At 41.0% G+C, this 67815-nt stretch overlaps 1 protein-coding gene, 1 long non-coding RNA gene and 3 pseudogenes across 3 annotated transcripts; 3 read left to right on the plus strand and 2 right to left on the minus strand.

Annotated features, from left to right (window-relative positions):
- Positions 24311-24527, minus strand: Gm49399 (predicted gene 49399; annotated as a pseudogene).
- On the plus strand, positions 32813-33662 carry Gm10769 (predicted pseudogene 10769; annotated as a pseudogene).
- On the plus strand, positions 47535-56206 carry Gm45966. 2 transcript variants are annotated; one of them, XR_003950556.1, is made up of 4 exons: positions 47535-47651; positions 54614-54740; positions 54941-55001; positions 56156-56206. It is a non-coding gene; the product is annotated as a predicted gene, 45966 (long non-coding RNA). The 2 variants fall into 2 exon arrangements; XR_003950555.1 differs by lacking the exon at positions 56156-56206 and having other exon boundaries at positions 54941-55261.
- Gm19117 (predicted gene, 19117) lies at positions 50276-50492 on the minus strand (annotated as a pseudogene).
- Positions 56207-56255: 49 nt separating the features above from the next.
- LOC115486435 (zinc finger protein 120-like) lies at positions 56256-56801 on the plus strand (the record flags this gene model as incomplete). Its single annotated transcript, XM_030247510.1, has 1 exon — positions 56256-56801. A coding segment is annotated over one exon (546 nt), but the record flags the coding sequence as incomplete, so codon positions are not given.
- Positions 56802-67815: the final 11014 nt, after the last annotated feature.

Here is a 67815-nt window from a genome sequence, read left to right on the forward strand (position 1 = left end):
ATCCTGGTCACAGGGCAATATAGAGGTCATGATGGGGTCCAAGGTTTGGGTTTACATATGATGTTGGAGTCAGGTGTAAAGTCAGGGTCCAAGTCATTGGTCAGGGATCACATAGGTGGTTGATGGTCACTGCCACCAGGAACTGGGATCACTATGCCTTACAGGAGACCCTGGGTGAACTCTGGCCACCCTCCAGCTCCGCCCCCTCGTCCTGCCCCTGAGACAGCAGCTTGACCCAAGCCTGAGGGGGAAGAGAGAGGTGGGAGGGGGTTGAGAGGAGGGGCCGGGCACTGGCAGCACTGACCAGAGGAAGGATAGAGCCTTGGGTGTGACAATGCATGACCCCTAAGGTCTCTGACATGGCACTGCCTGCTGCTGGGATCATGCTGAGGGCTCGGGGTCGCGGCCCTCGCCGTCCCGCCCTGCCTCCCTGCCTCTTCCACGAACTCCCGCCCTGCCACACGCGCTAACGTGCAGGAGCACTCTGTCCCTGCGCCCGGACCCCCAGGACCCTAAGTTGTGGCAGGCGCTGGCGGCGCTGGGGTGAGGCTGCTACTTCCAGTTCCCATCGGGGGAAGGTTGCCCACTAGTGATGAGTTCATCCCTTTACAGCGCCTGACCTTGCTTCATCTCTCTCCTTCTGAGCGGCCCTGATAGCAGATCCTCAGCTCTTGAAGACGCCTGGAAGGAGAAATGGAAGAAGTATCGCTCATCCAGTCATTATTCCCAAATTTATAAGAAACTTCCATAAGGAATTTCTTTCTTTCTTTCTTTCTCTCTCTCTCTCTCTCTCTCTCTCTCTCTCTCTCTCTCTCTCTCTCTCTCTCTCTCTCTCTCTCTCCTTCCCTCCCTCCCTCCCTCCCTCCCTCCCTCCCTCCTTCCCCCTTTCCTTTCCTTTCCTTTCCTTTCCTTTCCTTTCCTTTCCTTTCCTTTCCTTTCCTTTCCTTTCCTTTCCTTTCCTTTCCTTTCCTTTCCTTTCCTTTCCTTTCCTTTCCTTTCCTTTCCTTCTTTCCTTTCCTTTCCTTTCCTTTCCTTTCCTTTCCTTTCCTTTCCTTTCCTTTCCTTTCCTGTCCTGTCCTGTCCTGTCCTGTCCTGTCCTGTCCTGTCCTGTCCTGTCCTTTCCTTTCCTTTCCTTTCCTTTCCTTTCCTTTTTTAAAGATATATTTATTTATTAAGTATACAGAGTTCTGCCTGCTTTTACACCTGCAAGCCACAAGAGGGAGTCAGATTCCATGACACGGAGACATCTGTCCCTCCACCAAAAGAAGGTACAAAATATCACAGCACCTGCTGGAATTCAAACTCATGACCTTCGGGAGAACAGTTTGTGTCCTTGACGCTAAGCTACCTGTTCTCAGTTTTTACATTTGACCTTTGGGCATCATGGTGCCCTGAGGGGACAAGACCAGGATAGGGAATCTGCGCATGCTCACTCGCCGGAGGCGGGTTTAAGTCGTGTGTCAAGTATTTTTCTTTTTGGAAGAAATGAAGATTTTACTTAAACTTTAGAAGAGATGAGAAATAAAACCCACGTTTTCCTGGGGAGCCACGAGCGTGCGCCGCGGCCCCCGCCGAACTCCTCCCCGTTCCTCGCGCCAAACTGTGGTGGAGGGCAGGAAGCAGGAACCGAGTCACAGCTTTTAAAAAAATTATTATTATTGATAATTAATAATGTTCAACCTCTGTCTCGCAGAAACCTGGAAATAAAGTTTCTTCCTCGGTTCGTAAATGACTTACAGTGGCCACAGGGAGAAAACAAAGACCGAGGATCTCTCAGAGGCCATGAAATGAATTTCTAACCTGGAGCCAGACTCTTGATCTTGAACAGCGGAGGAGTCTAGCCTCGGCTCAGGATCGGAGTTCTCACCTGGAAGTGGGGCTATCTGGGAGGCACGTAATAAACAGACACAGACTGCTTTTTTGGGTGCAAGGTGACAGGCGGTTTTTCAAGGCATTGAGTTTCTTTCTCACTCTGCACTCCACGCTAGCTTGCTCACAGCTCAAGGCTGCGAGCTCTGCTTTCTCCTGTGTGCTTTTCACACACATGCCTCACAACACCACACACATACCTCACAAACATGCTTCACACATGTCTCACATGCCTCACACAAGCCTCACACACACACACACACCTCCCACGCCTCCCACATGCCTCTCACACATGTCTCAAATGTCTCACAGTAGGTTCACACACACACCACACACGTCTCACACACATACCTCACAGGCCTCACACACACGCCTCACACATATCTCACATGCCACACACACACACACACACACACACACACACACACCTCTCATGCCTCACACATGCCTCAACACACACCTCACACATGCCTCAACATATGCCTCATACACACCACACACACACACACTCTGCATGCATTCTTCTTTCACTCACTCAATCTCCACCTGCTCTTCTCAAGCTCTCTCGCCTTTTTCTTACCCCAGTCTTTTATTGACACTCCAAAAGCAGATAGAAAAAGACACTGTATATTCATTGGCAAATCAAATTCAAAACAGTAAGGGAATCCCAAAAAGAATCAAAAATTACAATTGTTCCCCAAAGTTTCCACCTTCCCTATTCCCAGGCTTCTGGGCAAAGTAATAATAATTGCAAAGTTATCATTGTTGAAACTTTAAATTTTAACTTATTATACTTAAGAGCTCAAAGCTCTGAGGTCAGCTTGCATTTTCCTGTTAAGCTCTAATGATAAAGGACGCAGCAAATCTGCCAAGCATCAGCCAGAGGGAATCAAGTCAACCCTTAACTCAGTGGTTCCACTGGCTTTCCACCTCAGCACACTGCACACAGTGACTTTCCTGAGAGTCCCTGTGCTCTGACTTAGTTTTACGAGTATAAGATTTTTATTTATTTATTTATTTATTTATTTATTTATATATTTATTTTCGAGACAGGGTTTCTCTGTGTGTCCCTGGCTGTCCTGGAACTCACTTTGTAGACCAGGCTGGCCTCGAACTCAGAAATCTGCCTGCCTCTGCCTCCCAAGTGCTGGGATTAAAGGCATGAGCCACCATGCCCAGCGAGTATAAGATTTTAAATATTCTATACTTGTTCATCCAGGAAACACTCTCAACTGCTATACAAAACTCATTTCATGAGTTATTTCCTTTCCTGGAGTCTCGATGTTGGCTGTAGTTCATTTTCTAATCATTTCTGTCAAACATTCTGTGCAAATCAAGCATGAATCCGGAATTGCCATTGTGCAGTTATTGCATTGTCTCCATGATGAGAGTGCAATCAAGCACCTGGGCCAGTAGAATTGCTCTGCACTGGGCCCCAGACCTCAGTTTTTAATCTTTTAAGAATTGTGACATCAGGGAACATCTAGTTTCACAGAACTCACATCGGTATAATAAAATGATTATGCACATCAGGGGCAACTGAAAAACAGTCACACACGAATGAAATCTATACAGGCACTGTCCAGGGCTAAGGTTAGGAGACATCTGAACAACTGATTTTTACACGGAGCTTCTGCAGGCCCCTGAGATGTTTCCATCCTGGTCTTCTGCAGGCAGCCTCTGTCATGACATGCTGTCCCCAGCAGGTCATTTTCTGGGGAGCTGTCCCTCCCAACCGTGCCCCCCCCACACACACACACCCGTGCCCATAGCATCCTGTAGGTGACCTCTCTCCTCCGTGTCTCAGACTTCTCAGCTCTCTCTGTCTGAGTCACGTCCTCATCTCTGTCCCTCCCCAGTGAGAATGCATCTCTGCTCAGACAGGCTCTGGCTATTTTACACAGACTGTGAGGCTACTCTAAGCCGTGAGTAGTTACCTACTCTGAGCCTTGTAGAGGACAGAGGTTCCCACAAGTCATCTTCATCTTCTGAGTCATTGTTCACACTCACAGGGACACAGCCTGACAATTCACCCCATGGCTGAGCTCGGGGGATAGCAGCAGCAGAGCAAGCAGGCCCCTGTGCTGTTGAAAGACCTCCGAAGGAAGCCCCTCACTCAAGTCTCCAGATAATAGACCCTCAAGAACTCACAAGAGACCAAACGTGATGCAAACCACACGAGGCTTTATTGGGGAAAGCCAGAGCTCTGGGAGCGACTCGTATCCCACGCAGGGGTAGAGGAGTTGACCCCAAGGGGAAAGGGGTTCCAGTTTTTATAGGCCCTCGGGGGAGAAAGGAGAAGGAGGGAATAGGGGATTTCCCAATCTAAACAATATCTATTCTCAAAAAATGGATATGGGAGGGGTACAAGGAAAGAGTCTGGTGCAGGTACAGCAACTCCGGATTGGCACCAGCTATGGTTGCTGGGGAGATTTTCCAACTCTATTCCAGCAACCAATATCACAAACACCTGGCAGTGAGGTGCAGCAGTGGGCACACACCTGGGTTCAAGGAACGGTCAGAACATTGGCAGACACACAGGTTCGAGGTGTGGCCATAGCATTGTGCACCTCGATTTTTCTAAATCAATGGAGCTACTTCTAATAAAAATGAAATCTGTTTTGCCAATTTCAGGACTTATGTTACCTTTTACATTCTGTCAGGATCTGTTATCATCTTTTCATGTTTTTCAGGGGGTCCTGTGGACTGGCTCCTGTTTAAATGCCCACAGTAAGCCCTTTATGTTCACAATGTTTTGTGAATTTATTTTCTGAGTCAGATTCCTCCTCTGAGGTCGGTTTCTCCTCTTGATTTGCCACTGCCCTGTCCTGAGCCACTTTTCTCAGGCTTTTCCGTGGAGGAATAAACATGTTTCTCAACCCTGAGAGAGGTCGTGGCAGCACATGGGAGTCCCCTCAGTCCTGGGCACCTGTGGCTTCTCTGTCCCCTGCCTGTGCCTTCCTCATCAGGTTCCCCACAGCAGACACTGTGAGGGGCAGGTCTGGGCCTCCATTCCCTGTGAACTGAATTTTAATATCTCACATCTAACATTCTGACAGAAGACAGTTACCAATGCCCACCTCAGTGCCTGTCTCTTTAAGAGTCTGCTCCATAATGTTTGTGAGGAACTCTGTCTGCAGACTCGTGTGCCATCCTGAGAGAGGCCCACTAAGTGCACACAACCCAGAGCTGATGGCTCCTGACCTAAGACAGGTGCTCATGGTGGATTTCAACAGAACAGTTAGGCCCTGAAGCCACTTACCGTGCCCCTCTGCTGAGGGAAGCTGGCCATAAAAACCAGAGCTGACAGCTCCTGGCCTCACCTGGGCACTGATATGGCACCCAATATCCACCTGTGCTGATGGCAGTGAAAGATGCTCCATTTCTGGGGAGACCCTCGCTCAAGTCCCAGAATGAGCCGATGCACAATAACTCGAGAGAAACCATTCTTGATGCAATATTGCATGACGTTTATTCAAATAGTATCAGCATGCTGAGACTGAGCTCGTAACCCACAAGGGGCAGAGGAGATAGACCTCCAGCAGTTGAAGTTGAGGGTTTTTAAAGAATGAACCATAAAGTGAGGGAAGGACAGGATTAGCATCATAAATATGGGGATGGTGAATTACAGCTCATCTCTCATGGAAAGTGAGGGGAGGATTAGATCACAAAGACTGGGGAAGTTGTGTAAATATTCTTGGTCCCTTACACAATGGGTCAGATGCCTAGGTGGGTCACCCATCTCACCTTTCTTTCAGGCTGAAGGCAAAAGAACAAAGAACTCCATGCTGGGCTTCTTTCAGGCTGAAGGTGAAAGAACAAAGAACTCCATGCTGGGCTTTGTTTCTAGGGGTCTAAGAAACACAATGAGTTGGGGTCTTACAGCAGCAGGCAACATCAATTATTTCTCACTCACCAAGGGTCTGAGAAACACAGTCCACAACAGCCTGTCTGTGTGAATGACAGGGTATTTCAGTGGAAAAGGAGGAACTGAAAGTCAGACTCCATTTTTTAAAAGGCTTTTTAAATCTAAGCCAGGGTGTCCTGAAGAGCAGAAAATTACTAGCTGCCTGTGAGAACATGAACTCTTCACCCCCCGGGCCCTGGGCCCCTGCTGGGTGACTGTACCCGGAACATTTTTAAGAAAAACTTTTCCTGGAACAACCACAGAATGTTCCTATGCCCTCTGTGGAATGTTCCAACGCCCCAGGTGTGTTGCTTAATGTAGCACATAACCTAACTGTTGAGTAAATTTATGGTTTTAGACTTCCCCTATTTCCTCCCCAATCCTCCCCCTCTTTTGTGGTTTTTGCCTTTATAAGCTCTGTAGAATTTTAGGTCGGGGTCGAACTCCTCTACCCCTTCGTGGTGTATGAGTCTCGACCCCAGCATGCTGGCCTGAGCTCTGGTTCAGACCCGCATTCAATAAACTTCCTCGTGTGGTTACAGCAAGTCTGATCTAAGTGTCTCACTGGGTGAGCGCTTTTCCCGAGACTTGAGTGAAGGTCTCCCTTTGGGGGTCTTTCATTCCTTGTCTGATTTCAAGCCCTGGGTATTCTAAACTCATGAGACAAACACAGTGTCTCACCTCTGAAAGTTCTCTCAGGTCAGGCAGAGGCATAATCCACAGTGAAAATGAATTCTGCCCAAGGGAATCAAGGCTGACTTTCCAAAAGACAAGACACAGAGGTGACATTTGTGTGTTTAAATCAGACAAAGGCTCTGGGGGTGGGGGTGGGGGGTGGATCCACAAACTGATCTTAGAGCAGGAAGGCAGGCAAGGCTTTGTCATGTAAAACGTTGCTAGGTTACCTGTGTAGGAAGAGGAAGGAGCTTTTGTTAGGGAATTAAACAAATCCTTATCTCTACTTCTAGGCTGAAAGCCTAGCTCGAACTTGAACATGTGCAATAGGGAAAAGACAATTTCTAAGCTGAAGCCAGACTCCTGAAGTCAGGGCGAAAACGTAAGATTGTAAAACTATTTCTGCATGAGAGGCAAGGAAAGCGAAACTTGAGAGCAAAGGCTGTAGAGACCAGGGAGTCCCTGGACTTTAGAACCTGGGCTGTCTCTGGGTAAAGGCCCTGCTACTCTCAGGGTCCTGATTCCATGAAGACATGGGAGTGTCTCATCAGAGGATTGGGCTAACCTTAGCTATGGTGTTTAGTATTATTTATTATTATTATTATTTTTGAGAAAACAAACCTGGTGATCTTTATCACACCCCTGTAGACCATATAAAGTTAGAGGAGAGAACCAGCTCAGAGTCGTCCCATGATTGACACATGAAAGTTCACTGAGAGCCAAGGCTAGCCCATTAAGATGGACCAGCAAGGTCCAGGGATTTGCCTGTCTCTGCCTCCCCAGGACTGAGTTTGCAAGCACAGGTCCTCAGGCTTTTGAAGCCATCATTGGCTGACCCTTATCTCCCAGCCCAGGTGCCTGGTCTTTAGCTAAGCTCTCCAAAAGAGAGGACACCCAAGTCTGTCTTCATTGAACCACCAGTCCCAGACCAGCTAGAGTCACTGTGGGATCTGGGACCTACGGGCTCTGCACAGAGGTGTCAGCCACTGTCCCCCGGAGTCGGAGGGGTGGAAATGTAGCTGGTTTATGCCACATGTAGTTTCTTTAGATTTCCTGTGGGCTTCAGTGGAGACGAGGGTTTGGTTTTGTATAATCCAAAATAAATTCATACCACCTAGCCCCTTTTCCCTCTGAAGGGACTTTCCAAAAGATACTAGCAGGTCAAGTCCAGAGCCAGATAAGGAAGCAGGCTGACTAAACAATGCTGAGAAAAACCATAAGGGCAGGAGGAGTGAGAGACTAGGCCAAAGGTAGTCACTCTATTCAAACCAACCAATGCCTGAAAGGGTTACTTGCTATACCAATTAGAATAAGCCAGTTAGACCTGTTGCCTAAATCTGCCTCTTCCAAGATATAAAAAGTGTGTTCCTTATTTGTTTGGGGTATTTTCTCTTGCCTGTGTGCTGAGGGGGTGTTCCCTAACATGTTGGATCAATTAAAAAAACCTCTTGTGGCTTGCAGCTATGTCTGTTTGTGGTCTTTGTGAGTGAAGGTCTTTTGGTGGACTCCAACATTTTCTGTTTTACTGTCACATGCCCCATGCATCTCAAGAGCAAAATAAAACAATGTCCGATGGTGTGGACAGCTCTCGGTGACACAGGGACAAAGCTGCCAACCTAGCAAAAGATGTCCTGATCCCGACCCTCAGATACAGATGCTCAGATCTGCCTCCTTTCTGCCTTTGGACACTAAAGGTTTCTCTAAAGTTTGTGTCCCTTTGAGTATGTGGTGAGTACAGTGACATGCAAAGGCTTTAACACATTTATTACAATCACAGGGCTTCTTTCCACTATGTGCTTATTAATGTATTTGGAGATGACTATGATAGGCAAAGGCTTTATCAAATTTATTTTTTTTCATAAGGTTTCTCTCCTGTATATTTTCTTTTATGTATTCGGAGATGACTGTGTTCTGGAAAGGGTTTACCTCATTCATAACATTCATGCAGTTTCTCTACAGTATGTGCTTGTATATGTGTAAAGAACTATGACATGCGATGACTTTACCATATTGATAACATTCATGAGGTTTCTCTCTTGTATGTATTCTCTTATGTTGTTGCAGATAACTGCAAGAGGAAAAGGGTTTACAACACTGATTACATTCACACGGTTTCTCTCCTGTATCTGTTTCTTTTTTTTAATTCTTTTTATAATACTGGAGACTACAAAGTTGTAAAAGGTCTTTACACATTGATTACATTCATGACATTTCTTTCCAGTATGGGATCTTTTATGTTTTGAAGACTACTGAGATATGCAAAAACTTTAGTACATTGATTACATTCATAAAATTTCTCTCCTATATGGGTTCTTTTATGTTTTTAAAGACAAGAACTTTGTGAAAAGGCTTTTACCACATTGGTTATATTCATAAGGTCTCTCTGCAGAATGTCTTCTTTTGTCTTTGGAGACATCTCCCTCGTGAATAGGTTTTACACATTGATTGCGTTCTTAAGGTTTCTCTCCAGTATGTGTTGTTTGATGGCTTTGGAGCTCAGTGTGATCTGCAAAGGCTTTAGCACATTGATTACATTCATAAGGCTTCTCTCCAGAATGTCTTCTTTTATGACATTGGAGATGACTGGGAAATGAAAAGGCTTTACCACATTGAGTACATTCATAGGGTTTCTCTCCTCTGCGATGTCTTACATGCCTGCAATGATAACTAGCAGATGTGAAATCTTTACTACACTTATTACCCTATTCAATCGTTTTATCAGTATGAATTAACTTTACAATTTGGTCTAAAGAAGAATCAGATCATTGGGTTGTATCACTTCATAGGGTCATAGTTTTATCCCTCATAATGGGTGCTTTGTATCTTTCATGATACCTGTGATGGTTATTACATGACTGATATTTATAACATCCTTTCTTTCTTTCCTTTCTTTTTTTTTTTTTTGTGACAGGGTTTCTCTGTAGAGCCCTGGCAGTCCTGGAACTCACTCTGTAGACCAGGCTGACCTTGAACTCAGAAATCTGCCTACCTCTGCCTCCCAAGTGCTGGCATTACAGGCATGTTGCCCGGCTCAACATCTTTTCTTATATGGGATTTTTTATATGATGTATTCTACCAATTTGAAGAAAAATGGAACAACTCAGAGATTTATAACACTAATTACATTCATCATTTTTCCTGTAATGTAAATTATACCACATGTGCCTGTTGCCTGTTAACCAGGACAAACAGAAGAATATCCAAATCCCTAGTACCCATAAATATCTTCTAGAGTGTGAGTCTGGGGATGTTCCCAGTAATATTAGAAAATCAATTAAATGCAAACTTCTATCATATTCAGAATGTCTCCAAAAGGCAGAATACTACATATTATCTCATTATTCTGTGATAGGAAAAAGGTACATTGCTTCTTTCAATATTCCTGTGTTCACATGGCTTTTATCCATTGGGACACATGATACAACTATTAAAAGAAGAATAAGAAATGAAAAGGTTCTACATTGCATTCACACTGTTTGACTTTTTGTTCCTCAGACATGTAGTATATGAATTAAGGTTTCTCCTATGACAACACTCTTGAATCTCATAAACTGCACTCTAAACAAACTTATCGGTATCACTACAAGAATATGATTATCACCAAGTTTACCATGGACTATTTGCTTATTAGAAGATTTTGGATACATATTCATCACTATTCAATGTGCAATATCTAAGTATTATGAGTGTATACACATTGGTGGATCCACAGTACAGCTCTAATGGAGCTATAAATAAAATAAAGTTTATCTCTTAAGGCAATGTTTTGTTGTCTTTTCTTTTTAAAGGAGGAAAGCTTTGATAGAAAATCAGATAACTGACATTGAGTTACAAGATTTTGTAAGAATATTACAATCATAGTTACACTTAAAAGACTGATATTTTATACTCCTTTTCTTTTCTTTTCTTTCTTTGTCTCTTTCTTTGTTTCTTTGTTTGTTTCTTTGTTTCTTTGTTTGTTTGTTTGTTTGTTTCTTTCTTTCTTTCTTTCTTTCTTTCTTTCTTTCTTTTTTCTTTCTTTCTCTCTTTTTTTGAGACAGGGTTTCTCTGTGTAGTCCTGGCTGTCCTGGAACTCACTCTGTAGACCAGGCTAGGCTGGTCTTGAACTCAGAAATCTGTCATTTTAATCGCCATGTCATTTTAGAAGAAACATAAATTTTAAGGTTTAACTATGTTGCTTCTTCCTCCCAAGTGCTGGGATTAAAGGTGTCCGCCACCACTGCCCGGCACTCTTGCTTTTCTTTAGAGCTTCCAGAACATATTAAAATTTCCTCAGAGGCCTATGTGTATCAGCTTGCACATGGAGATTACCTTTCATGTCTTCTCGAACTTTGACAATGTCCTTCAATATGATAGTCTTCCCAAGTGTGGCCTAAAAGACAGTACCAGAAAATGAATGATGCAGTATTAGAAATTAGGCAAAATTCAAGGTACTGTGAATTTTCACAGCACTGGACATGATTTATTCAGCTTAATCTTCCTTCTTCTCAATTGAAATAATAGATTATTAACCCTGACCAAGAGACATTTGTTCCTAGTATTTTTAAAAGCAAAAGAAAATTCAAAGTCATACCTATAACAGTGAGGTCCAAGTAGGTTCCCTGCATCACATCTTTGTAGACTCTTCTAGGAAGGATCCAGCAAATTCTACTCTTCCCTAGTAAAGTTCACATGCACAGCATCATAAGTCACTGCATCCTACAGTATCCCATACAGGATACTGACATCACTGTAAAGTAGATGCATGCTTCCTAGGCAGCATAATCACATAGTTCAGGTGTTACCTACACTCATTCCCTGACACAGAAGTTATATTGCAATCATCATGTCATTTTAGAAGAAACAAATTGTAAGGTTTACTTGTGTTGCTTCTGAAGCCTTTGAATAGGATATAGCGTTGAAAAAAAAAAAGAAAAAAAAAGAAAAAAATGCCAAATGAGAGGGAGATGCAGGGGGAAACAGATCAACAGTACCAAGAACACATACAAGAAATTGTATGAACAACTACTAACTACAAAATTAATACACAAACTGAGTGTATTTGATCATGTCGTTAATCCTAGAGTAACAGACAGGCGTATATCATTGAGCTGGATTCCAGTGTGGTCTATGCAACTAGTTCCACGACAGGAAAACTTTTATATTAAGATCCTCATTCCACTGCAAATATCAACCAAGGAAACAAAAGTGATAGAACTCACAATTCTTTACTGAAGCTAATACAAACAATTATAAATTCACTGCAATCCTGTATTCATCTTCCAGAAACATGAAGTATACCAGTTTAAACTACAACATTAATAACATTTTACTAAAAGGGAATGCATGTTTAAACAGTTACAAATGGACAGGTGAAAATAGGAGTAATACAAATATTGATCATAAATAAGCAACATAGGGCAGGAGAAATAGCTCAACAGTGGAACACCCTTGCTGGTCTTCCTCATAATGGTTGTCAATTTCTAGCATATGCATTGGGATCAACAACAACCCATTACATGAAGATCAGGAGTTCTGAGGTCATCTTCTGACAATCCTAAAGATGAGGAACATATGATAATCATATCCATGCACACTGGCCAAATACTCCAATTTATTCAAAAATTTTAGAACAAACAAAAGAATTAGGCACAATGTCATCCAATGACTCTGAAGCCTTGGGTAGCATTGATGTTATGAGCATATGCCATCCTTAGAAATAGAATATAACCTATATATTTGGCCAAATTTCAAAATTGAAGATGTGGATGAAAAGCTGCACAAAACTATATGCTTACTGCACAAAACTATGTCAGCTGGTTTATGTGGTTTCTATACCTACTATCAGGACAGGAAGAGCTTTACAGAGAAATTTTGTTTTAAAAAACAAAAATTGAATAAAATTAAAAATATAAAACCAGCAGGCATGCAAAATGGCTTAGGATTGAATAGCAAATGTGGCTACTGTATCTTATGTGATTTAGTGACAGAGTCCAAATGGTGAATGTATGGGAGCATGAGAAGACTGCTGAAGGATCAGTTTGAACCACGACACAGTAGACACACAGAACAAAATTTGTCCTGTCTAAAAGAAATGCACTGGCAAACTTACAGGAGTGTCCCTTGGGGACACACAGAAATTGAGCCACTGACCAAATAGGATACACTGGACTAAGGCCCCTGACATGTAGGTAGCAGATGTGCAGCTCAGTCTTCATGAGGGTCCTCCAATAACTGTAGCACTGGCTGGCCATAAAGCTGCTGCCTATCTTTGGAATCTGTTCCCTTAATGGACTGCCATGTCTGGCCTCAGTGGGAGAGGATGCTGTGTGTGGGAATGGAGATCCCCAGGTGGTCCACACACCCTGAAAGGAGAAACAAAGGAGGTAAGGGGGAAGACAATACTCCTGTTCAACCATAAGCCATGCCCGACAGTAGATTAAGTACTCTGCCCTAAGACCTACCCCACTATCTGTTACTGCAGATCCTAATATCAGTTGCCCTTACCACTGGAACAGAATACCAGTGGATGTTTCCTCCCCCATGTACATGCCATCTATAGATAGATACCATAGACAGTCTGTATCTGCCCTTCCTTTCCTGCTTCATCCCTGTGTCTGGACCCCCCACTTGGCCAGACACCACCTGTTCAATCACATTCCATGCCGGACAAGAGACAAGGTAGGCTTTCCATAGATCTACCACACTATTTGTAAAGCCAGATGCAGTTTTCACAGTTGCCCCTAGCACTGTGCTAAACACCAGAGACAGCTTAACCTCTCTCCTGACTATGTCTCCTTGTGGATTGCTAAGATCATCTCTTCCTGCCTGCCTCTTCTCCCAGCTTTCAACATTAGCAAGCATTCCCTCTTGAACAAACCTACCAAAGAGGTTAGTAAAAGAGGCAACACTCAGACAACACTCTCTACAAATCCAGACATCAAACAGTAACCCAGGAATAAACACCCTGCCCCCAAACAAGACAAACCCAGAAACCAATACCTAGACCAATAATTACCTCATATCAGCTACACACCAGCCTAAGTATATAATATATAACAGCCAGGAAAATATGTCACCAAGAAATCCAAGCTATCCTAACACAGCAGGTACTGAGAAATTAAAACATGCAACAGATACGGTGCAAAAGAGGTTGTTTAGGGGAAGGGAGAGGGGTGAGAACCTTGGGAAGGGATAGAGATACACAAGAAACCTGCACACAGGTACGCAGTCAGGGAGCAGAGAGAGAGCCAGGAGGTTAGAAAAAGAGAACAGAGAGGGGCCATGTGCAGAGAACAGACAGGGAACAAAAACATAGAGCTGCTATAGCTGGTGGTCCAGGTATATAAAGTACACCTGACAACAGACACAGGTGATGGGGGCAGGAAATGGCATTAGCAGTTGCTAAGTCTCTAAGAGCAGGCCATTAAACTGCCTATACACTGACAACTAGAGAGGCAAGGCTCACCCACAGAATAGGAAAGGAAGGGAGAATCTCTGGCATTAAAAATGAATAGAAGAGACTGATATATCAGTCAAAAAGTATGGTTTCTAAAAGTTTAATGGTAATAAACAATAGGACTTCTGCAAAATATGAGACGGCAACAACTACAATGATTAAAATAGAAGAATGATATCAGCTGAAAAGTCTAGAAAATATTTTCAATAAAATCATAAAGGAAAGATTTTTGAACTAACAAAGGGGATGCCTATTAAGGTACAAGAAGCACCCACAATACCAAATAGATTGGAAAAAAGTACCTTTGCCACATAATAATCAAAACACAAAACATATAAAGAATTATAAAAAAGTACCTTTGCCACATAATAATCAAAACACTAAACATATAAAGAATTATAAAAAACTGCAATGGAAAAAATTAATAAAAACTAAACAGAACAAAACCAAGTAACGCATGAGAGCAGACCTATTAGGTTTATACCTGTCTTCTCAATGTCTACTGTAAAAGACAAAAGGGTTTGAACACATGTGGTGCAGACTCAAAGAAACCAGCCTTGTTTCTACAAGCCTATGGTCCAAATATTTTGGGCAGATTCAGAATCAGCCATGATAGGGAAGCTATTCAGAGGTCACTGCCTGATCTAGCAAGTGAGGAGCAACACAAGGGACCTCACATATGGCTTATACTTGCCATCCCAGAGAGGACCCACCACCCAGCTCCCATTGCTCAGCCACCTGCTCCTCTGAATTGTGGGCAGTGACCCTGTGTCTCAACTTCAGAGCTTAGCTGAGGTCCCCTTACAGCACCCAACACCTGAGTTCAGAGCAGGACACAGAGAGCTATTCAAGTCTGCACAGCCATAGAGAACTTGCAGAAAGGCACCCGGAAGATCCCCTCCTCCTTGTCTAATTGGCAGGTCTTCCTGGAGGCGTTTATTGGCCAATGAATCTTACCCTGCCTCAAGGTTAAAGTATGCTTCAGGTCCAGGGCCTGACCTTTTCGGGATTTGAGCAGCGGTTTGCACTCTATTAGCATTTGTCCTTGCCCTCCAAGGGAATACTCACCCACCCTACCCTGGAGGGAAACTCACCAGCCCAGTTTAGGCTATTCAGCTGCCTGCTCCTCCCTCTGTGAGCAATGATCCTGCACTTACCAGGGCCTGACTTCAGACCTTGCCTGAGCTTTCCTCACAGTACTTGCCCTCTTCTTCCTGAAATCAAGGTGAATGGCTTCCATAGCCCATTACTCAGGTGCAGTGTAGGTATCAATCTGACCCACTGAGTGGAAGGATGCCTAGGCAATTAACATTAAAGAGGGATTTTAGGAAACAAGAGTTTTGATTTGTGGCTTTGTGCTGGGCTCAGGGAAATCACAGCTCCCTTTCACCAGATGATAGGCATCAAACAACCCTGGGAGAGAAGCCAGAAACATAAGAGAAACACTGTTGTGCCCTCTTAATAGACAGCACATCTTCATCAGTGGCGAAATAGAGAAAAACCACAGTTGGATTAGTACAGGTTCTCTAAATAAACATATCTCAAATCATAGAATGAATCTCTCTATGTAGACAGAAAGGAAATTTAACAGAATGTCCCAATAAAGGCTCTCAGCCAACAGAAAGTAGAAAAATCAAGGACTGGTTGATTTCCTGCTGCGGGTTATTATAGCTGATGTACCAGAATTCTAAAGAAATAAGTACTTTTTAATGCCAGTTATAAAAATCACACGAGCAAATCACCTTTGTTTTATAAAAAAGAATGGCACGTAAGAAAAAAACTGAAAGCACTACCCTGTTCAATGTCTTTCATATATGCGGGATGCCTAAAGAATCTATTGCCTAGATTAAAGGTGGATCTGAACATTTCAAAAGATCAAGATTAAGCAAGAGTTTCTCAATTCAAAGGTATAATTAAGAAATATTATATATTAAGAGATATCCCCCACAGTAAGCAGGACTAGAGTTAGGATGAGGCGATCAGAGGGTTATGGTTAGGATTAGGATAAGGGTGGTTAGGATTAGGGTTAGGGTAGTTAGGAAATTAAGGTGTGAGGTTTAAGATAGGGTTAAAGGTTTAGGATAAATCAGGGGTAGGCTCAGGGGTAGGCTTGAGGTGGCCACTATTATTCTTATATCCCATTGAATCTCTAGGATCTCTATTACATAAAGAAGAAATATCAGGGTTAGGGTTAGACTCAGAGTTAGGGCAAAGAATTTGCTGTGCTATGTAAAATTAGCTTCTCTCTTTTCTCTCATCTGCCTTCCTAGTCCTCTTTTTCATAGTATCAACATCTTCTTTCCTGCCACAACGAAAGTGGCAAGTGGGTTATCCAAGAACCTGGAATTCCCTGATGGGAAATATTTTTATTTTACCATGGGGCCCATAGAACAGAAAACCACTACTGCTTTGGTTGTTGTAAAGTTTAACCATGGCGATCCCCATAAGATGGAAGCAATCGTGGGACTTGGTGCCCCTCTTTGGTAATTATATCATAAATAAATATGATCTGTCTTCACCAAAGCTTTTGTTAATATAACCACATGGTACGAGATAAAATGGTGGCCAACATTATTCTTGATGGACCCACTGAATCAATAGTATCCCTATTACACAAAGAAAAAATATCAGGCCTACAAGGTATTCATTTTATATCTTAATGATTTGTTTTGGTCTTATTCTGATAGATTCTAGCTTACATATTTAATGGCTTCCCATAAGAACCTAAAAGTTTTTCCACCTATATACCTCCAAAAGTATACAAAGTATAACAAAGGAAGGGAAGACTTTGATATTCACAGAACTGAATAGATAATCAAAGTATAAGTTGCCAAGAGCCAGAGAGACAGCTGCCAGCAAAGCACATTTATGCCATCCTATGCTGTGTCTCACTGTCAGTTATTTCTCTAGATAATTTTCCTCTGAGGAAAAAATGCCCTCAGTACTCTTCTACTCTAGACTTGTCTGGTTTACTTTCTGCCAAAACTAAAACTATGCTTACTAAAGAACTCTCTGTGAAGTTCTCACTTGACAATGAAAATTCTAAAAAAGGAATCCCAGACAAGCAATAAACACAAATTCATAGCCCTATGGGGCTGCAAACCCCTTTGGCTCCATGGGTCCTTACTCTAGTTCCTCTATTGGTGACCCTGTGCTCAGTCCAATGGTTGGCTGAGAGTATCCACCTCTTTATTTGTCAGGCACTGGTAGAGCTCCTCAGGAGACAGCTATATCAGGCTCCTGTCAGCAAGCACTTTTTGGCATCCAAAATAGTGTCTGGGTTTGGTGACTGTATATCGGATGGATCCCTATGTGGGGCAGTTTCTGGGCGGCCTTTCCATCAGTCTCTGCTCTACACTTTGTCTCTGTAAGTCCTTCCATGGGTATTTTGTTCCTTGTTTATTATCCATCTGCCCTCACTGTAGGGGCTTTTTTTTTTAGTATAGAATGGAGTTTATGGGGAAGAGGGTTGAGAGAAAGGCAGAGAGACAGAGAAGAAGGAGGGGGGAGGGGGAGGAGGAAGAGGAGGAGGAGGAAGGAAGAGGAGGAGGAGGAGGAGGAGGAGGAGGAGGAGGAGGAGGAGGAGGAGGAGAAGAAGAAGAAGAAGAAGAAGAAGAAGAAGAAGAAGAAGAAGAAGAAGAAGAAGAAGAAGAAGAAGAAGAAGAAGAAGAAGAAGAAGAAGAAGAAGAAAAGAGAAGAAAGAGAAGAAAGAAGAACAGCAGCCGCAGCAGCCATGAGGGGAGAATCAGGGGCTTTTCAGTTCAGGCATTTTGACACAAGACTCTAATCCCAGCACTTGGAAGGATGAAGCAGGAAGATTTGAAGACTATGTGAGCTGCCTAGCAAGCCATTGCATGTCCCATGAAAAGGCGGGGGCAGAGAAATAAATTAAACAGGTAAAGGGGCTTCAGTTTACCTTATTGTCTACACATATATAAATGAAAGTTTTGATTAATTTGCATTGAGTATTGTACTGGCTAGTTTTGTGTGTCGACTTGCCACAAGCTGGAGTTATCACAGAAAAAGGAGCTTCAGTTGGGGAAATGCCTCCATGAGATCCAGCTATAAGGCATTTTCTCAACTAGGGATCTGTTGGGAGCCGGCCAGGGGATCACATGTCTGGGTTTGAGCCTGGGAGGCAACCTGGAGCTGAAAGAAGAGAGGGAACCTAGGCAGGTAGAGAAATAATGGAACTAAGACATGCTAGTCTGCTCAAGGTTCACATGTTTTTATGGCTGATATGCATATGATCTACACTGAGGTGTAGATATGTTGTATTGTGTAGTAGCATCAGGCATTTTTATACAGCCTTTGGACTAATGGGGAATCCATAAGAGCTCTGGGGTAGCCAACCATTCCACTATCAGTATAGGGAGGCTAACACCAGACAGGACTTCTGTGCAGATGGGGAAAGCAGCCACCACTGTGTTCCAGGCCCAAACTCAGGCTCACTAATTTGCAAGGATCCTCTATCTTTTGTCAGGGACATGGGCACTCATACTGTCAGAGCAGTATGGAAGTCTCCCCTAACTGTCTACCAGGCCCCACCCAGGGACCACAGCACCCACACCATCCATCCTACCTCAATTTCTGACTTAGTTTGTCGTCTGACTAAAAAGATTATCTAGCTGGGTGATAGTGGTGCATGCCTTTTATCCCAGCACTCAGGAGGCAGAGGCAAGCATGTCTATGAGTTAGAGGTCAGCCTGGTCTGCAAAGCAAGTTCTAGGAAAGCTGGGCTGTTACACAGAGAAACCCTGTCATGACAAAAAAACCATCATTCCATAATGAATATCCTAACACTGATTATGAATTCTTAATGAATGCTTTTCATAGTTATCCTAGTCACAGCTTCGCAAATCACTTTTTTTTTCCAGTTTTTTTTTAAAGACAGGATTTCTTGTGTAATGCTAGCTGTCCTGGACTCATTTTGTACACTAGGCTACCTCAAACTCACAGAGGTCCTCTCGTCTCTGCCTCCCCAGGAATTAAAGGCATGTGTCATGACACCTGGCTTCAAATCACTTTTGCTGCTTGTAAAAGGGAAGGTTCTGAGTTTTCTAAGAGGATCCTATGAAGTGGTAGAGGCAGAGGCAGGACTCACTTGAAAGGCCTGCCTGGACTATCATATGTTTTGGAACCATGTAGAGAGACTTTGCCTCTCATAAATGAATAAATAAATACAGAAAATATATTCATCCATCTATACATGCATGTGCATGCGGTGGCTCAGAGGGCAAAGCTGCTGGCAGTTAAGGTCTAGGTCAAATAGTAAGACCTAGATGGAATGTGAAGGCCTAGGTCAGATTAGTTAAGGACTAGGTAACTCTTACCTGGCTAGCCTGCCATTGTGTGCTGTTACTAATGTTACAAGGACACTTTGTCATATGATGCTTCTGCAGTTACTCCCAGAGTTGATTATCTATTCTGTTGGGTTCTGTGTCCTCAGAAGACCAATCACAATAGAAGCTGGTCAAACTGCTTCCTTTGTTCTATAGTTACCCAGAATAAGCTTTGGACTGGAACAGACCACCCAGCAGCATTTCCTGCACCCACCCATGTATATGCTTTTACGGCTTTTGCTATTATAAGCTGCCCTGGGAATGGATCCCCAACATAAGAGAGAAACCTGCACCAATTTGATGGGTTCTAGTAAAGTGTAAGTTCCAAAGACCTTCCCAGGAACTGAGATCCTACTTGGCATGTGGGCATGTGCATGTGGAGATGTGCATGTGGGCAACTGACTTTCTGGTTGGCAAGTTGAGACATGAATGCTATACAAGGCAAATCCCCCTGTCACAGTCGAATACCCCAACTAATGGGATCAGGATAATGCCATAAGAAAGTACTGTGAGAATATTTATTCAGGGTTTTGGAATAAGCAATATATATTCCCTCTTTCTAAGTTCTCAATGGCACCACATTTTAAAATTTTCATAGAACACCCTAGGATACAAGTGAAATTACAGCAAATTGACAAAGTTTTTCTTTTGAGACTATAGATATCCTGCAATTGGTACATTAAAAATACTTAATTCGGTACATCTGAAGAAAAATTACATTACCTAAGTAGTTATTCCCCTTCCAAATTGTACAAATATTGGCCAGCCATGTCCTCTTATATTGTAGAGTTTTAGTGACATTTAAAAGGTCTGCTGTGATTATTTTAATTCAACAGAGCTGAAAGTATGAAAATGTTTGTTGTTTAATTTAGATGATAAAACACAAGCCTTTTGCTGATCTTCCAATCTTTACATATTCATTTGTTTTCAATGAGGCCTTATTGGATATAAATATTGTTTAAATTATTAAAGTGTTTATGTCTGAATAATCATTCATATGTGTATATTCCATCTTCAAAAGAACAGATATGTTATTTTTATATCAGTGAAGATAGTGTCCAGTATGAATATCATCTTCTGGTCTAGCAGAACTAAACTCTTTAAAACTAATTTAGAATCTACAGGTAAGCTAGAATTGGGATAGGGTTAAAAAAATATCACTGTGACTAGACCTGTAGGCTTACATATATCATGTCCTTAAAAGTAGACATTAAAATTTAAATATATATTCTCATGTTAACTATTTCAAAGAAAGATTCAGACCAATATTATCATTTCAAATATATTTTACCCCTGGGGATTTATTCATTAAATAATTTCATTTATTCAGATGACTTTTAATTGTAGTTTATTATTAGTAAAATTAACTTTGGCCAAGTTAACCAGATACTTTACTTGTAATTTGTTTGCTATTAATTACATGATGTGAATGACACACCATGTATATATTCTAAACCATGTGAATATGTGTATATTAATAAAAACAAATAATAAACGATAATTTTGTGTGTATTGCTTGTCTGAGATTACTTTTTCATAATTTTGATTGTCATGTGAAAACTTCACATGGAGATCTTTAGTAAGCATATTTTTCGTTTGGGTAGAAAGTAAACCAGACATGTCTAGAGCAAAAGCATCCTGAAGGGCATTTTATTTCATAGGAAAATTACCTGTGTAAATAACTGACAGTGAGGCCCAGAAGCAGGTAGCATAAATGTTGTATGCTGGCATCAGTCTGAACAGCTTTTGAAACTTATTCTTTGATTATCTGATTGGTTTTGTGAATATCAAAGTCTTTGCTTCCTGTGTTAGGATGCTAGTTTTGGAATTATATGGCTGGAAAAACCTTAAGGTTCATTTGAGAAACCATTAAGTATGGAAGGTAGAATCTATAAGAAAAAGAACAAAACAAAACATTAAGATATAGTAGGCCTAATATTTCTTCTTTGTATAATCGGGATACTACTGATTCAGTTGTACCATCAAGAATCATGTTGTCCACCATTTTGTCTTGAACCATATGGTTATATTAACTAAATCTGTGGTGAAGACACATGGCCTATGCTGTATTGATGAAATCATTATCAAAGAAGGGCACCAAGTTCCATGATTGCTTCCATCTTATGAGGATCCCCAAGTGAAACTTAGATCAACCAATGCAGTAGTGGTTTTCTGTTCTATGTGAATTGGGCCCCTTGGTAAAGTAAAGAAATTTCCCATCAGGAAGTTCCAGATTCTTGGATAACCTACTTTCCACTTTTCTGGGGGCAGGAAAATAGATGATGATATGAAAAAGAGGACTAGTAAGGCAGATGAGAGAAAAGATAAAAGCTGATTACACATAGCATAGCAAATCCATTGCCCTAACCCTGAGCCTAGCCCTAACCATGATATTTCTTCTTTGTGTAACAGGATACTATTGACTCAGTAGAACCATCAAAAATAATGGTGGCCAACTTAACCCTAACCCTGAGCCTAACCCTGGGACTTACCCCCAACCTCTTACCCTATCTTAAACCTCAACCCTTATTTTCCTAACCACCCTAACCCTAATCCTAACAACCCTTGAGATCCATCTTTAATCTAGGCTATGGTTTCTTTTGGCAATCTACATATATTTTAAAAAGCCTCCTGTTTTCTAAAATTCCTTTTTAATGTTAATAGCCTGGCCACTCTTCCATTCCTGGGTCAGATTGATACCTACAATGCAGCTAGAGTAATGCGCTATTCAAGCTACTCACCTTGATTTCAGGAAAAAGAACGCAAGTGCTATGAAGAATGTTCAGGCAAGGTCTGAAGTTAGGATCATTGCTCACAGAGGGGAGGAGCTGGCAGCTGATTGCCTGAGCTGGAATGGTGGATTCTTCCCCCAGGGCAAGCACAAATGCTAATGAGCTGAAAAGGGCTCCAGAGATCTGGAAAAGCTCCAGCCTTCGACAGGAAGCACACTTCAACCTTGAGGAGGGGTAAGACTCACTGGCCAATCAAGGTCTCCAGGCAGACATGCCAGTCAGACAAAGAGGCGGGATCTTCCGGGTGCCTTTCTACTAGATTGCTGTGGCTGTGCTGGCTTGAATGGTTCTCTGTGTCCTGCTCTGAGATCTGCTGTTGGGTGCATTGAGGGGACCTCAGGAAGCTCTGAGATTTAGACATGGTGAGCACAGGATCACTGCCCACAATCGGTAGGGGCAGGTGGTTGAGCAGTGAGAGCTGGGGTGTGGGTCCTTTTTGGGGCTGCATGGGAAGCATCACCCAGATGGGAACACGTGTGAGGTCTCAGGCAGTGACCTCTGAATAACTTCATTATCATAGCTGATTCTGAATCTCTCCAAAACATTTGGACCAGTTGCTTTCTTGTAGAAACATGGGTGGTTTCTTTCACTGTGCAGCACAAAACTGTCCAAACACTGATGTCTTTTCTAGTAGACATTGAGAAGACAGATATGAAGCTAATAGGTCTGCTTCCATACGTTACTAGTTTTTGTTTTATTTAGTTTTTAATTTTTTCTGTTGCAGTTTTTCATATTTCTTTGCTTTACATGTTTAGAGTTTTGACTGTTATGTGGCAAAAGGACTTTTTTGGTCCAATCTATTTGCTATTTTGGATGCTTCTTGTACTTTAATAGGTATTTTCTTCTTTAGTTTAGAAAATTTTTCATTCATAATTTCACTGAAAATATTTTCTAGACCTTTGAGCTGATATTCTTCTTCTATTCCAATAATTTCTACTTTTCACCTTCTCATATGTTGCAGAATTCCTGGTTATTTAGTGCCAGGAAACATTTGGAATCCATATTTTTTGACCAATTTATTATTTTTTTCTATTCATCTCTAATGCCTGATAGTCTCTCTTCCCTTCCTGGACCAAGGGTGAACCTTGCCTCTCTGGTTGACAGTGTACAGCATATTCAATGGCCTTCTCTTAGGGACTTAGCAAATGCTTAAGTTGTTACCTGTCTCCATCACCTGATGCTGTTGTCAGGTGTGCTTTATATACATGGACCAACAGGTACAGCAGCTCTGTGCTGTGTTCCCTGTCTCTGTTCTCTGCACATGCTCTCCCCCCACCCCCATTCTATTTCCCTACACTTGTGGCTGTCTCTCTCTGGTCTCTCTCTGTGTGCCTGTCTGCAGGTCTTCTTGTGCACAGCTATTCCTTCCCCCATGTTTTCACTCCTCTCCCTTACTGCAAACAACCATTTTTCCACTGTATCTATTGTGTGGAAATTCCCCAGCCTTGCTGTAACTACAATATATGTCCAGCACCTCTAGACTTGGTCTCTCATTTTGGACCTCATGCCAGGTTGACTGGAGACAGACCTTGTTACTGAGCCCATAATAAAAACATTGTGTGTTTGAATTTCAATAAGATCCTTGGTTGCCATTGAGGTCCCTGTGACTTGGGTATAATATCTTGGTGTGTTGACTGACACTCCAAGACTTCCAGGAATCAGAACAGAGATGTTAAAAGGCCAGCTGTTAGCATGTGTCATTGATGTTCTTTGTTCAATGGCTTGTCTGTTACATTTGTATCTGTGTATCTTGGTTTTCCTATTTTTCTTGATTATTCCTGGAGGGAGATGACTAAAGTGAACTTGGAACCATGGTAAAGTGGGTGCACTGGAGAGTTGTAGCCACAGGGCCTTGGAAGACGTTCCATAGTCTGGTATAGAGGATGGTGCGCCCTTGGTCTAAAGTGCTTGGAGGGTTAGAGCAGACTTGAAACCCTGCTTCATGACTCACAGCTACCATCCTGTCTTCATCTTCTCCTCTGTACACATGTATGAATCTGCTGGGTAGCCTTTACTGACACCTTGTGACTTTCTCTCATGTGTGTGGTACTTTATTATTCTGTGACTGAGAGAGAGGAAATAAGATTTTTTTCCCATCCCAATTGATTTAGTGACTAAATCATCATCTGGGGTTAAATCCTTCTTCCTAAGAGGACCTACACCCACTAGATTGCCCATTATAGAGAGCTCTTGGAGACCCAATCCAGGGCAAAACCAGGGTCTCCCTATCCTGTTTTACAGGGTGGAAAGGACAAAGACCTCATTTTCCCCCTCCTGATCAACCCTGTTCCCAGTCCATATGTGACTCTGTAGTTTTGGACTCAGAACTGTCATTAGAGGGAAAGTTGTTCTTCATCCACTGCAACAAAGTTAACATATCTCATTAGACCAGCAGTGTTATTTCTAGGCTTGTGGTGCAATGTGCTTCTCTGTTCACCTTCCAGCTGCTTTAGCCACCTCTTTGGTAGCACTAGCCAGGGAACGTGGGGTTAAAGATACCTCACACCAGAGCAGCAAAGCCTCTGAACTCCTCATTCCAGTGTATCCTGCCCTGCTCTAAGCCAGGTGACCTCCCCATTTTTTCCTGGCTCAGCCACAACTCCACCTCTCTCTTTTTTTTTTTCCTTCAGTCTTTTTTTTTTAATTAGGTATTTTCCTCATTTACATTTTCAATGCTATCCCAAAGGTCCCCAATACCCACCCCCCCAATCCCCTACCCACCCACTTCCCCTTTTTGGCCCTGGCATTCCCCTGTACTGGGGCATATAAAGTTTGCAAGTCCAATGGGCCTGTCTTTCCAGTGATGGCCGACTAGGCCATCTTTTGATACATATGCAGCTAAAGACAAGAGCTCCCGGGTACTGGTTAGTTCATATTATTGTTGCACCTATAGGGTTGCAGTTCCCTTTAGCTCCTTGGGTAATTTCTCTAGCTCCTCCATTAGGGGCCGTGTGACCCATCCAATAGCTGACTGTGATCATCCCCTTCTGTGTTTGCTAGGCCCCGGCATAGTCTCACAAGAGAGATCTATAACTGGGTCCTTTCAGCGAAATCTTGCTAGTGTATGCAATGGTGTCAGCATTTGGAAGCTGATTATGGGATGGATCCCTGCATATGACAGTCACTAGATGGTCCATCCTTTCATCACAGCTCCAAATTTTGTCTCTGTAACTCCTTCTATGGGTGTTTTGTTCCCATTTCTAAGAAAGGGTAAAGTGTCCACACTTTGGTCTTCGTTCTTCTTGAATTTCATGCGTTTGGCAATTTGTATCTTATATTTTGGGTATCCTAAGTTTCTGGGCTATTATCCACTTATAAGTGAGTACATATTGTGCGAGTTCCTTTGTGATTGGGTTACTTCACTCAGGATGATACCCTCCAGGTGCATCCATTTGCCTAGGAATTTCATAAATTCATTCTTTTTAATAGCTGAGTAGTATTCCATTGTGTAAATGTACCACATTTTCTGTATCCATTCCTCTGTTGAGGGGCATCTGGGTTCTTTCCAGCTTCTGGCTATTATAAGCAAGGCTGCTATGAACATAGTGGAGCATGTGTTCTTCTTACCGGTTGGGACATCTTCTGGATATATGCCCAGGAGAGGTATTGCGGGATCCTCCGGTAGTACTATGTCCAATTTTCTGAGGAACCACCAGACTGATTTCCAGAGTGGTTGTACAAGCTTGCAATCCCACCAACAATGGAGGAATGTTCCCCTTTCTCCACATCCTCGCCAACATCTGCTGTCACCTGAGTTTTTGATCTTAGCCATTCTGACTGGAGTGAAGTGGAATCTCAGGGTTGATTTGATTTGCATTTCCCTGATGATTAAGGATGTTGAACATTTTTTTCAGGTGTTTCTCTGCCATTCGGTATTCCTCAGGTGAGAATTCTTTGTTCAGCTCCGAGCCCCATTTTTTAATGGGGTTATATGATTTTCTGGAGTCCACCTTCTTGAGTTCTTTATATATATTGGATATTAGTCCCCTATCCGATTTGGGATAGGTAAAGATCCTTTCCCAATCTGTTGGTGGCCTTTTTGTCTTATTGACAGTATCTTTTGCTTTGCAGAAGCTTTGCAATTTTATGAGGTCCCATTTATCGATTCTTGATCTTACAGCACAAGCCATTGCTGTTCTATTCAGGAATTTTTCCCCTGTACCCATATCTTCGAGGCTTTTCCCTACTTTCTCCTCTATAAGGTTCAGTGTCTCTGGTTTTATGTGGAGTTCCTTAATCCACTTAGATTTGACCTTAGTACAAGGAGATAGAAATGGATCAATTCGCATTCTTCTACATGATAACCGCCAGTTGTGCCAGCACCATTTGTTGAAAATGCTGTCTTTTTTCCACTGGATGGTTTTAGCTCCCTTGTCAAAGATCAAGTGACCATAGGTGTGTGGGTTCATCTCTGGGTCTTCAATTCTGTTCCATTGGTCTACTTGTCTGTCACTATACCAGTACCATGCAGTTTTGATCACAATTGCTCTGTAGTACAGTTTTAGGTCCGGCATGGTGATTCCATCAGAGGTTCTTTTATCCTTGAGAAGAGTTTTTGCTATCCTCGGTTTTTTGTTATTCCAGATGAATCTGCCGATTGCCCTTTCTAATTCGTTGAAGAATTGAGTTGGGATTTTGATGGGGATTGCATTGAATCTGTAGATTGCTTTTGGCAAGATAGCCATTTTTACAATGTTGATCCTGCCAATCCATGAGCATGGGAGATCTTTCCATCTTCTGAGATCTTCTTTAATTTCTTTCTTTAGAGACTTGAAGTTCTTATCATACAGATCTTTCACTTCCTTAGTTAGAGTCACGCCAAGGTATTTTATATTATTTGTGACTATTGAGAAGGGTGTTGTTTCCCTAATTTCTTTCTCAGCCTGTTTATCCTTTGTATACAGAAAGGCCATTGACTTGTGTGAGTTAATTTTATATCCAGCTACTTCATTGAAGCTGTTTATCACGCTTAGGAGTTCTCTGGTGGAATTTTTAGGGTCACTTATATATACTATCATATCATCTGCAAAAAGTGATATTTTGACTTCTTCCTTTCCAATTTGTATCCCCTTGATCTCCTTTTGTTGTCTAATTGCTCTGGCTAGGACTTCAAGTACAATGTTGAATAGGTAGGGCGAGAGTGGATAGCCTTGTCTAGTCCCTGATTTTAGTGGGATTGCTTCCAGCTTCTCACCATTTACTTTGATGTTGGCTATTGGTTTGCTGTAGATTGCTTTTATCATGTTTAGGTATGGGCCTTGAATTTCTGATATTTCCAAGACTTTTATCATGAATGGGTGTTGGATTTTGTCAAATGCTTTCTGAGCATCTAACGAGATGATCATGTGGTTTTTGTCTTTGAGTTTGGTTATATACTGGATTACATTGATGGATTTCCGTATATTAAACCATCCCTGCATCCCTGGGATGAAACCTACTTGGTCAGGATGGATGATTGTTTTAATGTGTTCCTGTAATTGATATGGTTAGCACATTGGTTTTGGGCTTTTACAATTTCCTCAGTTATTATTGTCGCCATGTCATAATTGTCTTCGGTTCTCAACATTTCAGAGCTACAGACATAGGAAGGAACCTCAATTGAAGGTGTGCCCTCATCAGAATGGCTGGTTGCTATGTCTGTGAGAGATAGTGTTGATGGTATTTTGGGAAGGCTTTTCTACTGAGGGAGGCAATATTCTTAAGCAAGTGGGCCTGGGCTTTATGAGCGCTAGCTAAGCATAGGACAGTGAACAAGTAAGAGAACAAGCCAAGAAACAGTGTTTGTTCTTCATTATTTTTCCTTCATATTCTAGCTCCAGTTTCTATTCTAACTTTACAGAATGGTGGACAGTGATCTGACTGAACCATGTACAGCAACCATCTACTGCCTGAGATGCTTTTGCTTGCAGGAGTCTATTCAACAGCAGAGTAGCAAGTTAGAACAACAACAAAAATTGGTATAAAAAGGTGATTTTGCTGCTGAACAGAATCTATGTTCTCTTTTGGAGGAATGTGGGAAATATTAAAACTTGAGATGTCAAAAGTCATAGAAATCTGTAGGTGGAGCTTAACGGTTGTAGTCATAGAACCTGAAAGATTCGAGTGTTAGCAGTAATGCAGCCAGAGGAAGTGGAGTTCACAGTATGTCCGTGGGAAATCGACTCTGTGAAAACTTTAGCTAGAGGTCATTTGTGTAACATTTGGCCAAAAATATTTCTTATTCAGGATTTTCTATGAGATATTGAGTAGGGAAAAGTTTAAAAATAATTGCCTGATTTGTATATTTTTATTCTATTTATATGTATTTGTTCACTTTTCCCATTAATATATATATTCAATATACATTCCTACTGCAACCCCCTCCCCTTTCTACATTACACAGTCCCTCATCCTTAACTCCTTTTCATCTACCCAGGGAGTGGGGACCACTTGAGTATCCCCCAAACAAGACAAGTCAAAGGTCAGACAAGGCAACCAAGTTAGGGGAACAGGTTGGACAGACAGACAACACCTTAAGGGACATCCCCCCACTCTATTTGTTTCAGCAACCATGTGAAGACTGAAGCACATTTACTACATATGTGGTGGGGCCTTGGCCCACCCTGTGTTTGCTCTTTGGCTGGTGGGTCACTCTCTGAGAATCTCCTAGTGTACCTGATAGTTGACTCGCTGGATCTTCTAATAGACTTCCTGTTCCTTTGCAGGCCCTCAATCCTTTCCCCCAACACTTCCAAAAGACTCCATGAGCCCTGTCCAATGATAGGCTGTGAGTCTCTGCATCTTTCAGTCAGGTGCTGGATGGAGATTCTCAGAGTTATGCTAAGCTACTGTCTGCAAGTATAACAAAGGACCATCACTAATGTCAGGATACGTGCTTGCCCATGGGATGGGTCTCAAGTTGGTCAGGGTATCATTTGTCCAATCCCTCAGTCTCTGCTCCATCTTTGTGCCTGCATTTCTTGTAGACAGGACCAATTTTGGGAGCAAATATATTTGGTTCATTTACTGTGCTTAATTCTCTCTAGTGGGTCCTTCCTGGTAGCAAGATGTGGCCTCTTGAGGGTCCAAAACTCTCTGCCATGCATATCAACTAAGATCACCCCCATATTATCCTTGGTGACCTCTCATTCCTGGTCTCTGGCACAACCTAAAGATTCCCCACCCTTCCATACCCCTCCCCCTCAAGCTGCAGAATTCCATTCATATTCCTGACCCTCTGACCATCTCTTGTCTCTCACAACACCTGTTCCTGGACACTCACCCTTCCCCTTACTTATTCACTCTCCCATCCAGTTCTCTCTTTCTTCCATCTGCCTCCTCTGACTGTTTTATTCCCCTTTTGAACGAGATTCAACAATGCTCATTAGGGCTTTTCTTCTTGTTTAGCTTCTTTGATTCTATGGAATATAGTGTGGATATCCTGTACTTTATGGTTAATGTTCACTTGTAAGTGAGTGCATACATTCATGTCATTTTGTTTCTGGGTTACCTCACTCAGGATGATAGTTTCTACCTGTATCCATTGGCCTGGAAAATTCATGATGTCCTTGTTTTTAATAGCCTATTAGTATTCCATTTTGTAAATAAACCGCATTTTCTGTATACGTATTTCAGTAGAGGGACATCTGGCTTGTTTGCAGTTTCTAGTTGTTACAAATAAAATGGGATATGTCTCTACTTGGGCAAGTTTTCATGGCCATTCCCTCAGTCTCTGATCCAGCTTTGCCTCTGCATTTCTCTTTGACAGGACAAATGCTGTTCTTTGTGTCTACAGCGTTGTGGTTTAAACTGATTCATAATTTTCATAATTCAAAATTTTAGCAAAATTTTATTAATGTTACAGTTTAAACTGGTGTACCTCATGTTTCTGCAAGATGAATACAGAACTTCAGTTAATGTATAATTCTTTGTAGGAACTTCAGTGCAGAACTATCGGTTCTTTCTATCATTTCTGTTTCCTTGGGTGACATTTGAAGGGGAGTGAGGGTCTTTCTTCTCATGCACCCATACATTCACCATTTGGTCTCTGTCCCTAAATCACATACGATACAGTAGACACATTTGCTATTCAATGCTAAGCTATTTTGCAAGCCTGGTGGTTTTATGTTTTTAATTTTATTATTTTGGATTTTGTTGTTTGAGGTAAAATTTCTCTGTGAAACCCTTTTTGTCCTGTTAGTAGGTATAGACACCACATCAGCCACCTATCATGTTTTTGTACAATAAACATATGCTTCTGTGCAGTTCTTTATCCACATCTTCAATTTTGAAATTTCACTAAATCTATAGGTTATATTCTATTTTCCAGGATGACATATGCTCATGACACCAATACTACCTGAGGCTTCAGAGTCATTGAATTCTGGGTATATGATGATCTGCCTAACTCTTTTGTTTGTTCTTTGATTTTTGATAAATGTAATTATTTTTCTGTGTGCATGAATATGAATATCATGTGTGCATCATTTTTACTGTTGTCAGTAGGTGGTATCAGAACGCCTGATCTTGAAGTAATGGCTAGGTAGTTGCTGGTCCCCATGTAAATGCTAAATATTGACCACAATTATATGGAAGACCAGCAAGAGCTTTCCACAGTTGAGCTATTTCTCCTGCCCTATCTTGCATATTTGTGATGAACATTTATACTACTAGTATTTTAATTGGTCCATTTGTAACTCTTTAAAAATTCATTCTCTTTTAGAAAAATTTTATTAATGTTGCAATTTAAACTGGTGTACTTCATGTTTGTACAAGATGAATACAGAACTGCAGTTAATGTATAATTCTTTGTAGGAATTTCAGTGCAGAACTATGGGTTCTTTCTATCATTTCTGTTTCCTTGGGTGACATTTGCAGGGGGAGTGAGAGTCTTAATGTGTAACTTTTGCTGTCCTGGAATCGGTTGCATAGATGATGCAGGCCTCCAGATTGAGGAAATACACCTTCCTGTGCCTCTGATTAAAGTCATGAGCAAATACCTCCATCTTGTCCAATATTTTTGTAGTTACTAATTGTTCATACAGTTTCTCAGATGTGGGCTTTGTACTGTTCATCTGTATCCCCTTGCAATCTCCCTCTCAATTGGCATTTCCTTTGCAAGGCTATCTCCTAGGCAAAAGGTTCAATAGCAACATAGGTGAACATTATAATTGAATTTCCTTCTAAAAAGACATGGTGATTAGAATACAACTTCTGTGTCAGGAAACAAGTAGTGATGTTAGTATCATGCTTTGTATTGTACACATTTCTGGGATATTTTAGGATGCAGTGACTTTTGACGATGTGCATGTGAACTTCACTAAAGAAGAATGGAATTTGCTGGATCCTTCCCAGATGAATCTCTACAAAGACGTGATGTTGGAGACCTACTGGAACCTTACTTCTATAGGTAAGACTGTGAATTTTCTTTTGCTTTTCAAATTAAGGGAACAAATGTGTTTTGGTTATTGATGATCTTCTGTTATTTAAATTGAGAACAAGTAATATTGAGGTGAATAAATCAGGTTCACAGCTGTGAAAATTTACAGTAACTTCAATTATTCCTAATTTCTAATAAGATATCATTCATTTTCTTTGCTGTATTTTAGGCTACAAATGGGAAGACCATCATATTGAAGAACCATGTCAAAGTTCTCAAAGACATACAAGGTAATTTTCATGTTCAAGCTGATACAAATATGTCTGTGAGGAAATTGTAATAAGTTCTGGAAGTTCTAAAGAAAAGCAAGAGTGTCAAATATCAGTCCATTACCTGTAACTTTGATTATGATATTCTTGCAAGTCCGTGTACCTCAGATTCTATTATCTGATTTGTGGTTCCAAGGCATTCCTCTAAGAATGGAAGCAAGGAAACAATGCCTTAAGAGTTCCCTTTATTTGATTTGTAGCTCCATTAAACCTATGCTATGGAACTACACTCTGTATAGTCTCATAATATTTAAATGTTGCACATTGAATAGTGATATATATATATATATATATATACATACATATTACCTTCTAGAAAGCAAATATTCCAAGGTAAAGTTGGTGATACTTATATTCTTGCAGACTCATTCCTAACTTTATTGAGAGGTCAGTTTATGAGAGTCAAGAATGTTGAGTGGAGAAACCTTAATCCATATATAGCATGTCTACAAGGAACAAAATGTCAAGTGTTGTGAATACAATGTGGAAAACTTTCATTTGTTTTCTTTTAATGGATATATCAAGTGTCAAATGGACAAAACCATGAGAGTCTATGAACACTGAAAATAGAAACACACCTCTTTCCAGAACAATGAGAAAATATGTAGTTTTCTGACTTTGTTAGACTTTCTGAACGTGATAGGAGTTTTTGATTAATTGGTTTTCTTACTTTACTGAGAACATCTTCAAAGTCACACTGAGGAAAAATGTGGAAATTCATCTGTTTGTCCTGCTTCACAGTGCTAATGTGCTGTGATTCACACTACAGGGAAATTATGAATGCAATCAGTTGCAAAAAGCTCTGCATTGTTTCCTTGTTCTTCAGGTACAGGAAATAGGTCATATAGGAATCTCATATAGAAAAAGGTTGTTACATATATATATGAGCCATGTTATAAATGCTCTTACCATCACAGCTGTTTTCAAAGAGGGAAAACAACCCATAGTGAGGGAGAACACCATGAACATGCAAAGTGATAAAAGCTTGAGATCTGATAATTCTTTATTATTAGACCAACCTGTAAAATTTATTAATATGGATAAAACGATTGATAAAGGTAATGAGTGTGTTAAAGCTTTCACATGTGCCAATTATCATTCTAGGCATGTAAGAACTCATAGGTGGAAGAAACTCTATGAATGTAATCAATGTGGTAAAGTCTTTGCAAGACCCGCTCATATCCAATATCATAAAAGAACCCATACTGGAGAGAAACCTTATGAATGTAATCAATGTGGTAAAGCCTTTTCCTGTCACAGTAGTCTCAGATATCATAAAAGAACCCATACTGGAGAGAAACCTTATGAATGTAATCAATGTGGTAAAGCCTTTGCAAGACCCAGTTATCTCCAACGTCATAAAAGAACCCATACTGGAGAGAAACCTTTTGAATGTAATCAATGTGGTAAAGCCTTTGCAAGACCTGCTTATCTCCAAATTCATAAAAGAACCCATACTGGAGAGAAACCTTATGAATGTAATCAATGTGGTAAAGCCTTTGCTACATCCAGTCATCTCCAATGTCATAAAAGAACCCATACTGGAGAGAAACCTTATGAATGTAATCAATGTGGGAAAGCCTTTGCTACATCCAGTCATCTCCACTGTCATAAAAGAAACCATACTGGAGAAAAACCATATGAATGTAATCAATGTGGTAAAGCCTTTGCTACACCCAGTTCTCTCCAATGTCATAAAAGAACCCATACTGGAGAGAAACCTTATGAATGTAATCAATGTGGTAAAGCCTTTGCAAGACCTGCTTATCTCCAAATTCATAAAAGAACCCATACTGGAGAGAAACCTTATGAATGTAACCAATGTGGTAAAGCCTTTACAAGACCTGCTTCTCTCCAAATTCATAAAAGAACCCATACTGGAGAGAAACCTTATGAATGTAATCAATGTGGTAAAGCCTTTGCTACATCCAGTTATCTCCAATGTCATAAAAGAACCCATACTAGAGAGTAATCTTAGGATAATTATCAATGTGGAAAGACTATTCACAAAGGAGAAGTCAACAAAGACATTAAAAATAACACATAGTGGAGAGAAATCTTAATGTAATCAATGTAGTAAAAGCCTTTTCACAAAGTAATTATCTCAAATAGATAAAAGAACGAACCCATTTTGGAGAGTAACCTTATGAATGTATGCAATGTGGTAATGAAGTCTTTGCATGTTCCACTTGTCTCCAAAAAATAAAAGATCCCATACTGGAAAGAAACCTCATGAATATAATCAATGTGGTAAAGACTTTAGAACTTTGTAATCTCCATTATTTTAACAGTACACACACAGGAGAGAAACCTTATGAATGTAATCAGTGTTGTAAAGCATTTCAAGTCACAGTCATCTGCAATGACATAAAAGATCACATACAAGAGAGAAACCTCATGAAGATTATCAATGCAGTAAAGCCTTTGCATGTCATAATTCTTCCCACGTACACAAAATATAGCACACTGGGGAGAACCCTCATTATTGTAATCACTGTGGTAAAAACCTTGGCAATTTACTCTCATCTGCAACTACTTAAAAGAACACATTCATAAAAGTAACTCTTTCCATTTTTCCAGAGTACTAATCCCTTGTGTGACACAGTCATCACCCCATACATAAAAGAACACATATGGCAGAAAACCTGCATGAATATAATGAATAAGGTAAACCCTTTCGAGGCCACAGTCTTCTCCAAACACACGAAAAAAATGTGCAGGAGAGAAACCTTATGAATGTAATTGATATGAGAAAACCTTTGCATATCATAGTCATTTCCAAGTACATAAATGAGCACATAGTTGAGAGAAGCCCTGTGATTGTAATAAATGTGTTAAAGCCTTTGCGTGTCACTGTACTCTTTAAATATTTAAAGGAACACACGTTTTAGAGAAACCTTACAAATGCAATGAATGTGGAAAAGTCTATGCATGTCACTATAGTCCCCAAAGACATAAAAGAACACATAATGGAGAGAAATATTTTGAGTAGGCTCTCCCAGCCTGAAGCAGGCTGATCCAGACTTTGACCTTGCTGCCACTGAGAATTAGACCACCTTGGGTGGAGCCTTCCTGCCTAGATGGCTCTGTTGTTAAGCCACTGCTGCTGTTCTCCTTCAAGAGGTTGCTGCCTGCTGAGAGGCCCCTGAGATATTCCAGAGACTACACCCTGTCCTGCACTATCCTCACCTGCAGCTGATTCCAGGCACCAAGAATGGATTGGCAGGAATGGGTCTCCTCCCCTTTAGAAGCACATTTGCTATTAAACATTTGAGCTTTGATCAGGAACCTTGACTTAGCTCCATTATTTCTCTTGACCGTCTAGTTCTCTTTCAGCTCCAGTTTGCCTCCCAGGTGTACTCCTTTTCTTGTGAGCTGCAGGTTGGCTCCCAACATTTGTGAATGTTGTCAAGTTGAAATATCCTTTACATGCCACTGTAGTCTCTGAATACATAAAAGAACACATACTAGAGAGAAACCTTATCAATATAACCAATGTGGTAAAGCCTTTGCATGTCCTAATCATATTTAAATGTATGAAAGTATTTATAGTAGATATAAACTATGTTAATTTGAATATGCTTGGCCCTAAGCAGTGGCACTATTAGTAGGTGTGTCTTGTAGGAATAGATGTTACTTTTTTGAAGGAAGTGAATTACTGGGGTGGTGGTGTTTGGAGCTTTATCCAGTATAAAACAGCCCCACCTATTGTTTGCCTGGAAGATAGTCTCTTCCTGCCAGCCTTCTCATGAAGATGGAGAACTCTCAGCTCCTTCTTTAGCATCATAGCTGCATTCATGCTGCCATGCTTCCTGCTATAATGGTAATAAACTAAGTATTTGAAACTCTAAGCCAGGCCCAATTAAATATTTACCTTTAAAACAGTTGCCTTGGACACAGTTTGTCTTCTGAGCAATGGAAATTCTTTCTAAGACAGAAGTTAGTACCTCTGTGTACTGGCTAGTTTTGTGTCAACTTGACACAGCTGGGGTTATCACAGAGAAAGGAGCTTCAGTTGAGGAAATGCCTCCATGAGATCAAACTGTAAGGCATTTTCTCAATTAGTGATCAAGGGGGAAAGGCCCCTTGTGGGTGGAACCATCTCTGGGCTGGTAGTCTTGGGTTCTATAAGAGAGCAGGCTGAGCAAGCCAGGTGAGGCAAGCCAGTAAAGAACATCCCTCCATGGCCTCTGCATCAGCTCCTGCTCCCTGACCTGCTTGAGTTCCAGTCCTGACTTCCTTTGGTGATGAACAGCAGCATGGAAGTGTAAGCCGAATAAACCCTTTCCTCCCCAACTTGCTTCTTGGTCATGATGTTTGTGCAGGAATAGAAACCCTGACTAAGACAAATTGGTACCAGCAGAGTGGGGTATTCCTGTGACAACCTGACCATGTTTTGGGGAGGTCTGTGGAAGGACTTTGGAACTTTGGTCTTGAAGATCCATTCGTTGTTAAGAGCTCTGTGGGATGTTGTGTAGGAGCTTGGAAGATAATGTTGAGAACAGTGCAGAAGATGGAGGCCTGGCTTGTGAAATTTCAGAGGGAAAATTAAAGACTCTTTTCAGGGCCATTGCTGTTTTGATTGTGAAGATTCTGTACTTCTGGTTAGCTGGGGCTGAAGAATCAGCTGTGATTAACAAGATACCAGAACTACTAAAGCAAAAACTTTGCATTACTGGGACTATTGATGCTGGTTAGCTGGAGCTAAGAAATTAGCGGTGATTAAGAAGAGACCAGCATCATTGAGGTGACATCTTCTGGGAAGTGTTTTCTGAGAGCACAGTGGCTGTGTTCCAGATATAGCCAAAGTTGTACCTTGTGCTGTGGCTGGACTTGGTAATGTGTAAGGGTCACCTAGGTGGTACTGGTTTTGAAGGCATGAAGGAGTTGAGCACAGCAGCTGAGGCTTGGCACTGTGAGAGGCCATGGAAGGCCATTGGTGAAAGTCCAGCCTCAGTTGCAATTGATGGCCCAGGACTGAAGGGGTCATGCAGTGTTTTGGAGATGCCAGTACCATGAGATGACCACCAAGAGCAGCAGCAGCAGTGGAGTACAGGCATCTGGAGCCTAGAGGATGACGTGTGTGCTACAAAGGGCATGGCTGGAGAAGTGACCCAAGCCCTTGGAGGAGCCCAGAAGATCGTAAGTTGGATCCCAGACATTGGACGGTTGGAGATTGACTTTTGCTTTTGATTGTGGCCGTGCCCTGATATTTTCCCTCTTGAAGGAAGAAACTGTTTTAGTGGAGCCCACAGTTAAGAGACTTTTAATTGTAAAAAGACTTTGGATTTTAAAAGAGATGGATATTTTAAAGAGATTGAAATTTTAAGAATATGTAAAGACTGTGGGATTTTTAAAGTTATTTAGATCTTGGGGATGAATAAGAATGTAAGGGTTGAGGCTTACTAGTGATGTGTTTGTGTGTCAAGTTGACAAGGGGTCAATTGTACTGGCTAGTTTTGTGTCAACTTGACACAGCTGGGGTTATCACAGAGAAAGGAGCTTCAGTTGAGGAAATGCCTCCATGAGATCAAACTGTAAGGCATTTTCTCAATTAGTGATCAAGGGGGAAAGGCCCCTTGTGGGTGGAACCATCTCTGGGCTGGTAGTCTTGGGTTCTATAAGAGAGCAGGCTGAGCAAGCCAGGTGAGGCAAGCCAGTAAAGAACATCCCTCCATGGCCTCTGCATCAGCTCCTGCTCCCTGACCTGCTTGAGTTCCAGTCCTGACTTCCTTTGGTGATGAACAGCAGCATGGAAGTGTAAGCTGAATAAACCCTTTCCTCCCCAACTTGCTTCTTGGTCATGATGTTTGTGCAGGAATAGAAACCCTGACTAAGACACTCTGACTTAAGTATTGCTATGATAGGACTGGCCATGTTTTTGTTTGGAGCAATGTAGAATTTTAGACTTTGGATTTGTACATGCATTAAGTGGAACTTAATGGGACATCCTAGGAGGAATGTGGAACACATAGGTACTGGAGAGCGATTTGAACTCTGTATATGTTTTTTATGATGTTTTGCTTAAGAATGTTGTTGCTTTTTGACCTTGTCTGAAGAGTGTTGCATTGACAAAAGAAGTATCAGGAAAGCCAGCATAGCCTTTGTCCAGTGTTTACTCTCATGGTGATTGTTTTGATCAAGCATAATCTTAGAATGGAAAAATGTAAAATGTAAGGTTCAATAAGAAAAGGCTCACTGGCTATGGTGGCATGTGCCTTTAATCCCAGCACTTGGGAGGCAGAGTCAGGCAGATTTCTTAGTTCAAGGCCAGCCTGGTCTACAAAGTGAGTTCCAGGATAGACAGGGCTACACAGAGAAACCCTGCCTCAAAAAAAGAAAGAAAGAAATTTAGAAAGGATGGAAGGAAGGAAGGGAGGAAGGAAGGAAGGAGAAAGAGAGAGAGAGAGAGAGAGAGAGAGAGAGAGAGAGAGAGAGAGAGAGAGAGAGACAGAGAGAGAGAGAGAAAGAAAGAAAGGAAGGAAGGAAGAAAGAAAAAGACAGACTCACTAGGATGTTTAATGAACCTAAATCTTATGATCAAAGATATTATATGACATTAACAGAAAGGTGATGTTAAGGCAAGATTCCATCCAGGTAAACTTGTGGATTTGCAGTTTTAGGAAGGAGAACTGTATCACATTAGGAATGATTGTTACCTGGTTATTCTTTTCATGTGCACATAAGGAGATATAAATATTTTTCAAATTAACAAGGGATGGACTGTGATTCCCGTTCTGAGTTTTCTTTCTTTTTTTTTTTTTAATTTTTTTTAAAAGATTTATTTATTTATTTATTATATGTAAGTACACTGTAGCTGTCTTCAGACACACCAGAAGAGGGAGTCAGATCTCATTATGGATGGTTGTGAGCCACCATGTGGTTGCTGGGATTTGAACTCCTGACCTTTGGAAGAGCAGTCCGGTGCTCTTACCCACTGAGCCATCTCACCAGCCCCTGAGTTTTCAATTTAACATCTAGATGGAAATTCTTAGGTTCAGGCATGGTGGTACATGCTGTTAATCCCAGGAGATAAGAGTCAAGCAGATAATCTGGATCAAGTCATCCTGGTGCAGAATTTTAGGTGAAGAAAAGCTTAAGTCCAGGCATGGTTTTCCATGCTTTTTATCCCAGCATTCAATAAACAGGGATACACAGATCTCTGAATTCAAGGTAAATCTACTGCGCAAGTTCCAGGACAGCCAAACTTAGGCAGTGTGAAGTTGTTGAAAATTTGAAAGCTGGTGATCATGTAATAGAAAGGCCATGGTCCAGCCCCAGCAAGTAGCTTTGTCCCTGTGGCTCTGGCTTTAGAAGCAAGCGTAGAAGGGACTACTTAGACAATTGATGTTGGTTAGCTGTAAATAAAAAATTAGGGGTGATGAAGAAGAAACCAGCATCACTGAAGTGGAACCTTCTGGTAAGTGTTTTCTGGACGGACAAAGATGCTGTGTTCCAAAGATACCTAAAGTTGTACCTTGTGATGCTTCTGGACTTGGTCATGTGTGAGAACTACCCAGGTGGTGTTAGTTTCGAAGGCATGAAAGGGTCATGTAGAGCAGCTAAGACATGGCACAATGAAGAGAGTATTTGAGAGGAAAGCAGTGCACCCCTGTTACAGCAGGAAAACACAGCATATTGAAGGTGTAAGTCCCATGAGACTTTGTGTTCTATAAGATTGTGCATGTGCACAATTGTCCTTTTCATTGAATTCTAAAAAGTCTTTAATTTCTTCCTTTATTTCTGTTATAACATTTCTTTCATTCAGTAGTGAGGTGTGTAGCCTCCATGAGTTTGTAAGCTTTGTGTTCTCTTGATTTTTTGATAACCAGTTTTTATCCATGGTGGTCTGATAAGATACAGTTGTTCTTTCAGTTTTCTTGTATGTTTAGAGAATTGCGATGTGTCTGAATATGTGGTCAGTTTATAAGTAAGTTTCATGAGGTGCTGAGCTGAAGGTATATTCTCGTATATTTCAGTTGAACTTTCTCTAAATACCAGCTGGATTCATGTTCATGTTGTCAGTTAGCTGGACTAATTCTTTGTTTAGTTTTGTTCTGAATAATTTGTCAATTGGTGGGAGTGGGGTATTAAAATTTCTGAGTATAAATGTATGACACTCATTATGTGATTTTAGCTTTAAAACTGTTTCTATTACAAAGGTTGGTGACCATATGTTTAAGGCATAGATGTTAAAAATTTAAATGTCATCTTTGGTGGTTTTTTTTTCTCCCTTTGAGGAATATATAGTGTCTTTCTCCAATTATTTTGATTACTTTTTGGTTAAAATCTGTTTTGCTGTATTTGTAAATGGCTGTACCAGTTTGCTTCTTTGGTCCATTTTCTTGGAATGTCTTTTTACCACCCTTTACCTTGAAGTAATGCCTATTCTTGATGTTGAGCTATATTATTTGAATACAATAAAAGGATAGATTACGTTTAGCACCCATTCGTTTCACCTGTGTCGTTTTATTGGCGAACTGAGGTCATTAATATTAATATCAAAGAGCAGTGATGGCTAACTCCTGGTATGTTGTTATTGTTCTTGCTGCTGGTGGTCATGTTGAAGTTTGTGTGTGTGTGTGTTTGTGCTTTCCCTTTTTTGCAGCTAATACAACATTATTTACTATTTATTATTACTTATTATTTACTATCTCTGTTTTCATATGTATCATTAACCTCCTTGGGTTGGATTCTTCCTTCTCTTTTTTTTTCTTTTTAAAAGTTTTTTTTAATTGGATATTTTCTTCCTTTACATTTCAAATGCTATCCCCTTTCCTAGTTTAATCTGAGAAAGTCCCCTATACCCTCCACAGCCTTCCTCCCCAAACCACCCACTCCTGCTTCCTGGCCTTGTCATTCCCCTGTACATATAATCTTTGCAAGACAAAGGGCCTCTCTTCCCATTGATGGCCAACTAGGCCATCTTCTGCTACATATGCAGCTAGATACACAATCTCTGGGGGTACTGGTTAGTTGATATTGTTGTTCCTCCTATAGGGTTGCAGACACCTTTAGCTCCTTGGGTAGTTTCTCTAGCTCCTTCAATGGGGGGGGGGGTGTGTTTCATTCAAGAGATGACTGTGCGCATCCACTTCTGTGCTTGCCAGGCACTGGCATTGCCTCACAAGAGACAGCTATAGCCAGGTCCTCTCAGCAAAATCTTGCTGACACATGCAGTAGTGTCTGGGTTTGGTGTTTGTTTATGGGATGGATCCCCTGGTGGGGCGGTCTTTGTATGGTCCATCCTTCAGTCTCAACTCCAAACTTTGTTTCTGTAACTCCTTCCATAGGTATTTTGTCCCCCCGCCCCCCCTTTTTTTGATAGGGTTTCTCTTTATAGCCCTGGCTGTCCTGGAACTTACAATGTAGAGCAGGCTGGCCTCAAAACTGAGAAATCCCACTGCTTCTGCCTCCCAAGTGCTAGGATTAAAGGCTTGTGCCACCACTGCCTAGCGCGTTCCCCCTTCTAAGAAGGAACGAAGTATCTATACTTTGGTCTTCCTTCTTCTGGAGTTTCATGTGTTTTGCAAATTTTATCTTGGGTAGTCTAAGTTTCTGGGCTAATATCCTCTTATCAGTGAGTGCATATCATGTGTGCTCTTTTGTGATTGGGTTACCTTACTCAGGATGATATCCTCCATATACATCCATTTGCCTAAAAATTTCATAAATTCATTGTTTTTAATAGCTGAGTAGTAGTACTCAATTGTGTAAAAGTACCACATTTTCTGTATCCATTCCTCTATTGAGGGACATTTGGGTTCTTTCCACTTCTGGCTATTATAAGTAAGGCTGCTATGAACATAGTGGAGCATGTGTCCTTATTACAAGTTGGAACGTCTTCTGGGTATATGCCCAGGAGAGTTATTGCTGGATCTTTCGGTAATACTCTGTCTAATTTTCTGAGGAACTGCCAAACTGACTTCCAGAGTGGTTGTACAAGCTTGCAATCCCACCAACAATGGAGGAGTGTTCCTCTTTCTCCACATCCTCGCCACTATCTGCTATCACATGAGTTTTTGATCTTAGACATTCTGACTGGTGTAAGGTAAAATCTCAGGGTTGTTTTGATTTGCATTCCCCTGATAATTAAGGATGTTAAACATTTCTTTAGGTGCTTCTCATCCATTCAGAATTTCTCAGTTGTGAATTCTTTGTTGAGCTCTGTACCCCATTCTTAAGTTGGGTTATTTGATTTTCTGGAGTCCAGCTAATTGAGTTCTTTGAATATATTGGATATTAGTCCCCTGTCTGATTTAGAATTGGTAAAGATCCTTTCCCAATCTGTTGGTGGCTTTTTTGTCTTATTGACAGTGTCCTTTGCGTTACAGAAGCTTTGCAATTTTATGAGGTCCCATTTGTCAATTCTCAATCTTACAGCACAAGCCTTTGCTGTTCTATTCAGGAATTTTTCCCTTGTGCCCATATCTTTGAGGCTTTTCCCTATTTTCTCCACTATAAGTTTCATTGTCTCTGGTTTTAACTGGAATTCCTTGATCCATTTAGACTTGAGCTTTGTACAAGGAGACAAGAATGAATCAATTCGCACCCTTCTACATGATAACTGCCAGTTGTGCCTGCACCATTTGTTGAAAATGCTGTCTGTTTTCCACTGGATGGTTTTAGCTCCCTTGTCAAAGATCTAGTGAGCTTAGGTGTGTGAGTTCTTTTCTGGGTCTTCAATTCTATTCCATTGTTCTAGCTGTTTGTCACTGTACTAGTACCATGCAGATTTTATCACAATTGCTCTGTAGTACAGTTTGAGGTCAGGCATGGTGATCCCACCAGAGGTTCTTTTATCATTGAGAATAGCTTTTGCTATCCTAGGTCTTTTTGTTATTCCAGACGAATTTGCAAATTGCCCTTTCTTTTCGATGAAGAATTGAGTTGGAATTTTGATGGGGATTGCATTGAATCTGTAGATTGCTTTTGGCAAGATAGCCATTTTTACTATATTGATCTTGCCAATCTATGAGCATGGGAGATCTTTCCATCTTCTGAGATCTTCTTTGATTTCTTTTTTCAGAGAATTCAAGTTCTTATCATACATATCTTTCACTTTCTTAGATAGAATCACACCAAGGTATTTCATATTATTTGTGACTATTGTGAAGGGTGTTGTTTCCCTAATTTCTTTCTCATCCGGTTTATCCTTTGTGTAGAGTATAAGGCCTTGGCTTCACACAATATACTGTGACCAAGGTACATAAGTAAATAAACAGTTTTCTCACATGTTTCTTTGGCTATGGTGGTTTTTACAGCAACAGAACCTAAGACATCACCTAAATGGTAAATTGCCACTGTTGGGATTTTGAATATCATAGATTTCTGATGTAATAAAAGGCACTGATTTTAAAAGAGAAAGAAGAATGAATGTTAGCAGAGTGTGAAGCACCGTGACAGTAATGCATATAATAGCATAGAAGCGCTGCACTTTGGGATAGCTTTCCAATGTACTAGGGAGATGCTAAGAATACCAGATAACATACAAAGAAGGGAACATTCTATGAAAAGGACATTGAGATTCAGAGTGTGCCTGCAAAATAAGGCTTTGTAAATGTATGTGAAAAGACAGTTTCATTATGAAGTGACTGTGTTTCATTAAGTGAGAAAAATCACTAATAGAAATGTCTCCCACAAGACCTTCACCACAGTGAGGTCAGTGAAATCTATGGACATATAAATCACTCTAGATGAAGGTTGTCATCATAAATTTTATCAAAATATGAGACTAAAGATTATTTCAGTTCAATATCTCACACACAAACATGCACATAAAACACATACACATTGTTCTTTACATCATGTGTTGAAGGTCAGGGTCATTTTTCTCTCAAAATACTGTTTGCTGCTTTATTTTTTAAATATTATTTGGTAGTTTATTTTTGACATTGTCATTCAATTGCTCTTTTTTTTTTTTTTTTATAATTCCTGTTTCCAAAACGCCCTTTGTTCCACTCCCTGCACTCCTAAAATGCACATGGCCACGTATTTCATTAATTCTTACTGAATGTGCACATATTTGCATATACACTTATATTTTGAAACACAAAATGTAGAGACTGTGTAAAATTGCATATATTTATGTTTTGATAAGGCCACATAGCAATAAAATCTCTCTTAGTGACATGCTGCTATACTTAAAAATCAGGGTCTTCAAAAAATTTTTTTGGTTTCTTTTGGTGGGGCGGGGGTGGGCTAAAGCCATAGGAAGAAAACTGTGATGTATGTGTCCAGTATGTACGATTTTGTTTTTGTTTTGCAAGAAGAGTTGAACTATTTTTGATAACAAGTGTAAATGGTGGAAAATGCTTCTTAGTTGTCTTGTCTTTATTTGCTTACCAAGTTTTGGAATTTTATTTAAATTGTTAAATGATAGCAGTGTCTTATGAAATATGTATTTACCTGAAATTTGTAACAGTTTTTGTGTTGAACCATATTCCCTGCTATATAATCGTGTAAATCTGTTTTTTATTCACTAATGATCACTGCAGAAATGACTAGAAATGAGATTGTTCACATGGATTGAAAGAACCTAGTGGGGAAACTTCCACTCAATTCTCGATTTGGCGCGCACCCAGGAATCACGAACAGACGACCAACTTGATGTAAGAACACGAGGTAGTTTAATGGCGGAGCTCCGGGTCGAAGCGTATCTCACGCAGGAGACAGTGGTTTCGACCCCGAGGCTTGGAAGCTAGGGACTTTTATAGAAAAGGGGTGGGGCTGGGGGAGGAATTGGCACGGTTTCACATGATTGGTTCATTTAAACATCAGCAGAGAGGAATTGGCGCGGTTTCACATGATTGGTTCATTTAAACATCAGCAGGGAGGAATTGGCGCGGTTTCACATGATTGGTTCATTTAAACATCAGCAGGGAGGATTTGGCGCGGTTTCACATGATTGGTTCATTTAAACATTAACAGACTGTCAGAAGGGCGGGAGATAGGGAGGTACCAGGACAGTCAGGACAGGTAACGATGGGCCTGCCCGGGCATGTCCCGGCCTGTTCTGCTATTTTCTCAGCCCCAGGTTTTAAAGCTCACAAACAACTCTTTGGGCTATTTGACATAAATTACATGAATCACAGGTCTCAAGTTTTATTTCCTTTCATTCCCCTCTTCTTCTACTAAGTAATTCTAATCTTAGAATTTTAAAAGCCTGTATCTCCTAATTCTTCCATCTGAATTATAGGCTGGTACTGTTGTTGTAAAACCATGAGCTTGACTGCATCTATTCTACTCTGGATAAAAGCAATTCCCTTATTTATTAGGCAGGGGCCAAAAATTAAAACTAAGCATATAATAAGAATCGGTCCGGCCAGCAGAGTCTTGCCCAACACCCGCAAGGGCCCACACAGGACTCCCCACGGGATCCTAAGACCTCTGGTGAGTGGAACACAGCGCCTGCCCCAATCCAATCGCACGGAACCTGAGACTGCTGTACATAGGGAAGCAGGCTACCCGGGCCTGATCTGGGGCACAAGCCCCTTCTGCTCCACTCGAGCCCCGGGCTACCTTGCCAGCAGAGTCTTGCCCAACACCCGCAAGGGCCCACACAGGACTCCCCAGGGGATCCTACGACCTCTGGTGAGTGGAACACAGCGCCTGCCCCAATCCAATCGCGCGGAACCTGAGACTGCGGTACATAGGGAAGCAGGCTACCCGGGTCTGATCTGGGGCACAAGCCCCTTCTGCTCCACTCTAGCACCGGGCTACCTTGCCAGCGGAGTCGCCTGACACCCGCAAGGGCCCACACAGGATTCCACACGGGATCCTAAGACCTCTAGTGAGTGGAACACAACTTCTGCCAGGAGTCTGATTCGAACACCAGATATCTGGGTACCTGCCCTGCAAGAAGAGAGAAAGAAAGAGAGCTTGCCTGCAGAGAATACTCTGCCCACTGAAACTAAGGAGAGTGCTACCCTCCAGGTCTGCTTATAGAGGCTAACAGAGTCACCTGAAGAACAAGCTCTTAACAGTGACAACTAAAACAGCTAGCTTCAGAGATCACCAGATGGCGAAAGGCAAACGTAAGAATCCTACTAACAGAAATCAAGACCACTCACCATCATCAGAATGCAGCACTCCCACCCCACCTAGTCCTGGGCACCCCAACACAACCGAAAATCTAGACCCAGATTTAAAAACATTTCTCATGATGATGATAGAGGACATCAAGAAGGACTTTCATAAGTCACTTAAAGAATTACAGGAGAGCACTGCTAAAGAGTTACAGGCCCTTAAAGAAAAGCAGGAAAACACAGCCAAACAGGTAGAAATCATTAAAGAAAAACAGGAAAACACATCCAAACAGGTGATGGAAATGAACAAAACCATACTAGAACTAAAAGGGGAAGTAGACACAATAAAGAAAACCCAAAGCGAGGCAACGCTGGAGATAGAAACCCTAGGAAAGAGATCTGGAACCATAGATGCGAGCATCAGCAACAGAATACAAGATATTATGAAAAAGAGGACTAGGAAGGCAGATGAGAGAAAAGATAGAAGCTGATTTCACATAGCACAGCAAATCCATTGTCCTAACTTTGAGCCTAGCCCTAACCATGATATTTCTTCTTTATGTAACAGGATACTATTGACTCTCTAGAACCATCAAGAATAATGGTGGCCACCTTAACCCTAACCCTGAGCCTAACCCTGGGACTTACCCTCAACCTCTTACCCTTTCTTAAACCTCAACCCTTATTTTCCTAACTACCCTAACTCTAATCTAACAACCCTTATCCTAATCCTTACCATAACCCTCTAATCGCCTAATCCTGATTCTAACCCTGCTTACTGTGGGGGATATTTCTTAATTATACCTTTTGAGGTGAGAAACCCTTTCTTAATCTTGATCTTTTGAGATGTTCAGATGCACCTTTAATCTAGGCTATAGTTTTTCTTGGCAATCTACTTATATAAAAAAACATTGAACAGGGTAGTTCTTTTTTTTTTTTTTTTTTTGTACTTGCCCTACTTTTTTACAAAACAAAAGTGACTTGCTTATTTCTATTTTTAAAACTGGCATTAGTCAGTACTTATTTCTTTAAAATTCTGGTACATACAGAATATCAGCTGTAATATCCTGTAACTTGAAATCAACCAGTCCTTGATTTTGTTAATTTCCCTTGGCCAACAGCCTTTGTTCGGACATTATATGAAATACTTTTTTGACCTACATTGAAAGATCATTCTCGCTATGACTTGAGATGTTTACCTTGAGATCCTGTGATAATCCAACTTTGGCTTTTCTCCACATTGCCAGTGATGACCATGTTAGCTAACAGTAGTGCTCAACAGTGCTTCCCTTTTGTTTCCTGCTGTTCTCCCACCGTGCATTGATATTTATCATCTGGTGAAAGGGACCTGCAATTTCCCTGAGACAAGCTGAAGTCACAAACAATCCTGTTGTTTTCTAAAATTCCTTTTTAATGTTAATAGCCTGGCCACCCTTCCATTCCTGGGTCAGATTGATACCTACAATGTAACTAGAGTAATGGGCTATTCAAGCTACTCACCTTGATTTCAGGAAAAAGAAGGCAAGTGCTATGAAGAATGTTCAGGCAAGGTCTGAAGTCAGGATCATTGCTCACAGAGGGGAGGAGCTGGCAGCAGAATAGCCTGAGCTGGAATGGTGGATTCATCCCCCAGGGCAAGCACAAATGCTAATGAGCTGAAAAGGGCTCCAGAGATCTGGAAAAGCTCCAGCCTTCTACAGGAAGCACACTTTAACATTGAGGAGGGGTAAGACTCACTGGCCAATCAAGGTCACCAGGCAGACATGCCAGTCAGACAAAGAGGCGGGATCTTCCGGGTGCCTTTCTACAAGATTGCTGTGGCTGTGCAGGCTTGAATGGTTCTCTGTGTCCTGCTCTGAGATCTGCTGTCGGGTGCATTGAGGGGACCTCAGGAAGCTCTGAGATTTAGACATGGTGAGCACAGGATCACTGCCCACAATGGGTAGGGGCAGGTGGTTGAGCAGTGGGAGATGGGGTGGTGGGTCCTTTCTGGGGCTGCATGGGAAGCATCACCCAGATGGGACCACCTGTGAGGTCTCAGGCAGTGACCTCTGAATAACTTCATTATCATAGCTGATTCTGAATCTCTCCAAAACATTTTGACCAGTTGCTTTCTTGTAGAAACATGGATAGTTTCTTTCACTATGCAGCACAAAACAGTCCAAACACTGATGTCTTTTCTAGTAAACATTGAGAAGACAGATATGAAACTAATTCAATGGCCTTCTCTTAGGGACTTAGCAAATGCTTAAGTCGTTACCTGTCTCCATCACCTGCTGCTGTTGTCAGGTTTGCTTTATATACATGGACCAACAGCTACAGCAGCTCTGTGCTTTGTTCCCTGTCTCTGTTCTCTGCACATGCTCTCCCCCCTTCTATTTCCCTACCCTTGTGGCTGTCTCTCTCTGCTCTCTGTCTGTGTGCCTGTCTGCAGGTCTTCTTGTGCACAGCTATCCTTTCCCCCATGTTTTCACTCCTCTCCCTTACCGCAAACAACCATTTTTCCACTGTATCTATTGCATGTTTCAATTTCTCAGGACATGCTGTGATAGGATAGCTTGGATTTGATGGTGATATATTTTCCTGGCTATTATTCATTATATTCATTTGCTGGTGTCTAGCCCTCTGGGTTTGAGGTGATTTGGTTTCTGGGTTTGAGCTGTTTGGGTGGGAGTTTTATATCTGGGTTACTATTTGATATATGGATTTATTTGTTTATTAATTTATTTTTGGTTTTTCCAGACAGGGTTTCTTTGTGTAGCCCTGGCTGTCCTGGAACTCACTCTGTAGACCAGGTTGGCCTTGAACTCAGAAATCCACCTCCCTCTGCCTCCCAAGTGCTGGGATCAAAGGCGTGTGCCACCACGCCCAGCTGATTCCTGGATTTTCACAGTGTTGACTGAGGATTACCTCTGTGATGGACCTGTTTGGAGGGTATGTTCAAGAGGGAATGCTTACTAATGTTGGAAACTGGAAAAAGAGACAGGCAGAAAGAGATGATCTTAGCAACCCACAAGGAGACATAGTCAGGAGAGAGATTAAGCTGCCTTTGCTGTTTGGTAAAGTGCTAGGGACAATTGTGAAAATTACATCTGGGATAGCACATAGTGTGGTAGATCTATGGAAGCTTACCTGGTGTCCTTTCAGGCATGGCATGTGGTTGAGCAGTATGTGTCTGCCCAAGTGGGGGCTGAGACAGAAGGATGAGGCAGGAAAGGAAGGGTAGGTGGGGATTATCTGTGGTAGCTATAGGAGGCATGCACAGGGGGAGAGGAAACTTCTACTGGTATTTTGTTCCAGTGGTAAGGGTAACTGATATTAGGGTCTGCAGTAACAGATAGTGAGGTAGGTCTTTGGACAAATTACCTAGACTACTGGCAGGCATGGCTTGTGGTTGAACAGGAGTATTTTCCAATAATAATGGGCTCAGGCACAAGGGTGAGTTGTAAAGCTCAACCAATTGCATTTTTGAGAGTGCACAAAGAACACTTGAGCAAATATCCTTTGAGCAGCCTGTGAAGGTACAGCAGCAGGGTCAAGCTACATATAGATAACTAATACACCTTGCAGGGAAAAAATGTTAGCTTAGCCATCATGGTTGTCAGATAGTTTTTGCCTCATGTTTGGTTCCTGCAGATTATGCCAGATATACAGTTTTCAAAATATTAGGTTGCTGACCTGTATGGAAATCCCCCAACCTTGCTGTAACTACAATATATATCCAGCAACTCTAGACTTGGTCTCTCATTTTGGACCCGATGCCAGGTTGACTGATGACAGACCTTGTTACTGAACCCACAATAAAAACATTGTGTGTTTGAATTTCAATAGATCCTTGGTTGTCATTGAGGTCCCTGTGACTTGGGTATAATATCTTGGTGTGTTGACTGTTACTCCAAGACTTCCAGGACTCAGAACAGAGATGTTAAAAGTCCAGATGTTAGAATGTGTCATTGTTGTTCTTTGTATCAATTGCTTGTCTGTTACATTTGTGTAGGTGTGTCTTGGTTTTTGTGTTTTTCTTGATTATTCGTGGAGGGAGATGACTAAAGTGAACTTGGAACCATGGTACAGTGGGTGCACTGGAGAGTTGTGGCCACAGGGCCTTGGAAGATGTTCCATAGTCTAGTATAGAGGATGGTGTGCCCTTGGTCTAAAGTGCTTGGAGGGTTAGAGCAGACTTGAAACCCAGCTTCATGACTCACAGCTGCCATCCTCTCTTCATCTTCTCCTCTGTACACATGTATGAATCTGCTGGGTAACCTTTACTGACACCTTGTGACTTTCTCTCATGTGTGTGGTACTTTATTATTCTGTGACCGAGAGAGAGGAAATAAGATTTTTTTCCATCCTATTGATTTAGTGACTAAATCATCATCTGGGGTTAAATCCTTCTTCCTAAGAGGACCTACACCCACTAGATTGCCCATTATAGAGAGCTCTTGGAGACCCATTCCAGGGCAAAACCAGGCTCTACCTATCCTGTTTTACAGGGTGGAAAGGACAAAACCTTATTTTCTCCCTCCTGATCAACCCTATTCCCAGTCCACATGAGACTTTGTAGTTTTGGACTTGGAACTGTCATTAGAGGGAAAGTTGTTCTTCATCCACTGCAACAAAGTTAACATATCTCATTTGACCAGCAGTATTATTTCTAGTCTTGTGGTGCAATGTGCTTCTCTGTTCACCTTCCAGCTGCTTTAGCCACCTCTTTGGTAGCACTAGCCAGGGAATGAGGGCTTAAAGATACCTCACACCAGAGCAGCAAAGCCTCTGACTCCTCATTCCACTGTATCCTGCCCTGCTCTAAGCCAGGTGCCCTCTCCATTTTTCCCTGGCTCAGCCACAACTCCACCTCTCTCTTGTGGTGACAGGGGCTCCTGTAATTGATATGGTTAGCACATTGGTTTTGTTTTTTACAATTTCCTCATTTATTATTGTCTCCTTGTCATAATTGTCTTCAGTTCTCAACATTTCAGAGCTACAGACATATTAAGGAACCTCAATTGAAGGTGTGCCCTCATCAGAATGGCTGGTTGCTATGTCTGTGAGAGATAGTGTTGATGATATTTTGAAAGGCTTTTCTACTGAGGGAGGCAATATTCTTAAGCAAGTGGGCCTGGGTTGGATGAGAGCTAGCTGAGCATGGGACAGTGACCAAGTAAGAGAATAATCCAAGAAACAGTGTTTGTCCTTCATTATTTTCCTTCATATCCTAGCTCCAGTTTCTATTCTAACTTTCCAGAATGGTGGACAGTGATCTGACTGAACCATGTACAACAACCATCTACTGCCTGAGATGCTTTTGCTTGCAGGAGTCTATTCAGCAGCAGAATAGCAAGTTAGAACAACAACAACAAAAATTGGTATAAAAAGGTGATTTTGCTATAGTACATAATCTATTTTCTCTTTTGGAGGAATGTGGAAAATATCAAAATTTGAGATGTCAAAAGTCATAGAAAGCTGTAGGTGGAGCTTAACGGTTGTAGTCATAGAACCTGAAAGATTCGAGTGTTAGCAGTAATGTAGCCAGAGGAAGTGGAGGTCACTGTATATCAGTGGAAAATCGACTCTGTGACAACCTTAGGTAGAGGTCCTTTGTGTAATATTTTGGCCAAAAATATTTCTTACTCAGGTTTTCCTATGAGGTATTGAGTAGGGAAAACTTTAAAAATAATTGGCTGATTTGTATATTTTTATTCCATTTTATGTATTTGGTCACTTTTCCCATTTATATATTTATTCAACATATATTCTAATTTGTACCCCCTCCGCTTTCCACATTGCACAGTCCCTCATCCTTAACTCCTTTTCATTTACCCAGGGAGATTGGGAACCACTTGAGTATCCCCCAAACATGAAAAGTCAAGTCTCTGCTACTGAGGTCAGACAAGGCAGCCAAGTTAGAGGAACAGGTTGGACAGACAGACAACACCTTAAGGGACTTCTCCTCACTCTACTTTTTTCAGGACCCATGTGAAGACTGAAGCACATTTACTACATATATGGTGGGGCCTTGGCCCACCCTGTGTTTGCTCTTTGGCTGGTGAATTACTCTCTGAGAATCTCCTAGTGTACAGATTAGTTGACTCGCTGGGTCTTCTAATAGACTTCCTGTTCCTTTGCAGGCCCTCAATCCTTTCCCCCAACTCTTCCAGAAGACTCCCTGAGCCCTGTCCAATGATAGGCTGTGGGTCTCTGCATCTTTCAGTCAGGTGCTGGATGGAGACTCTCAGAGGGCAGTTATGCCATCTACTGTCTGCAAGTATAACAAAGGGTCTTCACTAATGTCAGGATTGGTGCTTGCCCATGGGATGGGTCTCAAGTTGGTAGGGTATGATTTGTCCATTCCCTCAGTCTCTGCTCCATCTTTGTGCCTGCATTTCTTGTAGACAGGACCAATTTTGGGAGCAAATGTATTTGGTTCATATACTGTGCTTAATTCTCCACTAGAGGTCCTTCCTGGTAGCAAGATGTGGCCTCTTGAGGGTCCATACCTTTCTGCCATGCATCTTAACTAAGATCACCCCTATATTATCCTTGATGACCTCTCATTCCTGGTCTCTAGCACAACCTAAAGATTCCCCACCCTTCCATACCCCTCCCCCTCAAGCTGCAGAATTCCATTCATATTCCTGATCCTCTGACCATCTCTTGTCTCTCACAACACCTGTTCCTGGCCACTTGCCCTTCCCCTTACTTATCCACTCTCCCATCCAGTTCTCTCTCTTTCTACCATCTGCCTCCTCTGACTGTTTTATTCCCCTTTTGAATGAGATTCAACAATGCTCATTAGGGCTTTTCTTCTTGTTTAGCTTCTTTGGTTCTATGGAATATAGTGTGGATATCCTGTACTTTATGATTAATGTTCACTTGTTAGTACATATATTCATGTCATTTTGTTTCTGGGTTACCTCACTCAGGATGATAGTTTCTACCTGTATCCATTGTCCTGGAAAATTCATGATGTCCTTGTTTTTAATAGCTTATTATTATTCCATTTTGTAAATAAACTACATTTTCTGTATATGTATTTTGGTTGAGGGACATCTGGATTGTTTGCAGTTTCTAGTTGTTACAAATAAAATGGGATATGTCTCTATTTAGGCAAGTTTTCATTGGCCATTCCCTCAGTCTCTGATCCAGCTTTGTCTCTGCATTTCTCTTTGACAGGACAAATATGTTCTTTGTGTCTACAGCGTTGTGGTTTAAACTGATTCATAATTTTCATAATTCAAATTTTTAGCAAAATTTTATTAATGTTACAGTTTAAACCGGTGTACCTCATGTTTCTGCAAGATGAATACAGAACTGCAGTTAATGTATAATTCTTTGTAGGAACTTCAGTGCAGAACTATGGGTTCTTTCTATCATTTTTGTTTCCTTGAGTGGCATTTGCAGGGGAGTCAGGGTGTTTTTTCTCAGGCACAGATACATTCACCATTTGGTCTCTGTCCCTAAATCACATACGATACAGTAGACACATTTACTATTCAATGCTAAGCTATTTTGCAAGCCTGGTGGTTTTATATTTTTAATTTTATTATTTTGGATTTTGTTGTTCGAGATAAAATTTCTCTGTGAAACCCTTTTTGTCCTGTTAGTAGGTATAGACACCACATCAGCCACCTATCATGTTTTTGTACAATAAGCATATGCTTCTGTGCAGTTCTTAATCCACATCTTCAATTTTGAAATTTGACTAAATATATAGGTATATTCTGTTTTCCAGTATGACATATGCTCATGACATCAATACTACCTGAGGCTTCAGAGTCATTGAATTCTGGGTATATGATGATCTGCCTAACTCTTTTGTTTGTTCTTTGATTTTTGAGTAAATGTAATCATTTTTCTGTGTGCATGAATATGAATATTATGTGTGCATCATTTTTACTGTTGTCAGTAGGTGGTATCAGAACGCCTGATCTTGAAGTAATGGGTAGTTGCTGGTCCCCATGTAAATGCGAAATATTGACCACAGTTATGTGGAAGACCAGCAAGAGCTTTCCACAGCTGAGCTATCTTTCCTGCCCTATGTTGCATATTTGTGATCAACATTTATACTACTAGTATTTTAATTGGTCCATTTGTAACTCTTTAAAAATTCATTCTCTTTTAGCAAAATTTTATTACTGTTGCAATTTAAACTGGTGTACTTCATGTTTCTGCAAGATGGATACAGAACTGCAGTTAATGTATAATTCTTTGTAGGAACTTCAGTGCAGAACTATGGGATCTTTCTATCATTTCTGCTTCCTTGGGTGATATTTGCAGGGGGAGTGAGAGTCTTAATATGTAACTTTTGCTGTCCTGGAATTGGTTGCATAGATGATGCAGGCCTCCAGATTGAGGAATACACCTTCCTGTGCCTCTGATTAAAGTCATGAGCAAATACCTCCATCTTGTCCAATATTTTTTTTAAAGATTTATTTATTTATTATATGTAAGTACACTGTAGCTGTCTTCAGACACACCAGAGAGGGAGTCAGATCTCGTTAGGGATGGTTGTGAGCCACCATGTGGTCGCTGGGATTTGAACTCAGGACCTTCGGAAGAACAGTCGGGTGCTCTTACCTGCTGAGCCATCTCACCAGCCCTTGTCCAATATTTTTGTAGTTAGTAATTGTTCGTACAGCTTCTCAGATGTGGGCTTGGTACTGTTGATCTGTATCCCCTTGCAATCTCCCTCTCAATTGGCATTTCCCTTGCAAGGCTATATCCTAGGCAAAAGGTTCAACAGCAACAGAGGTGAACATTATAATTCAAATTCCTTCTAAAAAGGCATGGTTATTAGACTACAACTTGTTTGTCAGGAAATAAGTAGTGATGTTAGTATCATGCTTTGTATTGTACACATTTCTGGGATATTTTAGGATGCAGTGACTTTTGACGATGTGCATGTGAATTTCACTAAAGAAGAATGGAATTTGATGGATCCTTCCCAGATGAATCTCTACAAAGATGTTATGTTGGAGACCTACTGGAACCTTACTTCTATAGGTAAGACTGTGAATTTTCTTTTGCTTTTCAAATTAAGGGAACAAATGTGTTTTGGTTATTGATGACCTTCTGTTATTTAAATTGAGAACAAGTAAGATTGAGGTGAATAAATCAGGTCCACAGCTGTGAAAATTTACAGTAACTTCAATTATTCCTAATTTCTAATAACATATCATTCATTTTCTGTTGCTGTATTTTAGACTACAAATGGGAAGACCATCATATTGAAGAACCATGTCAAAGTTCTCAAAGACATACAAGGTAATTTTCATGTGCAAGCTGATACAAATATGTCTGTGAGGAAATTGTAATAAGTCCTGGAAGTTCTAAAGAAAAGCAAGAGTGTCAAATATCAGTCCATTGCCTGTAGGTATGATTATGATATTCTCGCAAGTGCGTGTACCTCAGAGCCTATTATCTGATTTGTGGTTCCAGTGCATTCCTCTATGAATGGAAACAAGGAAACAATGCCTTAAGAGATCCCTTTATTTGATTTGTAGCTCCATTAAACCTATGCTATGGAACTACCACTGTGTATAGTCTCATAATATTTAAATGTTGCGCATTGAATAGTGATGTGTGTACATATATATACATATATGTATATGTATATATAACCTTCTAGGAAGCAAATATTCCAAGGTAAAGTTGGTGATACTTATATTCTTGCAGACTCATTCCTAACTTTATTGAGAGGTCAGTTTATGAGAGTCAAGAACGTTGAATGGAGAAACCTTAATCCATATATAGCATGTCTACAAGGAACAAAATGTCAACTGTTGTGAATGCAATGTGGAAAACTTTCATTTGTTCTTCTTTTAATGGGTATATCAAGTGTCAAATGGACAAAACCACGAGAGTCTATGAACATTGAAAATAGCAACACACCTCTTTCCAGAACAATGAGAAGATATGTAGATTTCTGACTTTGTTAGACTTTCTGAACATGATAGGAGTTTGCAATTAATTGGTTTTCTTACTTTACTGAGAACATCTTCAAAATCACACCGAGGAAAAAATGTGGAAATTCATCTGTTTGTCCTGCTTCACAGTGCTAATGTGCTGTGATTCAAACTACAGGAAAATTATGAATGCTATCAGTTGTAAATAGCTCTGCATTGTTTCATTGTTCTTCAGGTACAGGAGATATGTCATATAGAAATCTCATATAGAAAAAGGTTGTTACATGTGTATATGAGCCATGTTATAAATGCTCTTACCATCACAGCTGCTTTCAAAGAAGCAAAACAACCCATAGAGAGGGAGAACACCATGAACATGCAAAGTGATAAAAGCTTAAGATCTGATAATTCTTTATTATTAGACCAACCTGTAAAATTAATTAATATAGATAAAATGATCGATAAAGGTAATGAGTGTGTTAAAGCTTTCACATGTGCCAATTATCATTCCAGGCATGGAAGAAGTCTTAGGTGGAAGAAACCGTATGAATGTAATCAATGTGGTAAAGTTTTTGCAAGACCCAGTCGTCTCCAATGTCATAAAAGAACCCATACTGGAGAGAAACCTTATGAATGTAATCAATGTGGGAAAGCCTTTTCCTGTCACAGTAGTCTCAGATATCATAAAAAAACCCATACTGGAGAAAAACCTTATAAATGTAATCAATGTGGTAAAGCCTTTGCAACACCCAGTCATCTCCAATGTCATAAAAGAACCCATACTGGAGAAAAACCTTATAAATGTAATCAATGTGGTAAAGCCTTTGCAACACTCAGTCATCTCCAATGTCATAAAAGAACCCATACTGGAGAGAAACCTTATGAATGTAATCAATGTGGTAAAGCCTTTTCCTCTCACAGTAATCTCAAATATCATAAAAGAACCCATACTGGAGCAAAACCTTATGAATGTAATCAATGTGGTAAAGCCTTTGCAAGATCTACTACTCTTCAATTTCATAAAAGAACCCATACTGGAGAGAAACCTTATGAATGTAATCAATGTGGTAAAGCCTTTTCCCATCAAAGTAGTCTCAGAAATCATAAAAGAACCCATACTGGAGAGAAACCTTATGAATGTAATCAATGTGGTAAAGCCTTTTCCTGTCACAGTGGTCTCAGATATCATAAAAGAACCCATACTGGAGAGTAATCTTAGGATAATTATCAATGTGGAAAGACTATTCACAAGGGAGAAGTCAACAAAGACATAAAAAAACACATAGTGGAGAGAAATCTTAATGTAACCAATGTTGTAAAAGCCTTTTCACAAAGTAATTATCTCAAAAAGATAAAAGAACCAACCCATTCGTAAGGAGAGAAACCTTATGAATGTAAGCAATGTGGTAATGAAGTCTTTGCATGTTCTACTAGTCTCCAAAAAATAAAAGATCCCATACTGGAAAGAAACCTCATGAATATAAACAATGTGGTAAAGACTTCACAACTTTGTAGTCTCCATTATTTTAAAAGGAGAGAATATAGGAGAGAAACCTTATGAATGTAATCAGTGTTGTAAAGCATTTCAAGTCACAGTCATCTGCAATGACATAAAAGATCACATACAAGAGAGAAACCTCATGAAGGTTATCAATGCAGTAAAGCCTTTGCATGTCTTAATTCTTCACATGTATACAAAGTAAAGCACACTGGGGAGAACCCTCATTATTGTAATCACTGTGGTAAAACCCTTGGCAATTTACTGTCATCTGCAACTACTTAAAAGAACACATTCAAAAAAGTAACTCTTTTCATTTTCCAGAGTACTAATCCCTTGTGTGACACAGTCATCACCCCATAAATAAAAGAACACATATGGTAGAAAACCTGCATGAATATAATGAATAAGGTAAACCCTTTCAAGGCCACAGTCATCTCCAAACACACAAAAAAATGTGCAGGAGAGAAACCTTAAGAATGTAATTGATGTGATAAAACCTTTGCATATCACAGTCATCTCCAAGTACATTAATGAGCACATAGTTGAGAGAAGCCCTGTAATTGTAATGAATGTGTTAAAGCCTTTGCATGTCACTGTACACTCCAAATACTTAAAGGAACACACGTTTTAGAGAAACCTCATAAATGCAATGAATTTGGAAAAGACTATGCATATCACTATAGTCCCCAAAGACATAAAAGAACACATAATGGACAGAAATCTTGTGTGTAGGCTCTCCCAGCCTGAAGCAGGCTGATCCAGACCTTGACCTTGCTGCCACTAAGAATTAGACCACCTGGGGTGGAACCTTGCTCCCTAGATCACTATATTGTTCAGCCACTGCCACTGTTCTTCTTCAAGTCTTTGGGACCTGCTGAAAGGCCCCTGAGATATTCCAGAGACTACACCCTGTTCTACAGGTCATCACCTGCAGCTGGTTCTAGGCACCAAGAATGGATTGGTGGGAATGGGCCTCCCCCCACCCTTTATAAGCACATTTGCTATTAAACATTTGAGCTTTGATCAGGAACCTTGACTTAGCTCCATTATTTCTCTTGACCGTCTAGTTCTCTCTCTTTCAGCTCCAGTCTGCCTCCCAGGTGTATCCCGTTTCTTGTGAGCCTCAGGTTGGCTCCCAACACTTGTGAATGTAGTCAAGTTGGAAAATCCTTTACATGCCACAGTAGTCTCTGAATACATAAAGGAACACATACTAGAGAGAAACCTTATCAATATAACCAATGTGGTAAAGCCTTGCATGTCCTAATCACATTTAAATATATGAAAGTATTTATAGTAGATATAAACTGTGTTAATTTGAATATGCATGGCCCTAAGCAGTGGCACTATTAGTAGGTGTGTCTTGTAGGAATAAATGTTACTTTTTTGTTTGTTTGTTTTTTTGGTTTTTCAAGACAGGGTTTCTCTGTGTAGCCCTGGCTGTCCTGGCACTCACTTTGTAGACCAGGCTGGCCTGGAACTCAGAAATCCGCCTGCCTCTGCCTCCCGAGTGCTGGGATTAAAGGCGTGCGCCACCACGCCCGGCAAATGTTACTTTTTTGAAGGAAGTGAATTACTGGGGTGGTGTTGTTTGGAGCTTTGTCGAGTACAAAACAGCCCCACCTACTGTTTGGCTGGAAGATAGTCTCTTCCTGCCTGCCTTCTCATGAAGATGCAGAATTCTCAGCTCCTTTAGCATCATGGCTGCCTTCATGCTGCCATGCTTCCTGCTATAATGGTAATTAACTAAATATTTGAAACTCTAAGCCAGGCCCAATTAAATACTTACCTTTGAAACAGTTGCCTTGGTCACAGTTTGTCTTCTGAGCAATGGAAATTCTTTCTAAGACTGAAGTTAGTACCCCAGACTTAAGTATTGCTATGATAGGCCTGGCCATGTTTTTGTTTGGAGCAATGTGGAATTTTAGACTTTGGATTTGTACATGCATTAAGTGGAACTTAATGGGACATCCTAGGAGGAATGTGGAACACATAGGCACTAGAGAGCGATTTGAACTCTGTGTATGTTTTTTATGATGTTTTGCTTAAGAATGTTGTTGCTTTTTGACCTTGTCTGAAGAGTGTTGCATTGACAAAAGAAGTATCAGGAAAGCCAACATAGACTTTGTCCTGTGTTTACTCTCATGATGATTGTTTTGATCAAGCATAATCTTAGAATGGAAAAATGTAAAATGTAAGGTTCAATAAGAAAAGGCTTGCTGGGCGTGGTTGTGCACGCCTTTAATCCCAGCACTCTGGAGGCAGAGGCAGGTGGATTTCTTAGTTCAAGGCCAGACTGGTCTACAAAGTGAGTTCCAGGACAGCCAGGGCTATACAGATAAACCCTGTCTCCAAAAAAAAAAAAAAAAAAAAAAAAGAAGGAAAGGAAGAAAGGAAAGAAAGAAAGAAAGAAAGAAAGAAAGAAAGAAAGAAAGAAAGAAAGAAAGAAAGAAAGAAAGAAAGAAAGAAAGAAAGAAAGAAAGAAAAAGAGAGAGAAAGAGAGAGAGAGAAAGAGAAGAAAATTCCTAATGGAAGTTTCTCATAGATTTGAGAATGATGACTGGATGAGCAATCCTGCTTCTATTTCTATCCAGGCGTCTTCAACAGCTGAGTGTCTGCTCTCAGGGCGGCTCAGAGGGAGACAGAGATGAAGCAAGGTCAGGAGCTGTATGGGACGAGCTCATCACTAGTGGGCAACCTTCCCGGGAGGGGAACTGGAAGTAGCATCCCCACCCCAGCGACGCCAGCGCCTGCCACAACTTAGGGTCCTGGGGGTCCGGATGCAGGGACAGAGTGCTTGTGCATGTTTGCACGTGTTGCAGGGCAGTGTACCATGGGACAGGCAGGGCGGCGACTCCGAGCGCTCAGCAGGATCCCAGCAGCAGGCATGGCCACTTCAAAGAGCTTAGGGGTCATATTGTCACACCCATGGCTCTATCCTCCCTCTGCTCTGTGCTACCAGTGCCCGGGCCCCTCCTCTCAACCCCCTCCCACCTCTCTCTTCCCCATCAGGCTTGGGTCACGCACCTGTCTCCAGGGCAGGGCGGGGCGGCAGGGCTGGTGGGTGGCTGTATGTAGTTCACCAGGGGTATCCTGTAAGGCATGGTGATCCCAGTCTCTGGCAGCAGTGACCAATAACCACCTATGTGATCCCTGACCTATAACTTAGACTTCGACTTTACACCTAACCCCGACATCATATGTTAACCCCAAACTTTGACCCCATCATGACCTCTATATTGCCCTGTGACCTGGATGACACTGTTCTGTAACCCTGACATGACCCCGACACTGTCCACCTCACTCCAACACAGCCTCAGCCCTGCCAACTAGGCACTCCAGGTTCTGACCCCTAGCCCCCACCGCTTGCACCAGTGATTCTCTGGTGACATAGGGATTCGCCCCCGCACCCAATATCACATGCCTCAGCCCAGGTTTCCTGGGGGTTGGAGGGGTGTCACTCATCACTCTGTGTCCCATCCTCATCCGAAGGCCTCACTCAGTGAAGTGGATCCACCTCAGCCTAGAGGGCAGAGCTGGAGACTTGAAGCCAGCCTCTTGGAGGAGGCCAGAAGATACTGCCTTTGAACAACCACCACTCCAAATTTTTAAAGCTCATTGTATCAGAGCCAAGGCTTGTAGTAAAACTCCTTCAGAGGGATCACCTGATAAAGTATCCATATAATGAACAATATACACTGAAAGATTCAATGTCCTAACTTCATGTATCGAGCTACAACAAAATTTTTTACATAATGGAAAGCTATTAGCCATTCCTTGGGGAGAAAGTTTCCAATGAAGTTGCTTCATGGGTACCTAAAAGGGAGTGAGGAAGGGGACATAATAAAATCGTGGGTAGGATCAGGTATGGGAAGAGACAAGAGAAAAGTACAGAGGATCAGGAAATATAAATACGTAGCACTAGATGATGGGGAACTGGGGATAGCCTCTAGAAAGTCTCACATACCATGGAAGTGAGAGGTTCCCAGGACCCAAGGGGAATGACATTAGCCAAAATATCCAACAAAGGGGAGATAGAACCTGTAGAGACCACTTCCAGTAGATAGGCACCAGCAACAGTTGAGGGATGGAGCCACCATCCTTCTCAAAACTTTTAACCCAGAATCATTTCTGTCTAAACACAGGCAAGACCCCATCAGAAGAGTTAGGGAAGGACTGACAGAACTGAAGGGGACTGCAACCCCATAGGAAGAACAAATCAACCCACTGGACCACAAAGAGCATCCAGGGTCTAAACCACCTACCAAAGAGTATGCATGGAGAGATCCATGGCTTCAGCTCTATATGTAGCAGAGGATGGCTTCATCTGGCATCAGTGGGAAGGGAGGCCCTTGGTCCTGTGGAGGCTTGATGCCCCAGTGTAGGGCGATGCTAGAGCAGTGTGAATCTGGAGTGGGTGGAGGCAAAGAGGAGAGGGGGATGGGATGGTGAGTGTGTGGAGGGGAAGAGGGAAGGGGATTATCATTTGAATTGTAAACAAATAAAATGATTAATAAAAAGAGGAAAAATGTGTCCATTATATCAAATTAATATCTTTCTGATGACTACAACAGAACAGGAAGGTCAGATAATGATAATTGAGAGAAAATAGCAAAGAAAAAAAAAGGCAAAAGCAAGGCAACTGTGGTAAGTGCAACAGTGGTGTATATAATTCCAACTAAAATGTTAAAGAAGACCAAATAAAATGCATATAAAGAAAGCAGAAGATGGCATTTGACAGTAATCACTCCCTGTGATAGCATTTTAATAACACTGTGTTATGTGATGAGCTTTTAATCTCCTTAGTCACTGCTATTTTAATGTCAGACTGATTTCTAGCTACTTAGAATGAAGCTTCAGGAATCTGTTAGGGAGAAAACCTCACATGTGTGTTTTGCTTGCTCGATTAAGCATGGCCACGTTCTCTGTGACAATTATTTTTCTTTTCAAAGGTGCTATTGGTAGTTCAATCATAAATGCAAGTTTATAATCACAAAAAAGGTTCTTGTAAACCATACATGAAAGCAAGTCTGTTTAATCATTGATAATTTAGACGTGAACATTAATGTCTCATTTATTCCTTCATCTGGTGGACATTATGATTTTAGAAAATGATTTCTACATATAGGGTGCCATCGTGGAGAACTTCATGAAGGTATGATGTCATCCTTACTGTCATAGAGCATTTTATTTGATTCATCACAGGAATGGAGCTGTACAATGTACACTGATGGTCTTCTCTCATTTTCTATTATTGAACATAGGTTGCCTCTCTCCTTACCCATCTCCTTCCAGATTTTCCTGCCCTGTGCCACACATTCGAATCCATACCCTTTCTTTCTTTTTGTCGTTATAGACTAAACATCTGAATTATTATTTTCGTTATCATCATCCTTTTTTATTAATTATAAAAAACAAATAACTGGAATATGACAAAATGAAAAATAAAGAGATGAAAAGAAGATAAAGAAAAAGTATAAGAAACCTATACACACAGACCCAAATTCTCAAAAAGAATTTACATATAAAATTTACATATAAAACACAATATACTTAAAAAGGAACTTTAAGATTAAAAACAAAAAACAAAACGCAACAAAACAAATGAACACAGACACTAAACAAATCTAAAAGTCCTGGAAAAGCATTGTGAGACGAAGAACCACCAACAATGTCTTTGAGTTTGTTTGGTGTTTCCCATCTGCTGCTGGGCATAAGGATTGCCCTTAAGAGTAGTTTGAATACCCCGTGAATGTCCTACATTTGAGTACATCTCTTGAAAAAAGAGATTCTTGTAAATCATACCTGAAAGCAAGTCTGTTAGATCATTTTTAATATAGACAGGAACTTTAATGTCTCCTGCTTCATTAATCTTGTGGTTACTATGTTTCTATAAAATGATTTCTACATATAGGATGCCAACCTCAATTACTTCGTGGGATAGATACCCGTGTATAGTGTCATCCTTCATTTCATAGAGCATTTTATATCATAAAAAAACAATTAATATTGGTTTTTTGTAAATGACTATCAGCTGGATTGGAATGGCAATGTAGTTCCATTCCCCTCTCAGTATTGAGACCCCATTTTGAACAGAACCATGCAGGCCCTGTACATGCTGCCACATTCTCTGTAACCTAATATGTGCATCTATCTTTCATGTTTTAGAAGTCCTGTTTTCCATGGTGGGTGTTCTCAATCCCCTCTGGCACTGATATACTTCTACCTACACTTCCATCATATTTCCTGAGTCCTGACACAAAGGATTTTATGTAGACAGCCCATTTATGAATGTGTGTTCCAAAGTCTTTCACATTCTCAAAACTGACTGGCTAACAGTATTTGCATTTGTTTCTATCTATTACAGAAGGAAAGATCTCTGATGGTGGCTGATCAAGACCCTGATTTTTATGTATAGCAGAATGTCATTAAGAGTGATTTTAGCCAGGCGTGATGGTGCATGCCTTTAATCCCAGCACTCGGGAGGCAGAGGCAGGCGGATTTCTGAGTTCAAGGCCATCCTGGTCTACAGAGTGAGTTCCAGGACAGCCAGGGCTGCACAGAGAAACCCTGTCTCGAAAAACCAAAAAAAAAAAAAAAAAATGTGATTTTACTGCTATGTGACCTTTTCAAAACATAAATATAATTTTACACAGTCTCTACATTTTGTATTTCAAAATATAAATGTATATGCAAATATGTGCACATTCAGTAAGAATTAATGAAATAAGAGGCCATGTGCATTTTAGGAGTGCAGGGAGTGGGAGAAAGAGTGTTTTGGAGACAGCAAATATAAAAAAAGAGCAATTAAATGACAATGTCAAAAATAAACTACCAAATAATATTTAAAAAATAATGCAGCAAACAGTATTTTGAGAGAAAAATGACCCTGACCTTCAACACCTGATGTAAAGAACAATGTGTATGTGTTTTATGTGCATGTTTGTGTGTGTGATATTGAACTGAAATAATCTTTAATCTCATATTTTGACAAAATTTATGATGAGACCCTTCATCTAGAGTGATTTATATGTCCATAGAATTCACTGACCTCACAGTGGTGAAGGTCTTGTGGGAGATATTTCCATTAGTGATTTTTCTCACTTAATGAAACACAGTCATTTCATAAGGAAACTGTCTTTTCACATACATTTACAAAGCCTTATTTTGCAGGCACAATCTGAATCTCAATGTTCTTTCCATAGAATGTTCCCGTCTTTGTATGTTATCTGGTATTCTTAGCATCTCCCTAGTACATTGGAAAGCTATCCCAAAGTGCAGCGCTTCTGTGCTATCACATGCATTACTGTCACGGTGCTTCTCACTCTGCTAACATGCATTCTTCTTTCTCTTTTCAAATCAGTGCCTTTTATTGCATCAGGAAGCTATGAGATTCCAAATCCCAACAGAGGCAATTTACCATTTAGGTGATGTCTTAGATTCTGTTGCAGTAAAATCCACCATAGCCAAAGAAACATGTGAGAAAACTGTTTATTTACTTATGTACCTTGGGCACAGTATATTGAGTGAAGCCAAGGCTTTATACTCTACACAAAGGATAAACCGGATGAGAAAGAAATTAGGGAAACAACACCCTTCACAATAGGCACAAATAATATGAAATACCTTGGTGTGACTCTAACTAAGAAAGTGAAAGATCTGTATGATAAGAACTTCAAGTCTCTGAAGAAAGAAATCAAAGAAGATCTCAGAAGATGGAAAGATCTCCCATGCTCATGGATTGGCAGGATCCATATAGTAAAAATGGCTATCTTGCCAAAAGCAATCTACAGATTCAATGCAATCCCATCAAAATTCCAACTCAATTCTTCACCAAATTAGAAAGGGCAATTTACAAAATCATCTGGAATAACAAAAAAAAAATCTAGGATAGCAAAAGCTATTCCCAAAGAAAAAAGAAAGAACCTCTGGTGGAATCACCATGCCTGACCTCAAGCTGTACTACAGAGCAATTGTGATAAAACCTGCATGGTACTGGTACAGCGAGAGACAGGTGGACCAATGCAATAGAATTGAAGACCCAGAAAGGAACCCAGGCACCTATGGTCACTTGATCTTTGACAAGGGAGCTAAAACCATGACAGCATATGCTGACGAGGATGTGGAGAAAGAGGAGCACTCCTCCTTTACTGGTAGGATTGCAAGCTTGTATAACCACTCTGGAAGTCAGTCTGGTGGTTCCTCAGAAAATTGGACATAGTACTACCCGAAGATCCAGCAACACCTCTCCTGGGCATATACCCAGAAGATGTTCCAACTTGTAATAAGGACACATGCTCCACTATTTTCATAGCAGCCTTACTTATAATAGCCAGAAGTGGAAAGAACCCAGATGTCCCTCAATACAGGAATGGATACAAAAAATGTGGTACTTTTACACAATGGAGTACTACTCAGCTATTAAAAGAATGAATTTATGAAATTCTTAGGCAATTGGGTATCTGGATGATATCATCCTGAGTGAGGTAACCCAATCACAAAAAAAAACACACATGATATGCACTCACTGATAAGTGGATATTAGCCCAGAAGCGTAGAATACCCAAGATACAGTTTGCAAAACACATGAAACTCAAGAAGAAAGTAGACCAAAGTGTAGATTCTTTGTTCCTTCTTAGAAGGGGAAACAAGCAGGACAGTGGTTGCGCACACCTTTAATCCCAGCACTTGAGAGGCAGAGGCAGGTGGATTTCTGAGTTTTGAGGCCAGCCTGGTCTACATTGTGAGTTCCAGGACAGCCAGGGCTATACAGAGGAACCCTGTCCAAAAAGAAAAGGGCGGGGACGGGGGCTGGTGAGATGGCTCAACAGGTAAGAGCACCCGACTGCTCTTCCAAAGGTCCGGAGTTCAAATCCCAGCAACCACATGATGGCTCACAACCATCTGTAATGAGATCTGACACCCTCTTCTGGAGTGTCTGAAGACAGCTACAGTGTACTTATGTATAATAAATAAATAAATAAATAAATAAATAAATAAATAAATAAATAAATAAATAAATAAATAAATAAATAAATAAATAAAAAAGGGTGGGGACAAAATAACCATGGAAGGAGTTACAGAGACAAAGTTTGGAGCTGAGACTGAAGGATGGACCTAACAAAGACTGCCCCACTGGGGGATCCATCCCATAAACAACCACCAAACCCAGACACTACTGCATATGCCAGCAAGATTTTGCTGACAGGACCTGGCTATAGCTGTCTCTTGTGAGGCTATGACAGTGCCTGGCAAGCACACAAGTGGATGCCCACAGTCATCTATTGAATGAAACACACGCCCCCTCCTCCAATGAAGGATCTAGAGAAACTACCCAAGGAGCTAAAGGGGTCTGCAACCCTATAGGAGGAACAACAATATCAACTAACAAGTAACCCCAGAGCTCGTGTCTCTAGCTTCATATGTAGCAGAAGATGGCCTAGTTGGCCATCAATGGGAGGAGAGGCCCTTTGTCTTGCAAAGATTATATGCCCTAGTACAGGGGAATGACAAGGCCAGGAAGCAGCAGTGGGTGGTTTGGGGAGCAGGGCTGGGGAGGATATAGGGGACTTTCTCAGAGGAAACTAGGAAAGGGGATAGCATTTGAAATGTAAAGGAAGAAAATATCTAATAAATTTTTTTAAAAAAGAAAAAAAGAAGAAAGAATCCAACCCAAGGTTAATGATACACATGAAAACAGAGATAGTAAATAATAAGTAATAATTAATAGTAAATAATGTTGTATTAGCTGCAAAAAAGGGAAAGCACACACACACACACACACAGACACACCTCAACACGACCACCAGCAGCAAGAACAATAACAACATACAAGGAGTTAGCCATCACTGCTCATTGATATTGATATCAATGACCTCAGTTCACCAATAAAACGACACAGGCGAACAGAATGGATGCTAACACATAATCTATCCTTCTATTGTATACAAATAATATAGCACAACATCAAGAATAGGCATTACTTCAAGGTAAAGGGTGGAAAAAAAGACATTCCAAGAAAATGGACCAAAGAAGCAAGCTGGTACAGCCATTTAGAAATACAGCAAAATAGATTTTAACCAAAAAGTAACCAAAAGAATTAGAGAAAGACGCTATATATTCCTCAAAGGGGAAAAAAAAAACCACTTTAGGTACCCAGAACTCACATCAGGATCTGGTGGGCATGGTGGTCTTCCTGTAATTGCAGCCTAGGAAAGTAAAGTCAGGTAATCCCCAAAGGAAGCCGATCAATAAAACAGGCGACTCTGGCCAGTTCTGGCTTTGACTAAGAGACCCTGACTCACTGAAGAAAGTACAAATGGGAGCAAGGATAATTCTTGACATCAACCTTAGGCCTCCACGTGCACATGAATCCCTACCTATATATGCCCCCAAGTGCTCATATCTATGCAAACATGCACACCCATACACACATCTCACACACATACACACACACACACACACACACACACACACACACACACACACACAGGAGAAAGCTCTACTGTACCTTATGAATGACACCTGAGGTTATCCTCTGGCCTTCACATGTACATAACCTCAGCTGGGATACAGATAGTTAACATTCCTGAGGAAATAAGCAAGTATTGGACAGAGTAAGGAAGAAAGCACTGTTTTTCGTATGTTCCCTGGTGGTATACTTAATATTTAG

The sequence above is a fragment of the Mus musculus genome, chromosome 13 (genome assembly GCF_000001635.26).
Source record: "Mus musculus strain C57BL/6J chromosome 13, GRCm38.p6 C57BL/6J".
Taxonomy (NCBI): Eukaryota; Metazoa; Chordata; class Mammalia; order Rodentia; family Muridae; genus Mus; species Mus musculus.